We start from the raw sequence: 71568 nt of genomic DNA, 5'->3' as shown, positions 1-71568 counted from the left end.
GTTCTCTGGCTTTCTCTAGAAGTTCTTCGACAGAAGAATTGCTCTCCATATCGTTCTGTCCCTAAATAAATAAATAAATAAATAAATAAACAAACTTACTCGAGAGCCACGTGGGTACATTAAAATATATACTAGACTCTGTATGTTACAGCTTAGCGAACACGTTCTAGCATCCATTATAAATGAACACATTCATACCACATTGACGCATAATTATACGTTAAGTTAAGAGATAAAGACGTTCACTTTTTCTTGTAAATTTGCACATGAACGTTCGCCCAGTAGTCAAGAAATAACAACTAGTCAAGCAGGCAAAATGTTTGCACACAAATTCGCCTGTAATTTGCTATCCCCAATAAAGAGGCAACGAAAAACGGGTAAGGTGCGACAAAGGCTTGCAATGCTATGCTTGGTCATTGCGGTTACGAGAGGAGCTTTCCTCAGTAATACTGCATGTATTTTCGGCTTCCAATGTTAGCTTGTTGTTTGCTTTAGAAACGTGTTCACTCCTCTCAGTATTTTGTAATAAAAATTAGCTTGCAAGGCAAGGAAGGGAAGGGCGAGGGAACAGCCCGAAAGAACGATAATCAGTCTGCATAAACATTGCGAAGGGAATGCTATTAGGTGTGAATGGGTTAATGTAATCGATATGCATATTGTGGTTCAATTCTAATTTTGTTTTAAATATCATTTTCCTTTGTTTTAAACTCATTATCGTACATCACCATACCCCAAAAGATAGGGAAATAAAATCAAAACCAAGGATAAGATTAAACCAAAAAACCAACGGCAGGGTGCATAAGACAGAGTACCTGCAATATCAATGCAATAATAATGCATACTGCAACGCAACTTGCAATACACCTAAAAGAAAAACAAACAAACAAACGAACAAAACAACTGATACAATGTAATTAAAGTTTCTATAGTAAAAAGTGCACTAAGTCCTAATGTAATGGGAAAGTTCTTCTTCTGCACTTCCTCATACTAAAAGGTAAAATAAACAGCTCTTAAATAGACGTCGATGTTATGATGTTTCCCTATAACGTCATTATCAACTCAAAATAAATTATCAATACAACAATGCTTAATTAAACAAACAATCTAAAGAGTCTAAAATGTTGGTCCAAAAAAAAAAACACACACACACACACACACAAACAAAAAATGATTACATGGAAACCTTTCTAACCTTGGGTCAGTATGTGTTGCCTTGCATATCCTAACCGCGTTGGTGGCTACTTCATTTAAGTCATAAAAGTGAGCAACACCAAGAATGGATGTCCTCATAATAGCACCATTAGATGGTGACTCAAACTTGTTTGCTACTGATATGGCGGCTCCGTGCGGATCATTAAGAAACTGAGGTTCACAAACAACCTGTTAAAGATACCAATTTGAGATGGACAACGTTAAAAAAATTAATGTAAAATTAGTTGAAAGTCGAAGGGACATTTTCAAGAGACTGATTTGATGCTATGGCAACTTTTTTCTACAAGAAAATGCCTACAACCTGTTCACAAATAGCCAAGCCCTCGTTTCATGACCAAAGACAGTTAGGCATGAAGAAAAAAGACAAAATTGAGAACAAAACATTCTAAGTCGGAATGTTTGTTGTTTCCTACAGAAAAAGCTCGAACAGCCATTCAATTGAATTTTGCATGGGAGGGGTGAGAGAGGGTAAGCTCCATTTTTCCCTTTTGAAGTAGAGTGTAGACTAGAGTGTAGAACACAGAGGCGGATCTAGGGGGAGGGTGCAGGGGGTGCGCACCCCCCTCCCCCCTCCCTGAGATGACCTGCGGTTTTCTAATACAACTGGTATTCTGCAAAAAAAAAACTATGTGGTTTATTGGTGTTGAAGTAGAGCAAGAGACGAGTGCACCCCCTCCTAAAAAAAATCCTGGATCCGCCCCTGGTTCAACAGCAGTGTAAACCGCAGTACTTTCACTGTTAGTCATTTACAACGTATGAAACTAACGTTCCAATTTTAGGGTCTGTGATTAACAAACCCTGTAGTGTGACCGTGCATACTTAACATTTCCACCATTATTTTAAATGTACTTTTTAATGGTATTATTTTTTGTCCTCATAACTTCTTTTATAGAGTCAGTGAACAAATTACAGCTGTGGCCATATCATTATGACTATTGATACAGATCCTCTTTATTTGACATTTTGAAGCTTTATATAAGAAAAACAGTTACGTAAATGGCTTCTACATTCTGTAGCTTGTTTCTAAGAGCCTTTTCTATTCCAGTTATACATACATGTACTGTAACTCCTCTGCGACCCCCCCCCCCCCCACCCGAAAAAAAAACCTTACAAAGATGCACGAGCCCTGATCAGGGCAATGTAAGCAGCAGTTTATGGTATTGTAACTATATTCACATGAATCCATCCTGCTATAAAACAAACACGAAACAAACTGTGACTAGGCTAAAAATAATAAAAGATTCATATGTGAAAGTGTTGTAATCTAAAACTTTACCTTAGCAAGGACTCCTCTTACTCCTCGTCCTACTGTATCACCTAACTCAGGGAAACCATGTTTACACCAGTTGAGAATACTCTTAGCAAACTCTAGTTCATCCACAACACCAGCCCAATGAATGATGTTTTCAAGGATTAACATCTACAACAAAAACAACATTTAAATGTGTGCTGTGGTTTAATTTTACCCTTGTTATCCTATGCAATACAGTCAAAGCTCCTTTATTAGACATTCAAGTTAGAGGACAGCTTTACTTACAGCCACTTTCAGAAAAAACTATTTGAACTGTCAGCTTACAAAAACTTTTTCCAGTTGCAGATAGTTTTTGCTCCTACAAGGTATAGCCCTATTGGTTAAGTGCCAGTCTGCCAAGCGCGAGGCCACTGGTTCAAACCTCAACCGTACCAACACTGAGATAGACTTTCGCTTTTGCTGTAGAAAACATGAAAAAATCTCCTGCTTGCACTTTGCACTCATGATTAAATTTTGGGCTCAACTTGTGGGCAAGTTTTTCACTCAGAGTGTCTGAGGCCCCCTTAGGGGGGTAACGTATGTCTCTTGTCTGAATTTCGAAACCTATCGTTCCACATGTTGAGGAGCAAGCCACGTCGTAGCCTGTGCCAGGCTCTCAGATAGTATAGTGGGAACGAATTAAGACGAGCAAAGCAAAAATAAGACGCACACCACTTTTTACTGAACGACTTTCCACCACCATCTCGGAGCCTGGAACAGGCCAGCCACGTTGCTGTCAGTATTTTACCATTGTATTTGCGTTTTTTTTTTTTTTTTTTTTTCTGTTGCTGGTGCAGTTTCATCCCATCTTTGTGTCATTTGTCACCATTTTTGCTGTCCTGTTTCGCTCTTTCAATTATGTCGTTTGTCAGAATTTTGCCCTAAAAGGGTCTTATAACTGAGGAGAAAACACTGCCTACGTAATAACATCTGCAGATGGTTGGACTTTCTAGTCTTTTCGGATAAGGATGATAAACCTCACACCCTGTCTCACAAGCCTTATAATAAATTCTGTGGCCGGATGTAAAAGAACCAACACATTGTTCATACAGAGTATAGGGGACGTAGTCACACTCACATATACAGGGCATCATTACTCATTCCTTCATATCATTACTTGTAAACTTTTTGTCCCTAAAAACAACCTGAGGGGAGTGGTTCTGACTGTAACAGTATTTATTCATTTATTTATTTATTATTTTATTATTGTTATTTTTTTGTCTTGTAGAGAATCAAATGGTATTTTTACTTTGGTGAACATTGTAATATTGCCATCATACATGTAGTTGCTTAACCCTTACAATCTGTGTGACTGTACTTTCAGAGTCAGTTGTCCAGGCATTATTACATTTTGACTTCAGTTCTAACTAATTACAGTCTGAAATCACCAAGGCCACATTATTATCACACTAGTTTTATTTGTGCCAGTGCATAATCATTCCAGTCTCAATTGCCATTTTTTCCCTATCTAGGCTGCATGCACAAAGGAATAGGCAAGTTCTCATACCTGGCTCTGAAGTTAAGGAGAAGAAAGTAAAAGAAATGGCATTGAGATTCACGGATACCACGAATAATAGTTTTTCCTTGAATGTCAGTGCCATTGATTTTCTTTACAATAGAATCAGCATCAGTACAATAAAATCTACTTACAGTTTGGTCAAATGAGTCTGTCCAGTCTCCCTTTTCCCACTTACTCCTGTGTCTGTCTTTTATCATATTATGACAAAGCAGCGTGTCCTTGTCGTAATAAAAACGACATTCATCGGGCATCATAAAATCCGTGCACAACCCTATAGCATCGCCAATGGCTGCCCCATACAAACAGCCAACAATCTTGTCCACCAGTTCATCTGGGGGCAGCTGGTGAACATTTGCAGGGGGCCTAAGAGGAGTCTTGATGCGACTAGTAGCATTTGTGTTGGTCTGCGTCTGGACATACTGTGCTCTAGCTGTGTGAGGGTTCGTAGGTGCAAGAACAAGTACATCTCCACGGACTCGTGGAAACTCATTGTTTCTTGTAACATTAAGCAATTGTTGTATTTCCTTTGGATTTTGATTCCGCAAATAGGAGAGAATGGCATCTGAGCCTTGATTACAAATCTGCTGTGGTGGTAGTATGCATTTGTTAAAAATTGCAAGGATTAGCTTAAGAAACTTTGATTTTCCTAATGTGAGAGGCAGAGATTCAAGTTCATTGTAACTGACATTTAAACTTTGAAGTGATTCCATCATTCCTAAACTCTGTGGTAAGAACCGTAACTGATTGTGAGATAAGTCGGCTTTTTCCAGTCTTGCAAGTAAACAAAATGTTTCTGGGAGCTCAACCAATCTGTTGTTGTTTAACAGCAAGGTTTTAAGATGTACCAAAAGACCAAATGATTCTGGTATGGAGGCAAGGCGATTGTGGCTCATATCAATATAAGACAGATGTGGAAGGAACATGGAAAATTCTGAGGGAATGTATGTAAAGCAGTTAAATGATGCATCAAACTTCTCATAGAATGAGACACTGCTGAGCAACTCCACTGGATAATCCACAAGGGCATCTTCGCTGTCGTGTCTTAGATGCTAAAAGCCACAATATTAAAAATGATTAGATTCAATGTACTGTTAAAAGGAAACAGTGTACAGGAGTTATGAGACCCAAACAGCCTGAGCTTATCTGTAGCATGATGAAACACCTGGTGGTAAAGCAGTCCCCCCTGGATGGGATGCAAGTCCATCAGAGGGTTAACATCAGAAAACAAAGTGATTGATTTGCCCACCTAAAAATGTTGTCTTCCTGCAGCCTCTTATCAGAGCTAAAACTGCCAAATGCTGTTACACTGGGCACATTTTTTCACTAAATTTGGCAGCTCATAAATGCAAAGGGAACGCGTCCAAATATCGGCATCGGGTCACACCGATGCCGATCAATTGGGCACCGATTTTTTCCGATTCCGTTGAAGGGCGGACCCGATATTATCGGTACCGAGTGAAACGGAATCGGCAACGGGTCTCAAGTCTTTATCGGGCCAATTAACAAAGGTCATCAAAAATATTTGGCAGCTCAAATAACCCGTCACAAAAGTAAAAGCAAAAGCGTCAATGTTGTTTTTTATAACCTTATCTTTCTTATAAATGTGTCTTGTTTGAACCGAAATTTAATTTCACAGTTTTGAACATTAATTTGTTTGTGTTTCCTATGACAGAGTATGACCAGAAAATATTAAATTTGTGTATCAAAATGGGCACGAGAAGAAACAGCAGGTCATTCAACAATGCTGAAGAGCATCATTTGAGTGAAAGACGGCGCAATGTACATTGCAAGTGTACAAACTCAAAATGATAATTTTAAAATAGCTTGAGCCTGTGCTAACCGGAATCCAAAACGCGTGATTATAGGAATCTTTGGAGGAATAAACAGTTTAGGACTGTAAACGAAAAAAATAGAAAGAAGTCAGAACATCCACGACCAAAATGCAAATGTTACCATGTTGTGTACTTTAACTGCTAAATTGCCACAGGAGAGAAGAGGACATCGATATCGTCTGAGAATCAGGCTGCAAGTTGTTTATTGGTTGCATATGAACTCAAAAAAGTGACTGATGGAGGCGTTCAACTGGTTCTCTCTTTCTCAATTCTCTTTCCGCTATTAAATTGAGTCAAACTTACCGGATGTATGCACAGTTTGCTTTAGTTGAACACTCCGGTAAAAAAGGTTCTGATTTTTGTCAAAAAGTCAGCCACCTAGAGTCAAGCGCAAATTTTCCTAAGTGCTGAGAGTGGAAAGCAATTTCACGTGGCACCATGCTCAAGCTCACAGAAAATACAGCAAAGTCAAAGTCGCTAATCCATTCTCTCTTTGCTAGCTCCTGTATGAAACTTCGTTCCATATACTTCAGTTCTTGTTGCTAATTCCCTGGAGACAATCTGAGGCCGCAATCTAATTGGTCGATATTTTTTGCCGCAGATCGCATTACACCTTTCGTTTAGGATCATTGAATGAAAGACGCAAATTTTCGTAAAAGTTTATCCCATGGTTTTTATAAATTATCCATGGTTTTGCTCTCGCTCCGCTCGCTAGGAAACCCGTTGAGGTCTACTTGTAACAAGTCTATGAATCCAGTTGTGTTTCGAGAAAGTGACTTCCGGTTGTATTTTTGGATTGCATTGTTAGAGAACACACTACTCAGTAAGGTGTTTTGTTTGCTATATATCAACGAAGAACAGTGGTGTTTTGCGTCGTAATATTTAACTCCTTTTAATTTTCATAGAATAAATGTTATGGAGCAGCGTGGTGTTTGCGATCGACTGAAGAAAATACCTCTGCAAAACGCCGAAAAATCACGTGTATAGGCACGCATCAAATCAACAAACTCGAAACACAACATGCAGGAACATGCAATTATTTGTACAATTATTTGTTATGGAGTAGGAAAAAGGTACAGTCGATTGAGATTACTTTGGAGTGAAACAACTCTTTCATTATTTGGTTTCATGACACGCTTCATTAATTTTTACAAATCAGACAAAATAATATGACGATGACACATATGAACATCGGAACGTCAACCGGCTCCGATTGAACCGGCAAAGTTTTTATCGTAATCGCAAACGGCAACTGGTGCCTATAGACCCGTACCGATTCTGATCAATCGGAAAATTAATCGGGTCCGTTTCCCATGATCGCGTTCCCTACTGATATTTGGACGCGTTCCCTAATTCATCTTTAACTTTAACATTTTCAAGGTTTGGAGAAAGCAGTACATGTAAATTATCATAACATCTCTGTGGTTCCCATCTACAATTTTTCCAAAATTTTGAATTCACCCACCACTTTCCGTCAGAGTTAAAACAATGCTGTGAATTTTCTCTCACCAGGGATAGAGACCCCCTTGTATCGATCCCACCATATTCACCTTGCCCTGGGTGTTCAAAAGGTGGATAGCGCTGAGTGCAATCCACTCAATAAAATTACTCTCTATCCAGTTGATGATGTTATGGTTTTCCCACAACACTAATTTGCTGGAAAGTGATTGCTTAGGTGGATAGTGTTAGCCAGCGTTCGACCAGCCAGGGCCTGATTGGCCCGGGCACCTACACGTACCATTAAGCAGCATGTAGTCTGAGATGAGTCGTTACCAAGGATCGGAAACTATTTGAAAAGCTAAAATATACAGTCAAACCTCTTTACTACAGTCACCAAAGGGACAGAACCAAGTGTCCGCTTTACAGAGGATTCCGTATTAAAGAGGTAGGGAATGTATGATATTTGGCATTTCTAGGACCAAACGAACTGCCCGTAATTAAGAGAGGTGTCCGTATTATAGAGGTAGCCGTAAGGAGAGGTTAGACTGTATTAAAGATGGCAAAAATTCAGAACTAAAGGTCTCTCTCAATTATGAGAAAGACATTTATTTTCCTGATAATAAACTACACTATGTAGCCTATAAATAGTGCTGACCTCTTTGTAATCTTCGTACCCCAAAGAACGACTGATGTTAAGCTCACGTGAGCGAAGCCCTTGTAACTGAGTCACATCGATTTTAGCACTAGATTCTATGTTTCCCATTTCATTACGATTCCAGTATGTCCATCACTGTTGTTATCTTTGAGTCTCTTTGCATAATGCAGAAAATTGCTGAAGCATTCCTGTTTCGTGCGTCGCGTTGATTCTTTCGTCTCTCGCCTGTTTTATTAGAATATTATATGACACAGAAATTGTTTCTGAAATTGACCGCTGAAACCTTTTGAGCCTTTATTGTTATAAGAAAGATTTTCATTGGATATAAATTGGTTTTACAGACAAGTACCTTTGTAAACCAATCACAGATCGCTTATTATTGACTTCTTTGATCGCTGATTCATCAACAAAAATGGCGGACATTGGTGACGAGAAGAAAGCAGCAAGTGACTTGAACGGTAAGGGAAAGATGTCTTTTATTTAAGATCATGGGAGGTGAGGGAGTTTGTATACCCAAGATAACAAACAATTTGACGTCCCCCTATTTTTTATCATCATGTATTTATGTTTAATGCTGAATTTTTGTTTGTCCTTGAAGTTTTAATATCAATTGACAATTGCCCACCATAGATCAGCTGATCGATTTATGTCTGGACGTTTGTTTTGTCTTCTGGACTTATGTATCGTCTTGTTATTTAGATTGCTAATACTGCTGAGTCTCTGTTTAACTTTGAGTTAGCCTTCAATTCTATCCTTAGGACATCTCATCGCCACGAAGCAAACTACAAAATGTTTTGCATAATTATTGACTTTATATCGAATCTCGTTATTATATTGCTTCATGATGTTTAAACAACAACAACAACAAATCAAAACAAAAAGAGGAAGGAAAACACGATTGGATGGGTTGCTCATTGCACCACAGATAACATAAGTAATGCATGCCGCTTAATTCTGAAATATTCAAGATATATTAGATTAAAAAACAGGTTTCAATTTCTTTTATAGAAAAGCCAGACATTTCGTTATTCTAAAGGACTTACTATTTTGATTCCATGTTTATGTTACAGGTCAAAATTAAATTGATTATCATTATGATTATTATGATTATGATTATGATTATTTTCTTTAACCTAGGTTGATTTTCAGTTTCCTTTGTTTCATCCCTAGCCCTAATTCATGAATTATTAGGGCTAGGAGTGAAAGGAAATAGGCCACTTACAGTTATATATGGAAGTGAGGCTGACGGTGACCTTGTTTTGATACAAACCTTCCTGCCTTATTATGTGAATCAAGTTATTCTTATGCTAAATTAACCAGTATTTTTCAAGGACAATTTCCATAAAAAAGAAAAGGAGGTTTATATCAAAACAATGTCACCGTCAGCCTCACATTCACTTGAAGGCTAGGCTACTAAGTCAACAACTGTCAAATGGTCTATTGATTGACAATCAACCAAAGTTAAGAAATTTTAACGTCATTTTGATTTTGACTGTTGACATGTGTAATGCTCAATGTGACAAAGTGGTTTGGTTGTCTCATTTTTGACTAGACACCAAGCAAGGTAATTTTGATTTTTATCAGTCTAGATATTGCAAAATTGTACCCTGATAAAAAAAGAATGTATTATTGTACAGTCTATGCTAGTAACTAAAAGGATGAATTGATGTTTCTTGTCTCTTTATTAATTATAGTTAATTAACATGTTTTAGAGGAAAAGTGCAAGGTGACTGCATTAGAGGGCAAAAGTGATGGAAGCAATGACGTAAATTTTGAGGAAGCAAAGGACAGAGCTGCTGATGATAGAGGTGACAAGGATGACAGTGTTGGCAATGTCGATAACAATGATGATGATGATGATGATGGTGATGATGATGATGAGGAGGAAGATGACCAACACCTTATGGTGATCGAAACACCTGAAGGACTAACCCTTGTTGAACCAGCAGAGAATTCCTCTTTTTATATTGTACAAGAAAATGAAGGGCAAGAAACTCCACCAAGTATGACTAAAATGTTATGGTTTCTAAGGGGTCCTTTTTTCTATATTATTTTATTACGGTAAAAGCTTGTTGCAATGCTGTACTTGTAATTTGTAAGTATAAATTCTAGCTTTATAGTAAATGCTGGCTTTTTGCATTAATGTATCCAGCCAAACACAGAATACAAAAACTTAGATTGAGCAATCTCCAAAATACTTCCTTACCAAAAAAAATATGTCCTGCCTGTTGAAGCTTTATTACTGTAGTTTCCTACCAACATATCATGTACTAATGATCAAAGCTCTGTCGCTCTGTAGATATGCCAGCCGCTGCTGCAGAGCCTGAATTCCCTCAAGATGTCAGCATATCCGATGAACTTCTAATGAACATCCAACGGCTAAGAAGAAGCTCAAGTCCTGATCTCCCATCTACAGTTATCAAGCTGGAGACTGCAGAAGGCTGTAAGGTGTACCTCATAGGTACTGCTCACTTCAGCAAAGAGAGTCAGGAAGATGTGGAGAAGGTCTGTTGTCAGTGTTCCACGCACGACTTTATTAAGCTGCTGCCTCGCTGCCTCGCAGCCTTGCGAGGCTGCCTATTGGCAAAATATTTTTTTGGTGTTATTGGTTTTCTTAGTTTCACGGTAAAATAATTCTAAAAGTCGTTACTAAAAACAGTTTATATTTTTTATTTATTTAATTATTCATTAATTCTAGTATTGTCTTTGATAAATGATTTATGTTTTTGTTTGTTACAGACTATTCAAGCTGTGCAACCAGACATAGTCTTAGTTGAACTGTGTAAAAGTCGAGTGGACATTCTTAAATATGATGAAGAATTTTTACTTAGAGAAGCAAAGAATATTGACATGCAAAAGCTTAGACTCGCAGTCAAACAAGTTAGTAAAGTGATAATAGACTATAGTCAAATTTTGTTAATGTGAAGGCCTTTGAGCATGGAGAGCCTAATACTGAATTTTAGACCATGTTTTATTTACCCCTTGTTTGCCTGAAATTCTTCTTTTTAACTTCATGCTATTATTCAATCGTGAGCTTTTGTGTGTGTGTGTTTGTCAGTCTGTTTGTTTGTTTGGTTGTTTTGTAAACCCCACTGCCTCCCCCCCCCCCCCCCCCACCCCCTTCCCCTTGCAAAAAAAAATGCCACTCCTGTCTAATTCAGTTGTAAAACATGCTCAAAAGGTTGTAAAATCACACATTTTGATTCCAACAAGACTGAAATAGATAAAGTAAATAAGGCGTTTTCTTTGGGCACACGAATGTTTTTGCTTGCGAAAGCTCCATGTTGAAATTCTAACAGAGAGGAGGAAATGGGGCAAGTCAATTTTTCCTCCCCTCTTCCTCCCTCCTTTCTTTCTTTCAGCCTAGCACCTACCCTAAGGGCTGCTATTCCCACTCTCTCCAATCTTCATATAATCAAAGATGGGGGCTACAGCAAAACAAACATAAAAAAGCTTTCATCTGCCCAAAATACACCTGCACTGTAGGATAAGCATTCATTTTTCGGATATTTTTAGGGTTAAAGGTTAATTTACATGTATCTAATTATTCTGTATTTATTCATTTATTTATTTATTTGTCTATTTATTTATTTATTTATTTTGCTTGTAGAGTGGACTTGTAGCTGGTGTTATGCAAGTTCTTTTACTGAGTGTATCAGCACACATAACCAAACAACTAGGCATGGCTCCTGGTGGGGAATTCAGGGCAGCATATAGAGAGGTGCGAATGACAACTAAAAGTCTGCAAACAATGACACTGCTTACTTATGAATGTGTTTCCTTTAGACTCTCTAAAGTTTGAAGTGTACCTTATTTCTTTTGCAATACTTGTTTGTGAAGACATGAAAATAATAAGATAGCATGCATGTATGAGGCTTTATACTTAAGACCTCAGTCAGACTTACTGATTTTTTCATAGAGTCAAATACTGGTACTATGTAAGTAAATTGTGAAATTTTTGAAAATGTATCTGGCTTTTTCTTATGTTATATGACTTTATTTGCCTTCAGGTTGGCCAAAATATGCAGTTTTTTCTTATTGTGTCGTTTAGGATTGACATTAGACTATTCGAATACTCACAATTATTCATAGTGAGGACATTGTGTTTCCAGTCATAAAAATGCGTAATTAGGTAAATTTAAAAACGTAAAACATCTAAATAAGTGAAAGGAATATTCCAAATACAGTTTCGTCTTTTGGAAACAGTTCTGCAATTATTTTAATAAGTCTTTTACAATTTCCCTTTCTAATAGGCTAGAAAAATACCAGGATGTCAAATACATTTAGGGGATCGACCAATTCAGGTAACTTGCTATTTAATTTTTTTTTTTTTTTTTTTTTTTCATTTCGTCTTTCTGATGCTGTTCTAACCATGTACATTACTGCATACAGTATTTTTCATTCTTTTCAGATTACACTTTCCCGAGCAATGGGAGCCTTAAGCATATGGCAAAAAATGAAGCTAGCTTGGCATCTTATTACAACAAAAGATCCAATAAGGTATCTGCACACACTTTCAGCATTAGTGCGGTTGTATTGGGACGTTTGTTATACATGTGTACCTTCGTGTTTGAAATGAAACTCAAAAGAGTATAAAGAATGTTGTCTTGTGCAGTTATTAGTAAAAGTAACAGCTATTTCCAGGGAATCATCTCTAAAACCCATTAATTTGTTGCAGTCCAGAAGACGTGGAAAAGTGTAAACAGAAGGATCTCTTAGCTGAAATGTTGGCTGAAATGACAGGCGATTTTCCCACACTCTACAGAGTTTTTGTTTCTGAGAGGGACCAGTACTTGGCACGGTCGCTCAGACTATCGGCCACGCCCATCGAAATTCACAACCCTGATGGAGGTAATTTCTAACATTTTTACTTGTCGCATTTGAGATATTAATAGAGAGCTTTTTTAATAGATTCGAGGACGAGAACGATGACGGGAGATTTGTCTAAACGTTTTTTCGCGAATTCTAATAAAAAGAGAAATAGACACCCTGGAAAGCTTCATTTTACTACTTTTTGTTGTTTTTTTTTTTCACCAGAAAAGTTAAGGAGGTTATTTTCATTGACGGAGGTTAACCCCTCTCCAGATAGCAAAATGATAAAGTTTCTGGCATTTAATAACTTGTTTCCGGGACTACGACGTTTTCGCTAGAACTTGTAGTAGAATGACGACGATTATCACGTTTTCTGACAAAATGACTTTGGTTCACGCGAGAATGTGACAGGTGAATGACAAGGCGATCAATTTTACTGTATTTATTCTATCTAAAACGCGGTACCCTTTTCCTTCGCCCATTTTGATTCCCCAGCTTTTAAATGGCTGAGTGAGTTGAGATAACACCGAAAACGTTTCAAAGAAAGCGAGGACAGTTTTTATTAGCGTCATCGTTGTCGGTTCATGGGGTCGTTATTAGGACATCAAAAAGTTGGAAGCCTTACATGATAGTTTCCAGGATGTTTATCTCAGGAGTAGGGTTAGATACATTATGCCGGCATAATTTGGGGCATAATGCTCTTGTCGGAGCGTCGAGGGCCTCTGAAAGCAATGTTTGACACGTTTTTTAAATGATTGACATCTATCTGTTTTTCTTTTTCAGAACCCCAAGGAGTTGTACCAAGTGTGGTTGTAGGTGTTGTTGGAATTGGACATGTCGAGGGAATCAGAGAAAATTGGGATAGGGAAATTAACGTTAAAGAACTTTTAAGGTTCGTTCATGATATCTTATCCAATCTTAGCGTTCGAATGCATTTGGGTCTTCATTTAGTGGACGCCCTCGATAGTAGAGAGGGACTAGCGACAGCTCAATAAACTGGAGCCAATTTAAGAAAACTTTTACAAGTGTGATTTGTAAGTGTAGTTACTGTTTTCAGGCTCTTAAACAATAGGTACACTTGTAAATTACCCTTGTAAAAGTTTTGTTAAATTGACCCCTGATTGGCCGTTTAATTGGAGTCCACAAGTAAGCTTATTTGTTTCCATAACTAGTGTTCGACTTGGCATCATAAATATTTTGTAGCTTATAAAGGACTTTCCGTTTTGGATCCGAAATCACACTTTTTCACTGTGCCCACTCGTTCCATTTCTGATACGTCAACAACTTGTGCCGGTAAATACCGCACACGCGCACTTAGCCTGAGCGACAGCCCAGCACTTTGCAGACTGCCATGAAAAAAAAAAAAAAAAATAGCCTATATATAAGCTTCGCGTGCGTTCCCTCGTCATTTGTTTACTTATATATCTGACTGGAGTTGCTAAAACATTGCTATAGACATTTCTCTCGTATACCTGTACCGAATCTTGCATGGTGGAGTACGGTTTTTGTTTTCTTGGTTTGTTTTTGGTTTTGTTTGTTTGTTGTTGTTGTTGTTGTTGTTTTTTTGTCATCATTTTTTATTCTTTGTCTTTTATGGAATATTTACTGAAACGCTGCAGTAGATTTACTGCCATGAAGGCTTTTGATAATTAACTTCCCATAACTCTCTCTGTGTGACAGTTTGAAATCAGCGCGCATTAGACTGAACTGACTTGGAGTTTTTTCTTGGCTGCCTAGCTTGAGGCATCATTAAGCATTATGAAGGAACAAGCCGCACGATTTGCAAAGTCTGCTGCGTTCAATATCTTCTCGTTTTTCTTCTTATTTGGCTACACGGGAGAAAGACTGATCACGGGCTTGAGGCGGAAAAATTTGATATTGCGAGTTTTGTTTTTTGACAAAAACAAGTCTTTGGCCTCACAAAGTATGCATGTTGTAGGGGTGAAAAATAGATTCGGGCGGCGAGATGAAAATTGATGCTGTTTTCTGACCGGGCTAAAGACTCGTTTTAGCAAATCCAGGCAGATATTTATCTTTCTTTTTACAAGTAGACTGATGGAACAGGATTAAATCTTGAACACTTATTGCTACTCAAGAGTTTCATGCCTCTTGCGAAGCAATCATCAGGCAATGCTTCGCAATAGGTATGCAACTCTGAGTAGAAATAAATGTGCAAGATTTAATCCAGTTCCATTAGTCTACTTGTATTCTGCTCTAGTTCAACTATGAAGCACTCTCATAGTTGATGAGGACATAACTCTGGTACTTCGTTATATCTATCTATTTATATATTTATTTATTTATCTAATTGGTATTTTCGTAATACATTTCTCTTCAGAATTCCAGACCCAAGCAGAGCCAGTAAGCTTTTACGATTTTCACTCAAGGCTTTAGTAGGAGTCGTTCTAGCTTGGGGATGTTACAAGATTGGGAAGTACACAGGAATCGGCTCATATATTCCGTTCTTACAATAATTGTCGTGGTATACATTGATCATAAACGCTAGTTGAAAGGATTTTATTTATTTATTGTTCACTCATGTAAAAACGAGACAGTTAGAGTTAAAGGGAGAGAATTTTAACCAGTTGTTCATACGTCGACAGTCTATAATACGAATAATATTAACAATTTTTAATTAATCTTTTAATAAAGAGGGAAAGTCGTTTATGTCACGTTGCCGTGGTAATAAAATTTTTGGATGACAACCAACCGAAAAACTCACATAAAAAGTGAATTCGCACTGCTTCAAATTTCATCCATCTTATTCAGTATCATTTAGTTTGTCAAATGTTGACAAATTTGCTCGGGTTGAATCCGAAAGGATCGTATCAAAGTTTAGAAAAATAAAAAGATAACTTCTGTGTTGTGTTCACCTACTCCATAAAGCGAGCGTGTGAAATTAGGAAGTTTCGTGTCGCAGTGTGCAACCTCGGAAAAAAAATGTACAAAATAGCTTGATGCACGTGCAAAGTTGTTGTTTTGTTAATAAAAACCTTTTACTTTCTTGCTGTTCTCCTTACTGTCGCCGTCCTCGTTGGTTTTATTGTCATCTAGAAATAGTGCTACCATGGTAACGTGACGTCACAGTTCTCCTCTCTATTCACTCTTTGAACTAGAACCGAAAATTTTTTCGCAATTAATTGTTTCTGGGACCGTTACCTAGAACACGCAGGTCATCTATTGGCCTTTTGTTTGTCGCCGTCCTCGTTGGTTTTGTTGTCATCCGGAAATAGTGCTGCCATGGTAACGTAACGTCACACTCCTCCTCTGCAATTGTTTCTGGGACCGTTACTGAGGACGCGCAGGTCAGCTATTGGCCTTTTGTTTTTATTTTGTTTGTTTGTTTGTTTGTTTTTCCTTTTCCCTAACAACAGTCCCAGAAGCCTTTGAGAAAGTCAGTTAAACTGCCTCAGTTTCTTTCGCGTTTCTTCAGTGGCGAATACGAAGCTGCGAGTGTTGTAGCAATGACGTCATCGATTCACAAATTCCACCATGTGGGGTTTCGACATTTTCTTATGAATAGCTTTAGACGGCTGTGAACAACTGGTTGTTTTGTACAAGACGTTTTAAGAATTTTAGCGTTGGCAAAAAGGAAACAAACAGCAATATTAAAAGGGAATACAGGGAATTGTGGTTTAAGGCAATGTTAAGGATTATCGTGTCGTAATTGGTTGTCACGTCTTTCCTGTAATGCCAATTTTAAGAGAAGAGAAAGAGAGTTAAAAATGTCATTTCATTTCGAGCGAACACGTCTTTATGTGTAAGTGTGTAAGGAAAAAGGCGTGATAACTGTCTGTTTTATTCTAAGCCATGTATTTTGTCAATCCAAGCCTGAAGTCCGTGCCCTTCCTCACTAAAATCCGGGTACGGTCCATTGTGATTTAAAAAGGAGCTGTGTAAGGAAATTTAACAAAATTCAAACAGTGAGAACCGCTACCAAAAACTGAGTCAAACATAAACGTCACTGTTCAAAACATGAAAAAAATGTTGTAGCTCCTACAAAAGGGGGCTCGGATAGAAAAACGTGAAGAAGATTGAAACGGATTACCATTGTGATTTTTGAAAACTTGTTAGCCTAACAGTTTCGCAAAGCTGAACGGCTGTAATTTGTTCTCTTCACGAGTAATTTCTCAATTTCGATAGCGAGCAAGGACGCGTAATTAGCGTTATCAATAAAAAGAACTAGAGAGCCATGAAACAGCCCCTTTAAACTGTAAACTCGCGGTAGCTAAAACCGCAGTCTTGCACCGGACAATAAAGAGGTTATAAAACCTAGGATATTTCGTTTACGGGAAACGGTAGCGATGCTCCTGCGATTGGTGATATATCCGACAACGAAAAATTCAAAGTATTAAAAGTTCTCTCTTTCACCATCTTAAATGAACCTGAGGACACTAATATTTAGCTTCTCGTTGTCAACGGTTAGCGAAAACGACAATCTCAAACTACAGCATCAAAAAATGCGATGCTTAAACTCTCATGTTAGTTCATTGTTACTGACGAAAATGAACGGAAGTTTTGGAAATAGAATAAATAGAATTGTTATATATCTCATTGGTTACTTCGAGGTCACGTGACATCTAAAAATGAAACTATTTCCCGCAAAAAAGCTCTGAGCGGGCAACATTGCCGCAATCTCTATGACGTCAGAGGGTAATAACAGTGCACTGTTACCCGCGGATGTTGACCGACCACCGCCGTTACAGCGAGGTTTAATGAATTTCCAGCTTCAAAATTTCCAGCTATATTACACATCACTTAAAGACTGGTCCCTCTGGAAACAGCTAATTTTGTTTCGCTTAAACCTCAAAGTTTCAGTTATTAAGTGTTTATTATGCTACAATCTTGCCAAGTTAATATCACTTTACAGAAGCTCTGAAGAACTAGTATACTTAAGAGCGAGGTTGCGACTCGACTTTCGCTTTTCCTATCGTGTAAAAGCATATGCGTGTATATAACCTCGGTGGGAACACTAACTGATAAACAATTTTAAACAATTTTATTTTCTATGCGCGGGTTCATGCGCACTGAGGATGGAGTTAAAGTCGTCATCAGATAGCGAGAGTAAACGTGTTTCTCAATCAGAGATTCTGGGCTCTTTTAATTAGAGAATATTTTATAATGTCTCAGTGATGGAGGACACCATGAAGTTGAACTGAGCCGAACGAATTTGTAACATACATTTTAAGCTAGTAGATTTTGCTCTTTTGGGTGGAAGGCCATCACCTTTGCTAAGTTATCTTCTCGTTATTCACCAAAGGAACAAAGTTAACTGAAGTCTTGATAGTATCTTATTATAATGTTATAATAAACGCAGAATCAGCGTTTTTGTTTTACCATTGCCATACTGTTATTATTGTTATTGCCTTGACACTGACGCCAAACTGAGGAAAATGAGAGACTACTCGTAGTGTAATCAATAGGGAGCTTAAACAACGACGACGGCGATGTCAACGAGAACGGCAAAAAAGCAGTAGGTTTATGTTAGCAAAACAACCACTTTGCACGGGCATCACGCTTTTTTGTACATTTTTTTGCCGTCACTGCGCGCCTACGACGTGAAAATGCCTGATTTCACATTAGGGAGCTTAAGCAACTACGACGACCATAACAACGATAACTTCAAAACACAATAGTTTTAATGATCAAAACAACAGCTCTGCACGTGCATCACGTTTTTTAGTACATTTCTTTGACGTCCACTGTACGACTACGACGTGAAACCTCCTAATTGGACGTTTTATGGAGAACGTGGACGTACGACGACGACGAATTTCCCTTCCTCTTTTTGAACCTGAATAAAATCCTTAAGAATTCAACTCCAGGAAAAGTCGCCTGCATTTGACAAATTGAGCGGGTCCAAATAGACGCTATTAAGTTTGAACAAGAGACTATAAAGGGGATAGAGAGGGCATCCCCCATATACACCCTATTCCATAGGTAATTCGTCTCGAGTTATTTTTAGAATCGGGATAAAGTTACCTCGCGCGAGGCGTGGATGTTTCGTGGAGGTTTCGCATGACCAAACGCCGTGCAAAACATGTCGGGCGAGAGGCAATGAAAGCGTAAAAAGATCGAGAACATTCCTAAATATTGAAGCGAAATGAGTCGGCGCTCACCTGGGAAAAAGGAATCGCTGGACTCTTTGACAACCCGTGAAATCAGTTTAACTCGAAGTTGTCGTAACCTCAGTGCTTTAATAAAATGAGAAATTTCGCCGGTCTATTGAAACCGGTCGTTTGTACGATTTAGGGAGTTTAAGATCCAACGACGCGGACGACAACTAGAACGTCAAAGAAACAATAGGTTTAATTAGCAAAACAACAACTTCGCACGTGCAACACACTTTTTTGTTCATTTCTTTCCCGTTTTTGTACGACTACGACGTGAAAATGCCTAATTTCGCGTTTTATGGAGGACGTAAATAAGCAAAGGCGAAATTTTATTTCTCTTTCTGAGCTTGAATATGGTCCCTTGAAATTTAGCTTTAGGAGGGTTCGCCTACAATTGACAAAGTAAGTGGGTAGGAATAATCGCTATAAAGACTGAAAAAAATAAACATCAAACCAGAAATTGCTCTCTTCAAACTGTAAATTATAAATGATCCTGAGAGAATATTCAGTGTGTCAAGGATTTCCCTGCTCTACTGTTAGCTCTATACAAGAGAGGAAGGGCGATTCTTTTTTGATTTCGGTTTCGCTGACACAGCTTTCGCAGAAATCTCGCTGTAGTCGTTTTCGTCGACAAAAGGAAAAGCAAAATCGCTCTCCACGTCTTCCCCCATTTTGTTCTGCGTCATTTCGTGAAGGACGCGTGGCTCTCAGCGTGGGTCATCCACGCGGAACACATTCGCGCTATGTGATTGGCTGTTGTCTAATCCCCCTTGAGATCTGTGGTGTTAAAAATAACTCGAGACGAATTACCTATGGAATAGGGTGTATATGGGGGATGCCCTCTCTGTCCCCTTTATAGTCTCTTGGTTTGAAAGAACGCAAATTCATTTTTATAGCGACGTTTTCACTGCCGTCGTCGTCGTCCCTGCTTAAGGTGACTCGACCAAGTTTTTTTGGGGGGTACCATCCTACTTTGAAGCTCTCTGGTTTCCCCACCTTTACTTTTATCGTAAGTCTAACACATAGAATGGTTAACAAAAAGATCAATCTACAATATAACATAAAATTTTTGGCGATCGGAGTAAATGTCACGTTGTTATAATGCCACGCCCCTTTGAAGTCTGAGTCGAAAATCTGCTGTTGCTGGCATTTTTTCGTGAAAATCTCTCGGCTACACATAGTGTGCATTAGTGCCTTGCGCTGAACAGAGTTTCACCAAAATCGCAAAGACCCAATTCGAGAAATTCAGCGGTTTCCAAATTAAGGTCATAATTTATGCGAAAATGATAGGCAAACTTTACAAGATTATATCTAATGAACTATGAGACTTATCCCTTTATTTTGGGCATCGTTATAACAGATGGGTCCTTGCAAGTCAGCAAAAGCCGAGAGATTTTCACGAAAAAATGCCGGCAACAGCAGATGTTCGACTCAGACCTCAAAGGGGCGTGGCATTATAACCACGTTACATTTACTCCGATCGCCAAAAATTTTGTTATATTGTAGATTGATCTTTTTGTTATCCATTCTATGTGTTAGACTTACGATAAAAGTAAAGGTGGGGATACTTTTAATTAAAGTGGCCTTTTTTTTGCCGTCGCCGTCGTTGTTGCCTAATAGGGACCTTACGAAACTACAGTCGACTCCCGATAACTCTAACCCTCGCTAACTCGAACCTCGCGCTAACTCGAACCAAAATCGATTTCCCCTGGATTTCCGTCATACCCTGTCTGTAATTGTACCCTCGGTAACGCGAACCCTCGATAACTCGAACTCCCGCTAACTCGAACCAATTTTCGTTTCCCCTCAGTTCATTTTCTATATAATTTTACCCTTGATAACTCGAACCATGTTTTGAGCCCTTAAAAAGTCGGGGAAAAAGCCGTCTACGGGCGTCCGAAACATTCAATTTTGGATTTCCTATTGACGTTTTGTAGGAGTATAGTTTACTAGTGGAGGCTGATGTTGATTGTCACCGGCTAACGTGAAGCAGCTTTTCTTCTCAAAACAGTAAAACGCATGCTCTATTTAGGCTATGTTTTGTTATAATTACGTTCTTATTTATAATCTAGAAGTATATTTTAATTCTACAATTAAATGTGATTAAAATATTCACTGTGCAGTAAAAACTGTTTTTTACCTTACTCTCGGCTATTTTCTTCGAACTCCCGATAACTCGAACCTTTTTCGATTTCCCTTGAAGGTTCGAGTTATCGGGAGTCGACTGTACGACGACGACGGCAACAGGAACGTCCAAAAAGCAATAGGTTTAATGAGCAAAACAACAACTCTGCACGTGCATCACGCTTTTTTGTACATTTCTTTGCCGTTCCTGCACAACTACAACGTGAAATGACCAAATGTTAAGTTTACTTGAGAACCGGAATGGCAAGGCTATAAATTCTAGCATCTCTGTGTGAACTCGGGCGAGGGCCCCTCTCTTCAGCTCCAACCAAAATTCCATTCTTTCAAGTAACAGGGCGAATTGGGATAATCGCGAAAAAAACTAAAAGATTGCGAAGTCTATTTTTCAGCGACGTTTTCATGGACGTCACCGTTGTCGGATCGTAAGGTCCCTAATATCTCAGTTTGCGTTGGAGACTCAAGGTCTATTCAGGGTAGACCTGTTTGCGTCTATACACAACTCTGGTAAACCCATTTGCTCCTCGGCATTTTAAGCGCATGAAAAACACTTTTTGCAGCTAATTGAGCCAGTTTCCGCGTACTGTCGGGTTATAAAATGTCAAAACTGTCCAAAACGGCGTTTACGTACAGTGTCCTAAGTTTGGGCATGCGTAGAAAGTAAAATTTCGTTTGTGTGGGTGTGTGTGGGTGTTAACTTTCGCCAAGAGTTCTGAGACTGTTACTAGGGGAAGGGAAAAAATTAACTAATAGCGGCCGGCACAATCTTAGTTGTTAGTTATGGAGAAGATGGAGACTGAAGCTGTCCTGTATTATTACTTGGGCTGTGTACTTGTTTACTTATTTCTTTATTTATTTTTTGAGTTATTAATTTTGATCAGAAAATTTTATCCTGCAATCACCTTGCCATAAATTAAACAAAAGCAAACCCTTTCCCTGAATTGTATTATGAATATTGCCGATATATCATAACAGCTAACAGTTACAAAACCATTTTGACTGTGTTGTCCCCAAGGGTAAAAGGACCCCAGCCGGTCTCCCAGAGTATCCTCCCGTGCCCGTGAATATAATAACCTCTAGTCTTCTATTTATTTATTTATTTATTTATTTATTTATTTATTTATTTATTTATGTATTTATTTATTTATTTATTTATTTATTTATTTAATATCCCGTAAATGAGTCGGGGGCTAGTGTTAAGGTAATAAAACATTAATCACGCTTTGATCACTCCAAGCTCTATTTACCGATATATTCTTCAGAATTCAGACGATCATTTACAGTCCTTTCACAAGAGGATAACCATTTTCTCTTCGGCGAGTGATTTATAAATAAGCTTTCCCAAGAGATCATAACAGGATCTGCTTTTCTCATGTTCTCCCAACATCCTGTGTGGAATAGCAAGTGCGGTTAGTCACACCTAAAGAAAATTGTCGTCTATTTGCCGTTTATAGTAACGTTGGCAGCTTCATTGTAACGTCTGAGGGACGGACCATTAGAAAACTTATAAGGGGGCAGGCGAAGTACCAAAAAAAAGTATTCGCGCGAGGGAAAATTAAATGAAAAAAAAATCATGCACGTCAATTAATCCTAAAAAATATTCATGCTATGGCCTAAAAAAGATTTGTCTGTATTATTTCCCGGGACTTTCTTACAGACAAATGTATAGAAAATTGTAAAAAGTTGTTCTAGGTCTTCTAGTGCATGTAACGCCCTCAAATTTTTTCAGGAGAATCCTTAGGAGTGAACTTTAGTTTACAATAGATATTTTCTTCAGAACAGCCGTTTTATGGAAATTATTCGACATTAGATTCTCATACAAAAACTGTAATTTCCAACTCGTTTGCCTACTCGTCAAGATGGCGTCGAAAACCGTGACAAGGTCTATTCTTGTGAACAAAACTCATCGTTTTGGGCAGTATAGCTCCAAAACAGTTACAACGCATATCTGGCGAATGAGTTCCCCGGCTTTGATTCATAAAGTTTATATATAATGTTTGCGTAATCGCGATGACACTCAAATTTGGTGACAAAGGAGTTTTATATGAGTTAGTTTTCTTTGTTTCTTTTGATTTGTTTTGTTTTTTTTTTTGACCACGCATGTACGCAGGTAGAAAATTCAGGTACATGCCACTCGACAGAACAATGTTTTCCTTACGACTGTGATCGGTATTTCCTCCGGAGGTGTGTTCTTAAAATAAAAATCGGCTCAATGCCAAAACGGTCAACCATTTAGTTCAGACCAAACCGTTTCATCTTTGATTGTCACGGTTGTTCTTCTGTTTGTACTTTAAGTTTTATTACAAATTGGCACACGCGATGAGGTCAGACATTTATTGTCAACCCAGTCGTCATTAACATTAAACCCCTTACGAGTGATGTGTGTTGTCTGGCATTAAAAATCGTAGGTTAATTACAATCGCATGATGACGTTAAACGCCTCGTTGTTAAACGCGCCCACCATAAGACAGAATCCTTTTAATTTTACGCTTCTAGAACAGTTCAAAGCCACACTCTAATTCCCTCCTCTCTTTTCTTTTTTTTAAATTATCGAGAAACGGGTTTAATCAATTACCAATGATTCTTTTTCCCCATAACTGATTGAAGAAGAACACCCGAATGTTATGTAACATGGCTACTCTCGTGTAAGGAAACTACCATTGAAAGGGTCAGATCCTGTTATTTAGGGGTATTTTTCCTCTTTCAGTCTTCATGTAATTGATAATCCCCTCCCTTCAAAACCAAAATTTTTAAAATACAATTCATGAATGGGGAATGATAGACGAATGGCCCGGCGCTTCTCGCTTGTTTAGTGCTCGGCCTTCGCTGTACTGAAAAACGCCAAAAAATAACGCCCAGGTGTTATGCGGGGTAGTAGACGAACAACTACTACGTTTGAAAGCTATGTGGTTGTGCTTCCTTTAAATCACGATTAATTTATTTTATTTATTTCTTCAGTTCTCTAGGCCATTCGAAAAGAAAAACCTTTGACCTTCTATTGAAATAATCCTTATGAGATTACCCTCTTTAAGCTGGATATTAACTCCCTTCTTCGAAAAGCTGTATCAAAATAAATCTTAATTCCGTAATAAAAATATCGTGGTCAGATAATTGGTTTTGATAACCGCTGAGGGGTGATTTTAAACTAGAAGCTTTATTGTTAGTTACATTAATCTTTTACACAAGCAAATTTTAAGCAATAAATGACACCGGCTGGATGCAAGGTGGATATGAAATGATATTTATTCGTTTTGTTCTGAATGGGCGGCCTACGTGACTTTGGTCGTCTAGATGCAATTCCAGTTTGTTTGTAAAGCTTCCCAAAAGTTGTTATGTTAGTCGCCTTGAATCGAAAGGATCTTTCGTTACTGATATCGGATAGCGTAAGTATATCGCCTGGTATTTTTATGCGTGAAACCTATAATAACCTATTAGCAGCTACCCTGCATACTTTGTTGAGTAAGAGGTGATAATACTTCCTACAGGTGACATCACAAAAGGGGGAGTCATAATACGGCTGACCTTTTTCCTGTCATTCAGTAAATGTTTCACATTTCTCCACTGAAACATTTTCAGACACACAATGACATGAACTGAGTTAATTGCTACAACGCAATTAAGAATATAAAACTGCTACACATAGAACAATACAAGGAAATACCGTCCTTCACTAGCAATCGAGTGCCAAAGCCAATTTCAAGATATATAAATCTAATATTGCGCCATTTTCTGGCGATCATACGATCCTGTTATAATGGGGAAAACATATTTTGTGGCACTCGGGGCAGTTCTCCTGATCAGTCTCAACGCTGTAAAAGCAGAGCAAGGTAAGGACCTACATTCTCTAGTATTTTGTAATGGATATAAGTTCTCTTGAACGAAAAGCCCTTTGCGACATTAACGCTAGGCGACTGAGAATAGAATCGAAAATGGCTATATTTCCGTAAAGAAACTACTAACCCAAATTATCTCGCAATGTGCAGATTGAAGCTTCCACTAACCTTCAGTGTTCCTATGTTTTACTGCCTGTTCTGAAAACATTTGAACTAGTTCAATAGCTGAGTCCAGTAGGAATCGTAATCATGATTTAATGATTGTGATATAACGTGACTTCAAGTTAAGTCATGGCTTATGCCCTGTGAGATAGCTGTTGAAGGTCGATCATTGACAACGAAGGGAGTTTGACAAAGTTTATACCAGTGGTTTCCATAAATGGGCCTGAACAGCTGCAACAGTTTTATAGGTGCGCTTGGAATAATAACTGTCTTCAAAAATCTGTCAAACAAAAAAAGCGCTGCGAAATGTAAATGTCACAATCACATATTCCTTCGTCGCATGACCTTTATGTCTAAGCAGCCATTAAGTGATCGAGGAGTTTGAAATGCTGATACCTGGTATATTGTGTAAGGGAGACGGGGGGTCAGAACCGCCTGCTTCCTGCACCCGGTGCTCTCTTGGCTCTCACGCATTTTTATCCCGGTTTCCCCCTTTTTTGGCTTCAAACTCCTTGTTACTCATAAAGCGGTACCCAAACACGCTAAATACATTTTAATTCAGGATAGACACCTTTTCTTCAAATTACCGTTGATCATTAAACAAAATTCAGCAAGCCATAGACCGTCTTCGTTCGCGTGGTCAGCAGTTATGGAGTTTCTTGGAACACAGGACTTTTTCTGTTCACCAACATGGCCGCCGTCTCATCCTTTTGTACACCAATATCGACGCGGTGACGTAATGTGAAAACGATCTATCTGTCGTTGTGATCTATCCCCTTGTCCGGGGGCTTTTTTTGACATAAAATGAAGGAGGGCGGAAGTTTTGGAGGGGGACAAGAGTCGGTGGAATTTAGGAAACCCTTTGTACGTCCTGGGGTTGAAATGAATTCACTTACTAGTAATAATTTCGTTTCTCCTCTTTTAGTTCCAGAACCAGTGGCCTTCTATCCACTTAACAAACAATTTGGAACAGATGATGTGAAGAGAAGATTGCAGATTACTGGTATTTCATACAACGTGTCTTTGACAACAGGACCTTTCAATACCACAGATGGTGCTTATAAGTTTTGGGGGAATGAAAATAGTTACATCCAGTTTCCAAATGGTAACGAAATGCTGGACGTCCAGAACTCCATCTCACTCATGTGTTGGGTTCGACCTGGGGGCCAGGATGGACCATTATTCCAGTACGATAAGAGATATAGAAGTTGGGGGGTTCATATCTGGATCGATAATGGTGGAAAATTCTTCAGTCGAATCGTGGGGGCTAGTCCTGTCAAAATGAACAAACCAGTTGAATCGAGTCGGCGTCTTGAAGTTGACAAATGGGTCCATGTAGCCGCAACTTACAATCATACGACAGGGTTCAACTCGATATATGTAAACGGGATCTTAAACAAAACTCGCAACATTAGTACAGGCTTCAGGATAGCAGCAGAAGGCAAAGAAGTTCGAATGGGTGCTATAAAAAAGCCCCGCAAAAATGGATTTCTAAGAGCCGCAGTGTCTCATATGGAGGTTTACAATGTCTCACTAAATGCAAACCAGATTCGAGCGGTCATGAACAAAGGTAATTCTACGATAAACTTAATCGCATTTAGATTAGAACGCTGAAATTCCATAACAAAACAGTTGTCAGTATCCACATTTTAACTAAACTAACTACTTATTACTACACTCTGTCCTAGACTAGAATTGGAGGATACTTTTGTTGACACACCTACTTTATTTAACAAGATGACATGGAATGTAATATAAGTTTGTAATTTTGTAATGTTGTATTGTAATATCTTCAGTCCATCTTCTTGTGTCATTTATATGGATCTAGCCTCCTTTTTCCCTTCCTTTTCTAAATTCTTTCCTGGTAAATTGCATTATGTTTTCTTCTGCCCGCCTCGATTAGCATAGCTATTTGCGAGCAGAGGATGTTTGTGTGTACATGTATGTTTTTATTCAATTTAATCTAATTTGTAACTGTTATGCAGATCAATAAGCTTCAGACGTAAAGATACTTCCAACGGTGCAAATTATTCCCTGAACTTGGATACAGTCCCTAATTAAGAATTAACTTGGAATTCATACACGTACACCTGTGCATTTGTACTGTACGATCGCGCTTCATTTTGAAACTGTTCTAGTGGGCATCTTAAACGTTCTAGTGCCCTTTCCTGCTTTAGGTCAGCGGAACACTATATATAGTTTAACTATGAGAGAACCGACTCCTTCACCTCTTAGCGAGAATTCAAAAGATAATTCCCCCCCCCCCCCCCCCCCCACCTATAATGGTCCAAAACCACACCCATTCTCTCAACAAACATTAAGTAGCACTGTTATTGGAGAGTCCCAAAACTACAATCTTCTCTTATTTTTCTGATTAAAGATCAGCAATATTATATTGCCCCTCATTTTTTAGCTGAAAAAAAAAAAAAGTTCCGCAGTTGGGTGCTCCTTAATTCTTCGTCGGTTGCAAGTGTATATCTTAGGATTAGAGAGAAACAGAAATGTCTTATCGCTATATAGCTAATTATAAACGCTAACATGTAGTTGCCGTCGAATCTAGTCGTAAACTAATGGGACGATATCTTACTACCCTCGGAAGTCGAAGCAAATCCATCCCCTCACGGTGGTACTAGGAGGAAGTAGACAACCCCTTAGGTTGTAATTAAGTTAATAATTTGCAAAGGTTAAATGTTTAATAGCGCCTTATGGCTCTTGTATGAGTATGGCCGTAATGAGTCCCGGCCCACGAGTTGCTGCAAATATCATTGGAACTCTATCTGGTGGAAGCCCGTGACGTCATTCAGAAAACCACCCAACAGACCGTCATCTTTAAAGCTAATAGACCTTTTGTTTCCCATGCGCTTATGGTATAAAATCGTAAATTAAACAATGCTATAATTTGGGACCACTTTATACTCTTTTTGAACAGAAAAGCAAAGAACCTTCTTTTTTATCTTTAAAATTAAGGCTTGGACTCTTGCACGTATGCCTATGACGTCATATCATGTGGCAACCATGTCTCCAAAGTTTGCCAAATTATGCCCTTGAAATAAATGAGCTAATGCAGTTCAGAAAAAAATTCTGTTCAAGCCTTCGTTGGGGCGGTATCCACTTCACACTCGCGCTGTTTCCGTTTTTCGTTTGTGACTGGGCTAACGACTAGACTACCTTCGCATAGAAAAACGTAGCATTTAACTTGAGTATTAGGTTTTAATTGTCTCTTTTTTTCTTCTCCTTCTTCTTCCTGTTCTCCTTTAAGTGCTCAACGGAACTCCCTGCCACTTTCATCCTTGCCAAAATGGTGGTAAGTGCAAACTCCTACAAGGAAACACTTACCAGTGTCAATGCAATGGGAAATACTCTGGACAAAATTGCACACAAGCTATAAAGGGTAGGAAAATTTTTCTTTTATTATTAATCTGATTGTTATTTGGTTCGACCCGTCAGACGCACAACAGTAGTCACATAGATAACACTCGTTTGAGGGGCAACACTGTAAAGAGTTTATATCGGACTTCTTTACAATTCTTCTCACTTCCAAGAATATTGTTGAAGATATGATATATTTAAATACTTAACAGGCTTATAGGCTGACCAGTATGTCATATAGGTTTGAAACTGTTGGGCACTCCACTTTTCAAATTCCTTTCTTGCGCTCATCACGTGTCAGGAAACTGCAAATTTTGCACCACCTTGGAGCCGCCCCATCTTGGATTGCTTTCGTGCGGTCATGAATTGGGGAAGAAAGGGAATATTACGCCTCTCCCTAAAGTCGATTTTTCGGTCAACTGACAGTGAGGACTTTAGAGGCATTAGTGTGACCCCGGTAATAGCACGAGCTTTTGAAAGGACAATCTACAACATCTTCAATAAGAGAGATATAGAATCTAGTCTAGATGCTAACCAATTTGCCTACAGAACTAGTGGAAGCTGTACTAAGACCCTAATTAAGATGCAACACGAAATTTCAAGCGCACTAGATAATCCGCGCAACAAAGCAGTACGTGAAGTACGCCTATTTACCATGGACTTCTCCAAGGCTTTCGATAATGAAAAATAAGCCCAATGAAACCCCAGTGGTTAAATCGTATAGTAGTTTCCTGTCTGACAGAAAGCAAAGGCTGGTATAGAACGGTAAGGGAAACAATAAGAAACGACAAGAGTCCCTAACTCTAATGTTTGATTCATCACATTAACTTATGATCTAAGAATAGCATATTATAGCATATACGATGGAGGACTACGAGATGATTTAAATTACCCACATTCGTTGTCTAACAGAATATTGGAAAGAGGGTCAATGCAAAGAAACATTTTTATTGACACTGACAATGACATTTTCATCAAGAAAGGGCAGAGAAAACTGACACAGATTAAAAGCATTCACTCGAAAGTTTCTATTCATTTAGGGAGGGAGACTAGATCAGAGATGATTTTGATGAAAATGCATTCACATTATACTAAGGCTGGGGTTTTCTGGCGAGTTGGAAAGGAAACAAGATGTCTTGAAGAACTTTAGGTAAACTTCCCATTGTCTTGTTTTCCTGGCAGGCAAATAAAGAAAGTGGAATAATTACCACATGCCGCCTCGAAAGCTTAATCCATACTGATAAAAAATTATCATCTTGCAGAATGTTTTGATTACAAATTTCTCAACGAGTCCGACAGGGCTATAACATACAGCAACAGCAGTCTTGTCTTATGCGATGAAAAACTATCAGGATGGCATAGATATGGAGGAGAAGCTGGAAATCAAATGCCCAAGTCCTGTGTCGAAAGGCATCGATGTGGCACAGATAGCCCAGGATGGCTCAACACCGCACATCCCGCAGTGACAGATGGGACAATACAGGCCAAGGTGTGCTTTCATGGTTCCTCTGGCTGCTGCGAATGGTCAACTAACGTCACTGTTCGTAACTGTGGAGAATTCTATGTTTATAACTTTCATCCAACACCAAACTGTTCTTTGCGTTACTGTGGCAACGTCACTGAACCTACACAAGGTACAGTTACATTTGCAACTTTTCCTAAACTCGAGAACAATTGTTTTTTTGAAAACAACTGCAAAGACTGAAAGTGTATGAAAAAAAAAAATAAACTCGAATTCTTTCTCCTTTTTTATTACATCACGAATTTTATAACTCCATGTCTCTACTTAATAAGAGAAACGCACTGACATTGTGTTGTAGACATTTCAAAACAATTCTGTTGAAGACTTCCAACAGATGACATCGAGATTGATCCAGGTTAATACTTAATAGTATTAGCTTGTTTTGTTTGCCTGAAGATTGCTTCGCAAGAAGCAAGAATCTCATTGTAGCTACTAAACGTCGTTGAACAATGTGGCCTAATATCTGTCTTTCACTTTGTATTTGTTTTCCTTTTTTAATTGTTACAAATCGTGCTATCTTATTTTTTATCTTATTTTTAGCACCACCACAACCAACAACAACATCCAGCAGTATTGGAGGTAAGGTACTAACTGAGATAATAAACGCGAAGTATTCGTTAAACGCGGACTTAACTTGTTAGTTAGTCTTTTGCACTTAGCAACGACTCGCTGGATGGTAAACTATCTAAGCGTTCTCTGATTCAGATCACAATTTGAGCGAGGTCGTGCGGAGCCCTTCTATCGCTTCATGTAAGGGTATCCAAAACAGTCTTGGATTCTGGATTCCACGCTCTGGATTCCGAATTCCAGGTAGTGGATTCCAGTGTTTGTCAGTGGTGGGATTCCGGATTCCATGAGCTGTATTCTCATGGATTCCAAAGGCTAGGATGCCGGATCCCACAAGCAAAATTTTCCCAAATTCCAGTTTCCTCAAGAAAAATTTCCCAGATTCCGGAATCCGGATTACCTTACTTGAGGCGACTTCCTAGGTTAATTCCAACGTCTTTTAATCTTCTAGTCCAGTCATTTCGGTTTATTTTCAGCAGAATAATTACACTAAGAATGCTTTGCTCGATTGCACTCAAAGCAAAGTAATAGAGCCTATTGGATGGATTCAAACCCTCTGCTGACGAATGGATGGAAATTGAAGGGAAAACGTTTATTTCACGTTCCGTTGACATTAATGAGAAGGAAATTAAAGACTGGAACGTTTAAAATTAGTAAATGTACAGGTCAAACTGCTGAAACTGAGTAATTGACTATCTAATCACTGTGATCTCTGCATAGGATTTACGGCGAGACCTCAGCTCGTCGGAAACACCACAAGAACAATGATAATAACAAAAGAAGGACGTTATTTATTTGTTCTCTAGGAATGAAAGGCTTGAACTTAAATGCACCCAAGTCGATGCTGAAAGTGGGAAGCGTTATTGTAATAAGCTGTACCGTGATTGGTGGACCTATTAGCTTAAACATCACGTGGTTTAAAGAGGATGAGAAGATAGTTCTAAGCCATCGCAGAAAGATTAGTACCGTTGAACACCAATCTCGTTTGACGATAAGGAATGTAATGGCGCAGGATGAAGGAGAATACCATTGTCAAGCAAGGTAAACCTTTTTCTCTCTGCTGAAACTATTGTTTTTTAGGTATGGTGCTGTGGTGTGTGTATTGTTCAGTGCCCTTTAATCTTTTGGCTTACGTTGTTTGGTGATCAAACACTTCCACAACATCAAGGAACTAACACCTCTTTGCTAAACAACCACTTTGGGATTCACCATTCAACTATTCACGGAGCACCAATTCAAATCGCGTGTTCCTGTATTCTCCACTCTTTTTCATGTCATGTGGGACCTTAAGGCCTAGGTGCTGTTTAAAAGGCGAATAATACTATTCACTGGACAAATCTCTATCCAAGGGATAACGCGGCTGTCTTCCCTAGCTTACACACATCTGCTGGATAGTGATTTATCCCATGGACAGCATTATCCGACGGTTGAACAACCGGGTCCAGATCGTTAGCTTTAGTTCATATTTTTCAGTGGGCAACCTAATGTAGATTTTTACGATTAGTTTATTATTATTATTATTATTATTATTATTATTATTATCATCATCATCATTACTACTATTATTATTTAATTAAATGTATTTTTTCTAATCAAACCTTAGTGTTTTTAATTGTAAATAGTGTTTTGACGGAATAGTTTTCTTAAGCGAATTAATTGTAAATAGGATTTTACTAGTTAGCATTGTTATCAATAATATTATAATGATATTTATTAATTAATTATTATTTTTTGCGGGTGGGGGGGGGGGGACTGGGAGCTAAGACTGGAAGATATTTTGTGTAGCCTACAGCCACACCCTCTTTGGTCTGTTATTCCCTAATCAACCGGGGGATAATATTAGTCTTTCGTATATCAATCTGTACCTTTTCGTCGCAAACAAATCTGGAAAGAGTCCAATAATTTTGTTCGACTTCGAAAACAGTACGAGAACAAAGCAATGTCTGTTTCCCAATTAAAGAAATGCATTTAGCCCACTAACGTTATAGGTCAAAACTCAAATTGTTGATTTTTAAAAGATTATTATTTATATCATTTAGACTAGACTAGAGTTCGGAGTGGGTTGCTTTTACATCGATGACAAAAACGATGGTTTTATAACTTTTCTTTTAGCACAGAGAAGGAAAACATCCGGAAATCTCTTACTATTTGGGTTGAGCCAGTACTTGCAATTAATCCACTAGTCACGACCAAACGAGTTGGTAAGTTCTCATCCTTGTGGCAAACAAATCTTAAATAAAAATGAGAATGATTTTTTTTTGTTACCTGATAAATGATTTGGAATAGCGCATATAAATGTCAGCCATTTTTTAATCCTTACCCGTCCTTTAATCAAAAGGGACCTTAACATCCGATGACGGCGACGGCAACGAGAACGTCAAAAAAACAATAGTTTAATTTTTGTACATTTTTTGTACATTTTTCCTGGAGTTAAAATAGACCATTTGCATGATGAAGTGCCGGTATGTACGTCTAAGACTGGAATCCATTGCTTTTTTTTTTTTGAAGCACATTCGTGAATCCAGTGAAATTTAAATATAAGAAAAGCCTCACAAGGAAAAAAGACCCTGAAGGGTTTGGGTAGTACGTAGCAATAAAATGACGTCGTCGGCAAACGGTCTATCCAGTATGTAATGCAAGTAAAAAATGGGAAAAAAACCCTATCACAAATTCTTTCTTTCTTTCTTTCTTTTTCCTGGCGGGAGGGGGGGGGGGGGGGGGGGGGGGTTAAGCATAAACTTATGCTAGTAAAAAAAAAAAAGAAACCAATTTGGTCATTGACATTTTGAAAATGCGGTGCAATAGCAGCTGCAAATTTAGTCACTTACTACATAAGTTATTAATCTGACGAAAAAGTACAGTCACAAAGGACCATTTGCTTGGTGGAGAGACAGGTTTTATGTAGGTGTTAGATCAAGGTCAGATTGTATGCTTGCAATTTAATCCAGAATGTTATCTTAGGCTCTCCAGCCTGTTTTAATGAGCCTTACTGAGATGCTTTTTCTATTAATCTTTGTTTTTTTTTTAGGCGAACAGGTTACATTCATTTGTAATGTGAGCAGTGGACCCAGCAATGTAACTAACCTATCTTTAGTAGAAGTAACAAAGGTTAACAGCAAGCCATCCTACCAGAAAGTGAGCGTCCCGATAACTCACCTACAAATTCCCGAAGGAAGCGAAAGACACGTGAGGCAATTCATCTGTGAGACGGAATATCAACAGCAGAAAGTCAGAAGCGAATTAGCAGAGCTAATCATTGTTAAACTAGGTAAGTTCAGCGGTCATCATACTCAAGTAAAGGACTCGGTGAGGTCGCATTCTAATCACAAACTATTTCCTTTCCCCCTCCTTTTGTTTCTTTGTTTGTTTTGTTTTTGTCAAATAGAACATTACAAGACTGGATCTTATCTCTTTCGTTGTTTTTTATTTGTTCTTTACACAGTCATATTCTGGAAACATTTAATGGGTGCTTGATATTTAGCAGAAAAGTTCTAGCCTTAGAAAACAGACCATATTTTGCCTAATAGCTCGTACCCAGACGTCTCACTTTGAATGACAATTTGCACGCAAAGGAAGGCGGGAAGGGGAAAACGGGCGAGACGTTTGGCGCTTGGCCTCTCATTTTTCTCCTTCCTATAGTCCCTTTCGATTCGTCACCAGTCTCTCGCGTGTCACTTACGTTTTGCGCTCGCCTCTGTACGTGCAAAAAATGAAGGGCCTGAGGAGACTGGATAGACATTTTGCGACGTCACCACTGGTTTCCCCGCGACGTCTGAGGAACGAGCGCCGAAATTCCATGCATATGACGAGTCACTACTCAGATCTGCCGTACTTCTGATTGGTTCGGAGCAAATATTAAACTAACCAGAAGTACAAAACCGACTAGGATTGCCGGTATTTTGAATTATTGTAGCATCGTTGTTCTGAGATGGTATCAATTGTAACATGTATTATTTTGCTTTTTTTGTCAACACCCTATGAGGCGTTTTTGCTTTCAAGTAGCCTGAGAAAAACGCCGACATTTGGCGACGCTACCACTGGCTTCCCCGCAAAATGACGTCTGAGAAACGAGCGCAGAAATTCCATACTGATGACGCGTCACTACCCAGGTCTGGGTAGTGCTTCTGATTGGTTGAATCAAATTTCCCACGCAGCACGAGCAATCAGAAGCACCAACTAGATCTGGGTAGTGACGCGTCATCAGTGTGGAATTTCTACGCTCGTTTCTCAGACGTCATTTGGCGGGGAAAGCTGTGATGGTGCTGCGAATTGTAGGCTGTTTTCTTAGGTTACCTTTCAAGCAGTCTTTGAGAAACTGATGCGCAGATCTTTATTTCTTTTAGATTTTCCTGAATGCCCAAAAGATACTATAGGTGGGGTGGAGTGGTCTCCTACTGCTGGAGGGAGCAAGGATATCAAACCTTGTCCAAATGGGGCTCTAGGTATGTTAAGGAGATAACTAATCACAGTGGTTACCAGCGACTCAGCTTTTTAATGATATGAAAGAGTGGCAGTGGCCCTGCCGGAGTTTTTTCACGCTTACCTGTGATTTCATTCTTAAGTTCACAACATGTGTAGAAGTGCATCGATTTTGGGGATTCGATATTTCTTTCTTTCTTTTTATCTTTCTTTTCTTTTTTTTTTTTTTTTGGGGGGGGGGGGGGGGGTGGGCGACGGATCTATTTCTATCTCTGTTATTTTGTTATTATTTATTTATTTACTTTTTTTTCGAACTCCAACAAAAAGGGCGTCTGTTCATCGTTGTTTAAGTTTTGTTATTCTTAGCTGGCTTTGCTGCCAAACGTTAACGAGCATAAATAGAATTAAAAAATCAGAAATTAGGGTGTCCTTTAATAAGACAATGTTAGACGGGGGAAACACATCTGCTATGAATGTAATCTTCGTCTAAGCGCTGTTCCGACTGGCACGTTGAGACACGTCTGTCTTATACTCTTCCGTAGGGACCGCAACAAGAACATGTGCTGGGAAAGGGATTTGGGCGAGCGCAAACTTTACAGGCTGCAGCTCTGTTGAGTTCAACAAGTTAGCTGATGTAGTAAGTGAGATGATTTTCTGTCAATCTGTCCTGAACCCAATCAATAACACATATTTCGCCTCATTTGCTTACACTGGACATTGTTGTTCATCAACTGTTTTCATAGTCTTGTGAAATTTTCACCCAGGAGTCATCATAATTAGGTGGAATATGAACGTCGGTGCTTTGACAGATGTAAAAGAATACGGAAATTTTTTGCTTGTGGAATCCGGAATGCTTGTTTTTGGAATTCAGAATAATGCTCAAGGAATCTTGAATCGCACTAACGATTGTAATCAGGAATTCAAGTTTCATTGACAGAGAGTCCGGACTCTGGTACCAAGAATCCGTAATCCACCGCATGTCTTGGATTCCCAAGATTCATGTAAGGGGATCTTGGACTCCCTTATATGGGGTGACGTGTGGGTGTAGCCCGTGTACCTGACCACAGTGCAAGTTGTCAAAACGAAAGTCGTTGTCGTCCTACTCTCAACCATAAAATCATTTTCCACACGTTTGAGCCTCACTTTATGGTGTTTCATTCACAAGCAGATCATGATCAAGTGGTCAACTCATAGATAACATATATTCTGTTGTAAGCTAAAATGCGTCCATTCTACATCCAAATCCTCTCACGCCCTTGTGCTTGCCACTCATTAACCAACTGTCAATGTTTCATTTAAGATGGACACCATTTCAGGAGGTTTTCAGTCTGACCTGACTGCGCAAGAAGTTCTTTCAAAGCTGTCAAATGCGACTCAGCCCACACAAGTTCCACTGGGGTCTCCTCGGGTCTACGGAGGGGACCTGGTTATAGCGGTTAACATACTCGTTAAAATATCGGAATATGATAGAGAAAAAGTGAGTTCACGTGATGATTTTGACAACTTTGCACATGTGGCCAGCAATCTGTTGGAGACAACGAACAGCAAGACTTGGAAGGAACTGGAGGAAGTAAGTATATCACATAGGCTAGATTTTAGCCACTCTCTAGTTTCCAGTCTTTTTCCTCAAGCGAAGACTCATTTCCAGAGTAGCAGCCATTAATTTGAACCTAGTTTAACGAAGATTTGCCATTGCATTGGCTGGCTTGGTGGATAAGTCTTCTCAACAAAATCAGAGATTAGTTGAGAATATAATTGAAACGCTTGCCAGCATTTGCAGGTCCCAAGGGTTTTTGCCATTGTTACGCACCAATGGGATGAGAAAGTCTGGAATTAACTATATCCAACTTTAGCCATGTCTCAAAAAAATAATAGTAATAAAAATTAAATATACTCTTGCTGCTGTATAGAGCATAGGGGGATTTCAGTCGACGTTATGCATTTATCAATCTTTATCTCAACCTTTCGAAGAACCTTTCGGTTAAATAAATACTTGTTCTGTTCCCCAAACGGAATCAACGAATTACTGGTGCGTTTTGAAGTCCCATTTAACCTGGTTTACCAGACAAACGCATGAATTTTTAAACAGGCCAATGATGATGCGTACTCAAATCCTGGTACACGGGTCTACTGGACTGCAGACGACCTTAACCAGAGGTAAAGTTTCGCCTGTGGCGCAGGCTACAAACTGCATTATTGTGTTTGCTCGCTAGAGTAGAATATGGCAAGGCTCTTGGATGGAATATAGCAGCACGTCAGGGTAGAAACTATTGAGTTTCAACTCATTTTAACCTTTTTGGCTAATATGTGTTGCATTTACAGGCTGGCAAAGACAGGAGCAAAATTTTGGTAAAAGCAATGGATGATTATGGGCTAGCTGTTGCCGCCACGTTAAACGGGTCGACAAAGCCAGTTGTTGCGCAAACCCAAAACCTGCTGATGAGAATTGACCGCGTTAAAATGGACAGCCCGGTAAAAAATAATAATAATAAACGCTAAAAAGTAAATAATCCTCAAGTGACACAGCCGCAAGAACGTTTTCGAGGGAGGCTATTTATAGGCTTAGGTCTAATGGGTTACATGTACCTTGGGAAAAAAAAAAAACTAAATAAAAAGATTCTTTATAGGTTGTGATGTCAGAAAATGAGAGGATGGGACGGAATACGAATTTGGTACACTTCACGTTTGGAATGACGGTGCATTACAATTCAGCAGCACAAATATCACCACAGCCAAAATTTAGCATCAAATTATTCAATTCAAAACCTCGGGTATTTTATTCCAAAAGTAGGAAGTAAAATAAGATCATATTTTGTCAGAAACACCAATGTATCTTTATCTAGATAATTTTGCTTTGCATAAAATTTGATTCGATCTTGAATTTATAGTCTAAACCACAACTTTACTTTTATATTTGTATACCTTTCAGGGTTTAAAGATCGCTTACAAACAAAGTTCTATCTATTTGCCTTCGCAAGCATTCAGTTCATCCGAAGATTCATCTGTAGTAACCATTGTGTTTCTGACGTTAAATGAAGTTTTGTCACTTCCAAAAGAAAGCCAGAACGACGAAGGCAACGCCATCTCGCCTGATACTACAGTTATATCTTCCACCGTTAATCCAAAGCTTCCGGGCGTTTTCAACAAGCCAGTTAAAATCGTACTAGGCAATACAAAGGTACGCGTCTGATATCTGAGTATGCATCTTTGTTGTTATCGACTGACTTTTTAGTCCTAAATATGCTTTATTTATTTATAAACGGAAAAATCCTCAGTATTACTGCAAAAGAAAAAAAATGACAGTGGAACGTCCATGTGCGACCACCTCTCGTAAACGACTCTCTCCCATCAGTGACCGCCTATCCAGAACACCAAAGCTTTCCCGGTCAAAGCCTTACAGTTGGATCCCCTAGTAAACGACCACCACCTGTAAGCGACCGCGACCACTTTTTGGGCCTGTAAGCTTAATGATTTTCTTTTGTTTTTAACCTCTTGTAAGCGACCATTTGAAGTTTTCTCTAACCTCTGTGTTAGCTGTGTGCATTGTGCTACTTTAAATATACAAAAAACTTTAGTGACAACATGATGGAACTACATAAGGCGTAAGTTAGAAATTCCGTGCAATAAATTATCTTCCATAAAGTAGATGTGCCCCCCCATGTGGTTCGATTCTTGTAAGCGACCTCCTTCCGTAAGCGACCACTCAGTCTTTGCATTTTAGGTGGTCACTCACGGGAGGTTCGACTGTGTCTGTTTTACAAGACTGCTGTGTGGGAGCCTGATTGATTGTTGTTGTAATGTCGGTCAGTTTCCCTTTTAAAGCATCCAGAGAGTCCAATTTCTTTAAGCCGAGGGGTAGGCTATTCCATAGGACCGCCCCTCTGTAGCCAAAGCCACACTTAACTTGAAATAGTTTGTACGTGGTTTGGGTAAGTCTAGTTTGATCTCGGAATCTCATAGATTTTACGGAGAAATCAACAAATTCTTGGGGAAAAGTATATACTGTTTATACTGTTCAAGTATATACTACCGAACCATTTGCGATAAACTTATGTCTGGTCTAATGAAAATTTATTATTTTCTGTTTTCTCTTCTTTTGTTCTTTGTTTTTGTTTTTCTTTACGGGAAGATTAACACGTCTACTGAGTCAGACGTAATTCCACAAGGGAAGTGTGTCTTCTGGCGTCCAGATGAGTCTGCGATATGGAACACCAGCGGTTGTAGACTTGTACCCAGTGAATCGAACGTCACCATGACAACGTGTGAATGTGATCACCTGACAATTTTTGCTGCACTTATGGATCCATACGACTCAACTGTAAGTTAATCACAACTTAAATAAACACTTTAGCAAGTGGATTTAATTTTTACCTATTCTCTGACTCTAATGTAGAGGGATGTTCTACCATCCCGTATAACAAGTGATTGAATTAACTAGTCACAAGTGTTTTAAGAATCCGAATAACCACGTTGGTCTTGTAACGATTTTTAGCTCATTTTTAATTTAAAGGCCAGTTTATGACGGAAACTTTTGTCGGATGATCGGAGCACGGTTCATTGGTGTGAATAAGAACTGTGACACTTGCAAGCCAGTGATAGATTTCTTCTTTTCAACACTGATGTATTCGATGCCGTTTAGTGTTTATGCCTTGTAAAAAATTCATTTGCACCGTGTAAATCACCTTTGCCTTCGCTAGGAAAGCAGACATTTAATACAACTACTTACAGAAAGACGTACAAAACGTCGTTTGCGCGTTCTAAAAGTCAAGTTCAATCTAATTGGAATCATAGAAACGAGGGAAAAAACACGGGCATATACGCACATATACGCTCATTAGTCAAAAAGTTATTTTTCAAATTTTCTTCGAAAACTGCCTTAACCAGATTTATATGCCAAATTTAGGCCGTTTTACATGGTTTGCTCGTCATTTCTCCTTGGCCTCCAGAAACGGACATTTATCAAGCACCGTGCAAACGGACGCAATATTGTTGGCCAAACATTGTTGGATGTTACATGTTTCGTCTGCTTGCTCACCCTGTGTTGCATGTGCTTGGTTGTTGTTGGGAATAGATGCGCCAAGTTTGAGGCCGGTCACACTTGTAGCTACGTGCAAACGGACGCAACAATTTCAAACATTATTAAGCCAAAAACTCTGGGAGTTGTTTGCATCAGTGTTGGCAGTGGTGTGCAAACGGATGCAACATTTCCCAACGAATTCCCAACGATAATGTTGGGACCTGCACTGCATTTTGGGAAGAACACATAAGACCACGTGTAATGAGCGTGCGTTGCCCTTATCAAGTTGGAAGAGCTGTGCAAACGGATCCATGAGGGACTTTAAGATCCAACGACGCGGACGGCAACGAGAACGCCAAAAAAACCAATACCTTCTATTAGTAAAACAACAACTTTGCACGTGCTTCACGCTTTTTTGTACATTTCTTTGCCCGTTATTGCACGACTACCACGAGAAAATGACTAATTTCGCGTTTTATGGAGGACATACAGTAAACAAGTAACGACGAAATTTTATTTCTCTTTTTGAACGTGGATAAGGTCCCTAGGAATTCAAATCCAGGAGGGTTCGCCTACATTTGACAAAGTAAGTGGGTAAGAATAATGGCGATGAAGACTGAAAGAACGCAAATTCACTTTTTAAGAGGCGTTCTCGTTGCCGTCGCGTCCTTGGATCTTAAAGTCACCATTTTTGCGCTACGCTTCGGTGATCACGGAACAAAAGAAATGTTGGGACTTGTTGGCTCAAAAGTTTGACCGGTTTTAACCTTTGCGCATTAACAACTTTCATGACGCAACAACATGCAAAACAGGGTGTGCAAACGAAATCAACATGAAACATGCAACAATGTCGCGTTCGTTTGCAAGGGGCTTTAAGCAGTACAAGAAACGAAACTATTGCCTGATCGCAGCTTAAAACTGGCTCCCGGCTTGCCCCGGGATATATCGTGGGAGAAACCATAATCAGTGACATAAAATCGCATAAAATCACTTGTCAGGCTTTCACTGCCGATGTCGGCTGAACGAAAATTGTGCGAGGTCTATTTCATTCTCGTCTGTCTTTTATTTTCTACACAGATAGGCGAAGGTGACCGGAAAGCCTTGGAGATCATCTCAGTTATTGGCTGTTCCATTTCACTGCTTGCTGTGCTTATTACAATGGCTGTAACTTTGTTTTTCTGGAGGGTAATGAAAAGTCCAAGATCTAAAGTGCTGCTCAATTTATGCACCGCAATCGCCGCCTCTTGTACTCTTGTCATATTTGAAGGTTTAGCAAGAAACACGGTAGGTTCAACACGGTTTAGTACACTTCAACAAAATAAGATACGTTATAACTATAATCAAAACTGTTAACCGTTTGTTACAAGGATGACGACCAAGCAACTGAATTGTGAGTATGTTAAAAATTGTCTACCGAGTTATCGACGTCCGGGTGGGAATTTGGCTGTTTGAATTTTTGATTGTTTGTTTGTTTTTTAACCTAATTTTTGGCAATAATAGGCTTGTTAGGTGCGTATGACAATATAACAGATTGAAGCTTTCTAGGATTTAAGAGTTCAATAAGGCTGGTTTGATCGCATGCTTGTTTGCAATATTATGTGACTGGTCATATCTGCTAACATGGACTTCAAATTAAGTTATATAAATTTCAGCTCTTTGCCAAAAAAATCAACCAAAGGTAATTATGCAGATCGCCTAAAACATAATTATATTCTCTGATATTTGCTCATCGCTTCTGTATAGTTAAAACGGGAACCATCAAAGCTTACCGCATTACAAGTCTATATTCACACTGGCTAGGCCTTCCCTATATACAGGGGTATTGAAGTCCAGCGCAATTATTTTTTCTTAAGCCCCAAGATGCGATTCAATATGCTTCGGGTTATTGGTGGTAGTTTTCCTATTACGAATAATTGTTTACAGTTTTTCGTTTTGGTCTGTTTAATTATCAGGCTGGGTGTCCTGTTTTAGCGGCCCTTTTGCACTATATCTTGTTGGCACTATTTTCGTGGATGCTGTGTGAGGGCGTACTGCATTACATTTTAATTGTAAAAGTTTTTGGAGGTGGATCTGGAACTAAAGTCAGATACTTCTGCCTGTTTGCGTGGGGTAGGTTTCTTTTACTACTGCTGTGGAATATTTCCTCCAAATATACTGGTATTGATCACCCAATTTAAGTAAACAAGGCGTCTAGGATTCTGGGATTCCACGCTGTGGATTCCGGATTACAGGTACCGGATTCCTGATGGTCTCTCAGTAGAACTTGCATGGATTTCGGATTCCAATCCTTGGCGGGATTCCGGATTCTGTGAGCTGAATTTTATATCACAAAGCTCAGGATTCCGGATTCCAAAGTCAAACATTTCTCAGATTCCGGATTCTGCAAGCAAAATTATACATTGTTATATCGATCCTACATAAACATTTAACAGCCGGCTAAATAGCTCTGTTACTAATAAACCTCAGACGTCCCAGGGAACTTGACCCTTTATCTTTTCATAAATTATGCGTAGATATATATGCACTTGAATAAGACGCAAGTTGAAAGAAACAGTTCTTTAATATCGCATGACCTGTATTGGGAAAGCAAACCTTACATTCAAGCTAAAGAGGTCTATTGTGGCTGCCAGGCACTGAATTCCCTTATTGATTCCTTGCATGAAGTCTCAAGTATTAACGTTAATGCCTGGCATCTTTTTATATTGTTTCTTCAACGGTACTTTATTGTATTTTTCCCTAGGGTGTCCAGCTGTCGTAGTAGCCGTTTCACTTGCTGTTACTCGAGCAAAGGGTTACGGAAGCTCAGGGACTTGCTGGCTGGATGTCGATAGTGGACTAATTTGGGCCTTCATTGGTCCAGCGCTGCTCGTTATTTCGGTTAGTAAAATTATTGCCTTATAAGATATCTGAAATGGGCTGTGATGTTATTCTCAAAGTTCTAGACCTTTGATCAAGAAGGGCTAGGTCTTAAGAGTTCCAAAATTAAACATTTTCATTTGTTTGCCTACAAGGTAAAGCTAATATTCAGCATCAAATTACGCTTCGCTGAATCGACTCGATAGTTTTAAGAGAAACTCTAAGATATTGCTGGGTGTTTGGAAGTTTTGGAACTTATAACTTTTATTTTATTATATTTATTTCTTACGACTGTCATCCTGTCGCTGTTTTTGCAATCCGAACCAGATTGAAGGAATAAAAAAAATTGAAACATTTCCTTATTATTCCACGTGATAATTAAAGTACCACACTACACCATTTTGCTCAACCTACCCTAAATCCAACAAAGGCGAACTTACAGATGGAGGAAATGGAGTTAGTCCAGGGTTCGTAAGCAATGCCATTTTGAACAAGTTAAAGGCTGCCCTATAAAAGGAAATCCAAGACTCTCTAGGATTGTGGATTCCACACTGTGGTTTCTGCAGATTCCTTGTCAGTGGAACTTGTATTCTAGATTCCAATTCTTTGCAGGATTCCGGATTCCTTGAGCGAAACCCCGGATTCCAAAACCTAGGATTCCCGATTACACAAGCAAAAATTTCCCGGATTTGGGAATCCATACTAACTTACTTTGGGTGACCAAGATCAGGACCGTGAGAATGTATTTCAATATTATTCGCCAATTTTTCTGTTCTTTTATACAGATAAATACAGTCGTGTTTATCATAGTGATGTATCGAATGCTAGGAACAAAATTTATTCAAGACAAGAAACAGATTGAAAAGGTGAAAGCTGGGATCAAAGCCTCGATGGTAATACTTCCTTTACTTGGACTCACGTGGCTGTTTGGACTCCTGGGTTTCAGTTCAGATACCATAGTCTTCAAGTACATGTTTGCCATCTTAAATTCACTTCAGGGACTGATGATCTTCATATTCCACTGCGCTCTGAACAAAGAGGTGAGGAAAGTATGGGTCTTGTTTGTGTCTTTTTGCAAATTAGGGCGAGTGCCTTTGCATGTTAATTAAAACTCGCTGGAATTACCTAATTAGAGTGTGAAAAGAAACACGATTTCTGGCATAATATCGTAGGTGACGAATTACTCCTTAATTTTGGCGCGAAATTTCAGCGTTAATTTGTAATTTCACATGTGAAATTACAAAATTGCCATGGCAACCTTCCTTACGTCTCAGTGTCAAGATGGCGACGAAGTTTTAAAATACCGTGAATGAAGATGCCAGGACACAAAAAGACGCTTTAGAAAACCTGAACACACAAGAGAACATCAAGAAGGATTCTAACAGGTATTTTGGCGAAAAAGTCTGAAAAATTCTGAACTTTATAAGCCAAATTTAAGGTCTAAACATTTGAGAGAGTAGAGTTCTCGATCGATTCGATCCAGGATGTCAAAAATCCAAGATTGCTAACGTAATTCGTCACCCATGATATTAATAGGTAATCAAATGGTACACTCGTGAAATGAGGGAATAATTTCACTTGCGTTTTGTCCAAATCCTAATAATCCTAATTAATCCTAAAACGCGCGTGAAATTATTCCCTCATTTCACTCGTCACCATTAAATGATTACACATACGTATTAATAATAATTACAACACCATAATCGTGCAAATGGCCTATTAGCGTGAGTTTACATTAAAACAGTTGAAATCTGAATCAACTCAGGAGTATGTCTCTCATGCTATAACATATAAGAAGATATTTACATCACTGCAATATTCTTTAAATTATTCTGATACACGGTTTTAGTCCACTGAAAATTAAAACTACTCAATTTCTTAATGGATTCCGTCTTAAATCCATTAAATCTATGACTGGTGTGTTAAAGTAAAGATCTGGAGGTACCTATATCCGCTTAAGAGATCTTTGACCGAATAACAAACGCGCCATATATTTAACAATTAAATATAATGAATAATGAGGCTTAGTATCTTCGAGTATAACACCCTCCGAGATCTCCGTAATTCTTTTATCTCCATAATTGTTTTATTATTCATTCAAAATAATTCTTAGTATAAAAACATAGCTAAAACATGCTTACCTCCATCGATGTTAGTTCGTCTTCGATAGTGCACGTTTAGGGTTGTTTAGCTCGCAAACATTCTCCAAATAGCAGATGTCGCCCTTCGAGTTGTCTTCTTACCATGTTTTTAGCTTTTATTTCGCCTAGTTCTTACTCTTGGAACGAGTGAAATGTCCGCCATTTTTGTTTTCACAACCATACAACTCAACCTCGTCCCCAGGTCTTCTCGATTAACGGTGCATTAACATGCAAGAAAGTTACACTTTTGACGTCATCGGTTCATTAACCGCAAAATTATTCCAAATTTGGTCATCAGTAGCTGGTTATGGTGAATTATGCGTGTGCTTTTAACCAATCAGAATCGGGGAAATATTTTGAATGAATAGGTTTTTATGCGACCTGTTGTCAATTTAATAAAACTTTAACAGGTGTAACTTGCAAGTTTAGCTGTTGTTTTTAGACCCTAAAACAACTGCTGCACTTGTGAATTACACTAAATGTTGTATGAAATTGACCCCTGTTCGATCCCGCCGCAACATTTCTGAAAGACTTTTGAAGGACGCAATAAAGTTTTATATATACAGCTATTTCGAGAAAGGTTGTCGGAAGAAATGTGCACGCGACAATCCCGAAAGGTAATATGGGATATGATCAATACACTGTTCCTGACAGTTGAGCTGTCGAACTTACTTTTGTTGCTTTCCTTTAGCAATCACAAATGTAAGTCTGTGGTCTCTCGTGCCATTCTTGCAAATTTCTTTGAAGACCAGTGAACCCAAAACCACCCACAATACCTATCGGGACTGTCGCGTGCACTTTTTCCGACAACCTTTCTCGAAATAGCTGTATATATATTTCCAGATGTAGACAAGATCAGGGGCACCCAACGAGGATTTAGTTCAAAACCGCTAAAACATAGCATTGTTAAACGTATTTTGGTATTTAAACGGTAGATATAGGCATATTTTTATCCCCTAAAAAAATTTTCATCTGTTCGGATTTCCTAGCTGAAAGTCTAGTGATCCGAAAGTTCTAGGGATCAAAACTTACTTTTTCGAAAATTTCAGCCAGAAAAAAGGCTCCGGAAATTCTAGGTGACCTTTTTAGGGTAAAAATCCGTTAAAAATAGGCGATTATACCATATTTTAGATGTTTGAAAATCCTAGGAGAAGCAGGCAAGCAAGAAATTTTACAACAAATGTTCCGAAAATTCTAGATCTCAAATCGTCTTCCGAACAGATATTTTTCCGAAAATTGTCGTTGGGTGCCCCTGACAAGATGGTTTTGATCACTAGTGCATGTTAACTAAATCCTAATGTTAAAGCAAAATAACCTAACGACTATTACAAATGCTTTTCTTATAACCAGATACGGGACGCTATAAAAAGGAAACGAGCTAGAAGCAATACAGGATTTACGTCCGCGACTTTGAAAACCCGAGCCTCTCCTTCCATGATGCGAAGCGAACTTGCTCTTAATCAGCTAGGTTAGTTAATTTTAACAATGTTCCCTACATTTTAAAATGTTGAGTTATAGGTCAGGAGCCGATTACTATAGGTTCAGTCACAGGTAGACACTTTTTTATACAAAATGACGACAACCAAACCCTGCGGTTTTATCCAAGACAAAAATATAAACGTCAATAGCGAAACGGCAAAGACAAAAGCGACTTAAAGTTTCCCGATATTTCGGACGGAGAAGCCGTCCTTCTTCAGGGGATTTAATGAAGAATCGGAAAGTTGTTACAATTCGCGATATTCGTATGGACGAGTTGCCCTTGGAAATTTGATGCAAAGGCAATGTTCAAAACTAAACGGGCCAATAATGATAAACGAGTCATACGTACAATTGAGATAATTTGGTAACTAGAAAATAATGCATTTGTGCCATTTCAATGTAAAAATATTCGCAGGCTCTCCGAAAGGATTTTTTTTTGTAGCAACTTTCTTAGTCTTCATTAAGTCTGCTAAAGAAGAACGGCTTGTCCGTCCGAAATATAGGGAAACCTCAAGTCGCTTTAATTGTTTGTTGTTTTGTTATTTAATGTTTATATTTCAGTCACAGGTAGCCCAGGCTCGAAATCTGGGCGATTGAATAGACAATCAAAATATGGTGATGATATAATGTGTACGGAAAGACGAATAGGGTTACTGAACCGTCATGGGTAAGTACTTTGCATTAGTTAGTTTTACGTCTCTTTGCTTCTCGCATGTCTGTCTTTTTCTGCAGGTTGATGTGTGTCATTTAAAATTATTTGAAACACTTTCAGTTAATTATTACTACCGCCAACTCTCTCTTATCGGAAATCTTCATAAAACGGACACCTAGAGTTGGTTCTTGCGCGTCTTTTCTCGTTTTAGTCGACAATTTTAAGGCGGGGACGGACACATAGTGCTGGTCCCATACTGAGGTGTCCCCTTCTTAAGGACCTGTTTTCCTGGCGGTGGGGGACCCCAGATAGGTGAGGTAACATGTGGCGAGTCAGCCCACGTATCACGTAAACGTCAGTCGAAATTAAATTGAGAGATTATGTGGGCAGGCCGGTTACTCCCAGCTAAGCGGGTTACTTCATCTTCCCAGGGTTCCCTAGCACCTCTATGGAACAGGCCCTTAATGGGGTGCTAGTTGACTGTATGTAGTAGAGCATCTTACGGTTGTGGACTTGAATGAGTGTGAGGCTGGGGTTGACCGTGTTTCGATACAGTCCCATTTTCAAAGTTTTCTTTTGGAAATTATGCTTTAAAAATACAGCATAAGAACAACAAGATTTATATAAGAAAGCAAGGAGAGAGGCATCAAAATTAGAGGTCAACTCCAAACTCATTTCCACCTATAACTGTAAAATGACAATTATTGTACTCGAGAACAATAGTTGTTCAATGAGTTGTAATTTTCTTCCTTTGTTACTACCAGCACTGAAGAATCGACCAAACAGAGCTCAGAGCATCGACAGTTTGTCATGGGCGAACTCAACACCTGAGCAGTCACCAAAAACATCAAGACTTATGCTGTCAGCGAAAGCTAAGAAGATCACTCCTTCGTCATCAGCTAACGTAACACCTGACCAGTCCCCTAAGACATCAGTTCATCGGCTAACAGCGCATTGTAAGAACACTATGCTAATTACTTGGATATATAGTATTCATTATGTCGTTATCGGGGTCGGACGTGTTCATTAGCGCTAGTCCAAATTGCAACGCTAAATGCCAACATGGCCGCTCAGGATCAAATTTAGAAGCTTTTAAGGGGAGAAACAGACAAAATTTATTTAAAGTTTGATAAAAAAGATTGACATGTATGATGTTGTTGGCTAAATATAATGAACGTGAGCAATCACTTCTTGAACAAATCTCCATCCCCAATGCCACCTTACAGGATTCACATTGTTGACCTGCATTACTATCACGTGACGTTCACAGCGTTTGCACTGTGACCAACATGGGCATGAAAAGAGTACAACGTTGAAAATAACTGAAATGGTATGTTTATTGTTATTATTTTCCTTTTTATAAAGATGATGACGTAACATCTGTTGATGTTAACTTGGTCATGATCGTAACCCAACCGAAGAGCTCTGAAAGAAAACAGACACAACGAAAACGTTCCATGAGAAGTTTCGGGAAAAAGAGGCAGACGAGTACAAAAACAAAAACCAGCCATGAACCCTTAAAAACGCTGGAGGGAAGTGATAAGGGAGTAGAAGATAACGAGAATGGCATACCAAGCATCATTGAACGACTATCTGCCCAGGGAAATAGAGGAAGTTTAGAAACATCTGCCCCTGACGATGGAATGTTAAACCAACTCTACGGCAAAGTCGGCGAAGAATACGATTGCCATTCTGACGAACATTTTGCTAAAGAAAACAACGCTTGCAGATCTTTTAAGCCGTTTGGGACGGAGAAAGAGACAAAGGAAAGTGAAGGAGAGATCTTACAGCAGCAAAGAGAGGATATAGAATTAACAGTGAAAGAAGGGGTGAGAAAGACATCCCATGAATCTTCTTTTAGTAAAGAACCAAACAAAGGAACAGAATGTGGTCTTGTTAACCCAGCTTGCGAAGAAAACTCATCCGATTCTTCGCCAAACTCTGAGACTGGAGAGGAAACAACGTCAAAAGACGTCCAGCCATTAAGCAGCCCAGGGAAACCGAAAAAGGGAAAGAAAGCTAAGGTACATTTGTGTTTTAACATCCTGTTGATCGATCGATTCTTTGAAGAGTCTGGCAAAATAACAAGAAAGAAAAATTGAGATCTTAAACAAATGTTTTACAGCTGTTTTTACAGAAAAAATGTCAGTAGCAAGGAAATCTTTTCAAATTTTTCTCATTGAACGGAGGAGAAATTAAAATTTTGGTCGCTTAAAAGGGGTTCATTTTACAGCGATTTCCTAGCAATTGTCCGTCGGAGATCTGTTAACTGGCCACTAAATAACGGGGTTTATTCAGGCCTTATAATTAGTAATCAGTCACTTCTGTCGTAGTTATACCTAAGGAGCAGTGCAGCTCCCTCGCTCAATTTCACGGGGCATTCCAACGCAACAAAAGGCTATGACGTCATCAGCATTAATATTTCCACTTAAAATTGGAGATTCCACCTTAACAAGAGGCATAAAACATCCCTACGATACTACTCACGGCCTAAACTTGTCCAAAAGGCAAAAACAAACGTTTGATAGTTTTACACTTAAAATAAATTGTGTGAGAAGAAGATTGTAATTGTTGAATATTTTAATCCTCAGAAACCGGAACAAGGACAGGTTAACCAAGGCGTAGAAGGCGACGAGGATTTCGAGGTAAGACAAATTAATTTTTTACTCGTTCGTTATTGTTAATGATATATGAAATAAATCTGTGACGATCATTTCTTCATTTTCATTCGTCCGTTATTGTTATATATGTAATTACTTTTAAACTTCTCTTTCCCGTTACAGCCTACAGCAAAGACATGGGACAAAATTCGTCGAAAAATAAGTGGTAACAGCTCTAAGGGGACTCGGCATGAAGTGTTATCAGATGAAACTTCTGAAAATGAAGACGAGCATATGCAAAACAATACGTCTTTGTAAATTGACGCCGGTGAGCTTTCTTGAAAACGGCGGCTCCAGGCGATAGATGGCTCTCGTGGATGTTTCTTCTCGATCAATTTCCACGTTAGAAAAACGATTTGTGCAAGAACTGTGCGAGAACTGTAATCGAAACGTCCCAGTTGTAGAATAGAATGGAATAGAATAATTCTTTATTTAAACACGGTAAAATTCATCAGGAGTATAACAAATTTTAAATAAACCTAACTACCCTAAACAAGATGCAAAATTGTCCTAGTACATCTAACCTAACTAAGAACTGTTTTTCATGAATGCCGTGTACACAGTACTTTAAAAATCAGAAATTTAGATGAGCCAATCGATTGAATTAAAGATTTAGCCTCTCTCATATCCCAGGGCAGACTGTTCCAGAGAACTGCTGGAGCAGGACCGAAACGTCCCATCTGTAAAGCCAACTCGCCATTTATTGTTCATTGATACTGGGTCAGTGGTGTTAAGTTACACTGGTCCAAAACTTTGGAATTCTTTATCTATTGATGTTAAGAAAATCAAGCCGTTTTCCAGTTTTCGTCAATATATCAAGAATTCTGTGATTAATAGTTATAATACTATTATTGATTCCTAATGTTTTACCATTATATTATCTTAACTACTATTTAATTAATGAAGTAATACTTTTTATCTAAAACAACTATTTTGTACCTATATTCCTTTTACTCATATTCTTGTTGGGTCACCTACGCGGTTAGTTCCACGAACTATTTAGGTGTCCCAAACTCTGCACAATAATCCTACAATTGAAATTCTCTTTCCCTTCACAATCTCTCAATTTTATATTTTAAAGCACTAATTTGTATTAATTATAATTATTCTGTGTGAGTTTAAATAAAAATTGACTTGACTTGACTTAACATTCGCGGGTGGTACCTTGCGGCTGCCAAGTTCGTTTTTATGCATCCCCTACATCTATTTTAGCTGAGAAATTGTCTTCAAAATTACGTTTTTTTGAAATAGAATTCGATGGTTAATAAGCAAACGTGGGATTGTGATGTTTTAGGGTCCAAAAAATCCTTGCCGTAAATCACTTACCTCTGGAGTGTGGTCTAGCCGTACAAACTTGGACCTCAAACCGAAAAGCTGACGGCAAGGCCCAGGTCACATGACTTCTTAACACTCGCGGTTCGCGGGAAATGTAGTCTGCTACACAGCCGTTATTAGTGTCGTCACCCAACGGCTGTGTAGCAGACTACGGGAAATGCCGAAAACCTCAATCTGAAGCTCTCTATTGTACTACAAGACTGTTTTGAAAGATAAATTTTGCCCAGTTTTTTTAGCAACTTGTAACAGACAGCGCGAGGTTATCGAGACGCCGACTTCACAGCCCTGCTTTCAATTTGATTCTGTGTAGTCAATTTATTGTCAATTATGAAACAAGAAATTAAAAACCGTTAAATCTGACTTGCCCCAAGACTCTGTTTCAATGGGAAGCTAAGCGTGAACCTATCGATATGTAAGTGATTTTTTTTTATATCAGCAAGCAAATAAACTCATTTTCACCAGCAAGTTTTAGCACTTTGCCTCGTTTGAAAAATAAGAGTTTTTGGGACTCAGAAATGGCGGTAATTGAGGTAAAACAAACACTTGGAACCACAGATCGAAACGTCAGCTTTTGAATCTTTATGCCATGGGCAATATACCTCACCAACTATGTTGATAAAATCAAAATATATTAAACAGACCAACAGATTTTACTAAAGCGTAGTGTATTTTGCTTAACCACCTTCACTTATCATATTTAATGAACGCAGCAATGTTTACAAAATGCTATGATTTCCCCATCTGAATAATGTTCATAAATTAAATTTTTTATCAATAATGTACGGAATATACCTTTTTAGCTTGCATGTTTTGAATCCCCTCTTCAGACCACGTGAAGGTACCCAAGGGAACTATTTGTTTCACATTCGTTTGATACACGTGCAACCACGAGCATCTGTATGAAACTTTATGAAGACAAAAGGTAAACTCCCTGGAGAACATCACGCGGTCTGAATTGAAAATACGAAACATACAAGCTTAAAAGGTCTTATTAAGCAGCAAATAAATGTTGTACAAGGTCAACATTGTCCCATTCTAATTATTCACCTTGGGTGTTCTAAGTACAATCTCCACATTACTACATCTAAAATTTATACTCATGTATTATGGAACAATTAATCTCACAAAGTTAAGTTATGTTAGTCTTTGGGTAATGGTGCTGTGTTTGTCTGTCTTCTAATTGTTGTTGTTTTAAGTATGGTGTTCAACAGTTGTGAAAACTGAGCACGAATGTTTGTGAGATTAGCGTTCATGCTTTTGCGAGTGTCCTGGGCCGAATTCTTTAGGCCTTCCAAACCTTCACATTGTTTCGAACTAAAGTTAGGGGCTCAGGTATCACCCCATCTACAAAAACTTTGTAACGAAAACATACTTAAGGCACCTCGAATATTGCGAAAGATTTAAATTACAACCCCTGTCATTCTTGAGTATCTAAAGTACATAACAAATCGCATTTTTTTTTTTTGGCAAAATGCTGAAAATTAAATTGTGCCACTATAGGAGTCTGTATTGAATGGTCCACCATTTCGTGCACTCAAACTAAAACGTGAAGACTGAAGTACGTGTAGTCACGACCGACTGTGGGAGCGAAACTCAAGATGACAAAATACGACCGCTCGTACAGATTCTGAATGGCATACGTGCACATTCAAAACCGGACCAAACGTTTTTCATGGCTAAAAGCCCCATTCACACCAAAGCTTAAACGAGTTTAAAAGCAGTTTAGTTAAACATGGTTTGAAAAAATTCCCTTCATAAAAGCTGCTTACTGACTAAGTCGATTGCCAATTTAGGGCAAATTACAAAACATGTTGAATTTCATTTAAATCCAGTGTAAAAACCTGAGTCCTAGTTATTTATGTCTGTTTTTCATATTTTTAAACCTGGTTTTATCAAACATGTTTAGGTGGTGTGAATGGGGCATAAAACTGGTTTGTTTTTAGAGAGGAATGACCGTTCTGCTACATCTTGCACATTCTGTGTGCAAGCACACTCTCTGTGCAAAAAATCTGAAAGATCTAGAAACGACTGTGCGCACCTTCTGATATAATGTTGAATTTAAGAACAAACAATTAACAACTCGATTGCGAGCTCAAAGTTATTGAACGGGCTAGGCCTGTGGTTATTTGTTTAGGAACCTCGAGTCCCTCTCAGGGACGATAGAGCAAACGACCAAAACATGCAAGAGGGCGGGAAATCGCCTCCAAGGAGGTGAGATTATTTACGAGGTGGAATTTCGTTCACTTGACTACCTCCGAGAAAAACAAAAATAATAACAAATCACTAGTAATTTGTCACTGATTTTTTTCAAGGGCAAAGAACGCTGGCAAAACATGCGAGCACGCACACAATCACCTCCCGAGAGGAGAAGCTATTTGCAAGAAGAAATTTCCCGGGCGCTGGCGCCTTTCACTTGTTGTACTATTTTCGAAAAACAGGCTACAATTAGTCTTCCGCACCAATTAAACAAAAAGAATGTTCTACTCTTCATTGGCAATAGAATGTGTTTGTCTGCCACTAGGTGGTGAGTTATACTCCACTGTGAATTTCGCCATCTCACTGCTGCATTCACTAATGGGAATGACAAAAACAGAAATATCATCGTAGGATGCCAACTCGCCATTAACTCGTCTCCAGCCCTTCTCTGATAGTGTCCCGCGCGCTTCCCCGACAAGGACTTGGGCTGCCATGACGTACCTATAGAGATAGGAGGAAAATGATTCAAATCTTGTCTAGGCGCAAAGCGACGGCAGTGACGGATCCAAGGGAGGGGTCCCTCCCCCTCCCTCCCTTATTTTCAGACCAAACTTTGGAGACCGCAGTAGCATGGGGCACCAAGAAGTATTAGTCATACAACACGGTAAGAAGAAATGAAGAAATGACGGTTTTCAATATTTACACAAACTTTCCTAATGTTCGAAAGCAACGGAACGTCTGGAAAGGTACTCCTGTCCTCAGTCCTGGTCGAAATGTTTCAGAGAGAAGCCCCTGTTCATCTTTCATTCCAGTTTCAAGCTTTCGCTTTTTTTTTACCATATTTAATACTGTAAACCGGTTGGTAAACAACTAAAAATTTGAAGCAAAGTTTCTTGTCAACACGTATAGAGCTCGAATACGGGTCTAGAGATCTCAAATCCGGCGAGATGTCCAGTTAATATTAACGTGTTCGGTCTAAGAACTGCGCCCAGTAACAAACATGTCCACGGCTTTCTCAGAGGGAAAAAGAACGCTATTATCCACTTTCGTTTTAACTCACCTTCTTTTATCGTCTTTAGGGACCTTTGAAAATGTCTCCATAACTAATTCAGCAGCCTGAAAAGAATCAGGAAAAAAAAAATAAAAAGTACATTGTAGCAACGTCCTTTTATTTTCACAAAGTAAATTGAAACATTTCAATGGTCCTCAGAAAATCGACAGACGAACCTTTTCACTAGATAACCTCTCCCATAATCCATCAGAGGCCATTATGATGACGTCATCTTCGGTGAGCTTACTACTCGACAAGTCAAATTTTCGAACCTAAAGCAGATGAGGAAGACCACAAACACATTACGGGAAACATTAACACGTAAGCTTATAAAAAATAGTAATTTGAGAAAAAAGAAAATAGAGACCTTTAGATTCGAGGACGAAGATGACTACAAGTACGAGATTTGATTTGAAGTTTTTTCGCGTCTTCTCAAAATATAGACTTTCCAGAAAGCTTCACTTTACCATTTTTCACTAGAAACGTTAGCATTGTTATCTTTAGTGAAGGAGGTTTACGCGCTCTCCCAATCGCAAAATGATAAAACTTCTAGCATTTGATATCTAATCTTTTTTTCGCCACCACAACATTCGAGCGAAAACTCGTAGTAGAATGACGACGGGTACCACGTTTTCCCGCCAAAATGACGCTGCTTCACGCGCGAGCACTTCTTAGTACTGAGAAAATCTCGTACTCGTAGTTGTACTAGTCTAGCCTAGTCCTTAGGCGAACTCTCTCACTCGACTGGATCTGCTCGACGGTGAGGAAACCGCGCGAAAGTAGTTTATAGTTTTAACCGAATTGGAAGTAATAACTAAATGATGACTCACCTCCGGTTGTGGAGTAAGGAATGGTTTGATTGGAAGACTGCAAAAAGCAACTTTCAGATCATGGTCTCCAAATCCACGGGTCGTTCCAATAGTGTCCAACAAACGCGCCTAGCAGCCAAAACAAATCACATCAATTTCAACGAGCTTTTAAAGTTCGCAGTAATTTTCAAACGATTTTCAGGCAAATTTTAAAAGCCCTAACTTGGGAATTATCAAACAAAGCCCCCAAGGCTCCCCCTAGCTAACCAAACTTTAAGCAATGAACAGTTCCGCACTGATTGTAACTTACACTTTGCTTACAGTCCCCTCGATTCCCGATAAAACTAGTCTAAGTCCCCAGCCGCTCGGGCCGGAGTCACGCAATGCTCCCCGCCCCCAGCGTCGGGGAGCATTGCGTGACTCCAGCACGAACGGCTGCGAGGGAAACTACGAGCGAACTCAACCAATCATTAGCTTTAATTACCAATTTTCATACCGTGGACAAACCAATTTTCTTATGAAAAAAGTCAACAGCCAATATGTATGATGCATACTATCACAGATAATTACAAAAACACGCTACCACAAAAAGTTCTCAAAAGCTGTAATGCTTTATTAGTGTTGAACCACTGGCAACGTTTACAAACAAAACTGAATAGGCACAACGACAAATCAATACTTTTTTGGAAAGTTTTTTGTTAAACTGCTAGCAACGTTTACAAGCAAATCTAGAAAGCACAACTTTCGGGAGGCCTGTCTGTCTTTTACCACTTGTAGCTTTCCATTCTCAAAACAGGTTGTTCCCAAGCCTTTTTCCACAGGCAACCTCGAATCTAAAACAAAAAGCGCGAACTGGGACAGAGAACGAAAAAAAGCGGTCAGATGAAGGAATCCAAGGCGAACTCGATCGCGCAGATTTTGTTACCAGTCGACCTAGTCTGCCTCTCTGCTCCTTATATTACCAAAGAGAACTGGCTGAGAGCAAAGCTACTAAACATTCCTTCTACAAAATGATTTTTCAAACACGTACGAGAAACGTCATTGTTACTACCTTCTTTCCTTCGCCATGAATCATAGGAAACTTTCGAGCATCTTCTTCCATGACTGTCTTTAAAGCCCTGCCAACAATACAATTACTTGTTACTCGAGTTAGAAGTTTATATCCAGCCTACTAGAGCAATGATGTCCAGTCTACAGAGAAATGGCAATGCAAAGCGCGCAATGTCTGCAAATTGAGTAGCAGTATTATCAGTAATCATCGTGAAGAATTAATCCCAGAATTAAACACAGGCTGCTTCTATTTGATCTTCGAGCTGAAGACATGTATGGCAACGAAAAACTCTTCTTAGCCCAAATTCACGTTAAAAACAAAAAACAAAACAAAACGAAACAATAACAACAACAACAACGACGACGACGACAACATGGATGTTCTTTAGTTACATTTATTACAACTGACTTTTCAATGCTCTTGGACACTTTCCGTTGCATGCCTCAAAATGAGCAAAAAGAAACGACCAAATTGCGTGATGCTCGTCATGCCGCGCAAAAGTAATGAGGCAGCTTACCTCAGAGGCCACTTATTTCGTCGCGCTCTTTATAAAAGCAAATCGTTTTCTAAGCGACAATTTTCATGGTGTTGTTGTCATAGTTACCGAGTCTACGGAAAATCCGACAGCTACACATGTACACCGCAAAACATACATTGTAAATGCTTATCACTGCAAGGGATCACCAAGTCAACTACTACGATTGCTATGGTAAGGGGGGTTTCCTGTGGACGCCCTACCATTCAGTTGTCGCTGAACGCCGGATAAACACTAGGCCAGTTGTCGAAGGTTGATTAGCGCTAACCCGGGGTCAAATTTTAATCTGACTTTCTTTTTCTTTTGTTCAAACGCATTTCCTCGGATAATTTTTGCTATTCTCTTTAGCATATCCAATCATCAAATTGTAGACGAAGAGGATAGGATTGATTTTGCTTTTTAAGCTTTTATATTTAAGTTCAAAGTTCGTACTAACCCTGGATTACTTTAACACAGCTTTGAACAACCAGGCTCTCACTGGTTTTTGTTGTTAACATACTTAAACTGAAGTTAACTCTCTTAAAAGAGCGTAAATGAAAGCAACGTACCATCCTGTCATATGTCGGTCCCTGTAAAGAAGCGGCTGTCCAACGTGTTTTTTCCTTACTCTCTGTTGAAACTCAAGTCTACCAAACTCGTTACCTAGAAGCTGTGGCCGCTGATAAGCCTACAAAAGAACATAAAAAAGAACACCAAGTTGACTAATGAGAGATTCGAACATCCGTGTTATCTAAACTTCATCCCACCAAAATGCACGTTTTACTCAAATTCACAAACATTGAGTTGAAGGAACAAGCTCTGTTGAGCGATCCTCCAACTAAAACGGGTAACGACGTCATTTCGTTGCTATGACAACTGCGATGTCAACATAACACAGCTCATGACAAATTTTCATCTTTGTCTGATAAAGCAGGGGTAATCGTGTTTCCCCATAGATCTTTGTTAATGGCAACGAGCTTTGTGCTCAGACTCGGGACATATTGGCCCTGAAAAAGCCAATCGAGCTATCTTGTTATCACAGAACAAGCTGTTAGTGTTTTGTACATCAAACTATTACAGAATGATAGATTCAGACCCCCTTTGGTCTATCCTTTTGCAGCCAGCAGGCCACCACTTTCTGAGTCCGGTTACATTGCATTTATGGTAACTAGCTCGCGGAGGAGGCGTATGTGGTGGGCGCGAAAAGCAAGTGCACGTGGCATGCACGTTTGGAAGGGGAGAGCGGCAGGTGCACGTGGTAGGTACACGTGACAGGTAGCTGAAATAAATAAAAGATGGGGGTTAGCAAAGGAATGAATCGAACGTTGTCTAGTGTGAGAAGCGTGAAAAAAAAATCAATCACATTTCTGCATTATGTACTTTTTGAAAGACACCAATAAACGTGATTCTTACAATAAGCTGAACTCTTTGTCTTTCTGTTTCAGGAGTGAAGTCTCTGGACAAAGGAATTACTTTTCCCTTATGAGCTACAACTGCCCTACAAGAGAAAAAAGTAAAAATTGAAAGCATAATCAGTGCTCTCGAGACACTAATGTTTTTGGACACTAGGCATAAATTACTAGCCCACAAGGACAAGCCCGCGGCACTGATCCAAGAAAAATGGAGGTTGTTCAAAACTTAAAAGTGTTTGCAGCCTGTACTAGGGGTTCAGAACTTTTATGACTCTTAATAGAGTCCAGACAGAAATTTTCTGTGTCTGGGACAAAAGGAGAATTCGGATTTGCTGACCTATCAGCGCTACTGTTCGAGTCCACACAAGTTCCTCGATATGAGTCGCATGAAAGGATTTTTCTTCCAACTTCGTTAAAAACTTATTAACCGCTTATTGCACTCTTTTTTCTCTTCATGTTGTGTGTGATCCTTTGGTTTCAGTTTCAGTTTCAGTTTATTGTTTTGCCATAAGTTGTACTAAAGCAAGAAAAACTAATTATTTAAACTCTCATGGCTAGGAAGCCCAAGAGAAGCCACCGGGATTATAAGGAATGGGCTCCCTAATGTAAAATAGTGAAAACAAAATGTTATCATAATTACACATGGAAAAATCAATGGCAGACCTACAGTAAATCTTAAAATATAAAAAAATGACAAACAAAAAATATGAAAAGGAAAAGGAAAGGTAAAGGAAAAAAAAAAAGAATATTTATGATAAGAGGAATGCTTTGAGAACACAATGAAAATCTGCGTCAGCATCATTGGCCATTGAAGGGCGCTTTCTCGAAGGTAGTGTTTTTAAGAAAAAGCTCTTTCATTCTTGTGGTGAATGTGCACAAAAAAAATTCCAAGATGATGGACCCTCAATGGCTTTCACCCACCCAGGCCCAGGCCCCTATTTTATTGAGTGACGTGGAAACAAGGATGTAATTCCATTTCGAATATGGTATCCATGCTGCGACTGGAGTCAAATGTACGATATGGATAGAAAATACTTTGACTTACATTTAACTAACTATGGATGAAGCGTTTTTGACTAACCATGCATGAAGCGTTTTAGAAAAAAAAAGCTCTTCAAGTTTTATGGCTGTAGAAGATATATTTATTTATTCGTTAAACTAACCTGTCTAGGGGCTAGTTGGAGCACATTTTTACCAGCCCAGCATGACGTTTTACTAGTCCTGGGCTAGTGGACTAGAGTTAGTGTCGAGCACTGATAATTATGGAAAGTAAATGAGCCTCTTGTAACAGTTATGTCAAAAAGTTATACAATGTAGTCAAATTTAAGAGTTTCAGAAGGTGCAATGTTAATACAGAACTAGAACATCAAGCTCATTGAGTTGTTTACACATGACTTTTATTGATTTTGCGAATAAGTGGATGGGTGGATAATCAGTGAGTGGGTGGATTGTGCAGCATAATTTATAATTGAAGTTTTGTCTGTGATCCCAGATTATAGTGAAATTTACTCACTGACCTTTGATTATTACCAGTAGATATTAGGTCATAACTTTGTTAGTATCAACTAGTCAATAAAAATTAATGCCCTTCATTCTTATCTCACCTGCAGTCCCCTGCATTAGCCACATATAATCTCTTTCCTAAAAACAATGCCACCAGAGCTGCACAGCCTCCATCAATCCTGTAGGTAACTTTCTCTCTTCTTATCTGTTCATCCTACATTGTACCAGAAAAAAATAATAATGCCCATTGATTATTAGTCTTAATTATATAAACACCAATGAAATACCAGCTGAGCTTTTGCAGACAGAAAAACATGATATCTTCACATGAGAAAATAACATGTTATCTTCACACGTAAAATATCACTGTTGCTATGGCTACATAATAAATCACGCCTTTCACAGCAAACAACTATTTCAGTGAAATGGTTTGGTATTTTGTGTTGAAAAAAATTAATATTTCACTTGTTTGCTGCACTCGCTTGTGAAATATCTTGACTTTCAACACTTAAGGTGACTCGACTCAGTTTTTTTGGGGGGGTACCATCCTACTTTGAAGCTCTCTGGTATCCCCACTTTTACTTTTATCGTAAGTCTAACACATAGAATGGATAACATATAGATCAATCTACAATATAACATAAAATTTTTGGCGATCGGAGTAAATTTCACGTGGTTATAATGCCACGCCCCTTTGAGGTCTGAGTCGAAAATCTGCTGTTGCCGGCATTTTTTCGTGAAAATCTCTCGGCTACACATAGTACGCATTAGTGCCTTGCGCTGAACAGAGTTTCGCCAAAATCGCAAACACCCAATTCGAGAAATTCAGTGGTTTCCAAATTTAGGTCATAATTTATACGAAAATGATAAGCAAACTTTATACGATTATATCTAATAAACTATGAGATTCATCCTTTATTTTGGATAACATATAGATCAATCTACAATATAACATAAAATTTTTGGCGATCGGAGTAAATTTCACGTGGTTATAATGCCACGCCCCTTTGAGGTCTGAGTCGAAAATCTGCTGTTGCCGGCATTTTTTCGTGAAAATCTCTCGGCTACACATACACATGAATGCTCACCGAGATATGATATTTTCGGTACAGTGGGACAGGCCATCGCGTGATATATAGAGGTTTAACTCAAAATTTTTTAAAATCAATTCTCATGCTTCTTGTGCCTTTGCAAAAAAATCAAGAAGTGCTACACACTAAATCTACTAATACTATTAAAAAAATATCATTTTTTCATAAGTTTATTGCAAGCCAATAATTAAACCAACTCGTGACGGGAATCCCTTCCATTTTCTCATACTAAATTATCATATTAGTCGGTGAGCATTCGGAAGTCAGCCAAGCGTGGTCATTGCACGCGTGCTGAACAAGAATGCTGTATAATGACAGACTAGAAACAATAGACAACTCCCAAAGCACAAACTCAGCCAAAACGCTCAAAATCTTCAATGTTTACTAAAGTTTGGGCCTATAGAAGATAATGTCACAGTTTTTCAATGACCATAAAATTCAGAGTCTGGGTAGTTAGTTACTCAATTGTGGCCCTGAAAACATTTGAAGGAAAAAAAACTACGAATTTTTAATAAAAAGGTTTTTTCGTGAGAAGGACTCTTAAACGCTGACAAACGTCAACAAATAGCGAAAACTATCATTTCTATATGTTTGCTTTGCTCGAAATTGCGCGCATTTACAAGGCCCTAAAGCGTTTTGCTGACTTGCAAGGACCCATCTGTTATAACGATGCCCAAAATAAAGGGATGAATCTCATAGTTTATTAGATATATTCGTGTAAAGTCTGCTTATCATTTTCGCATAAATTATGACCTAAATTTGGAAACCACTGAATTTCTCGAATTGGGTCTTTGCGATTTTGGTGAAACTCTGTTCAGCGCAAGGCACTAATGTGCACTATGTGTAACCGAGAGATTTTCACGAAAAAATGCCGGCAACAGCAGATTTTCGACTCAGACCTCAAAGGGGCGTGGCATTATAACCACGTAACATTTATTCCGATCGCTAAAAATTTTATGTTGCATTGTAGATTGATCTATATGTTATCTATTCTATGTGTTATACTTACGATAAAAGTAAAGGTGGGGATACCAGAGAACTTCAAAGTAGGATGGTACCCCCCCCAAAAACTGGGTCGAGTCACCTTAAAGTGAAATTTTGTATTATGATCTCTGCGCAGCCAAAGTATGATCTCGCAGAAATATCAATTATCTATTTTGAAACAAGCAGGTGAAGGCAGCAACATTACTGATTTATAAACAGTTGTCATCCTCTGTTTCCAACTCTATTCTTCTTTATCAAATTTTTAAAATTAGGCCAAATGAAGGGACATCACGATGGCCAGAATGTGGCTACGGCCACTTGATGGGGGTGACCACTTAATAGAGGTTAAATTTACAATGTCCTTTTCTACATTTTTTATTTATTTTAAGACTTTGATTACTCGTTCAAAAGAGGGAGGCCGCTTAATGGAAGTTCAATAGTGATTTTAATGCAACTCTTACAGTTGTAGAGGAATAATATCTGAACACTCATTGCTACACTGTACAGGTGACAGAGATTAAGTCAAACAAAATGAGAGACTGTTTACAGCACTCACTGGAACATGTACATTTTCTACTAATAAGACAACACACGTATAGTTACCCAAGAGTCACAGACAACCCACATGGCACAGACCTACCATTTCAAAGAAAGCTTCTTCCAAAACTCCAATAACAAGACTATCAATAGTAACTGATGACACAACAGCATCTGCTAGCTCTTCAGCCATGGCAAGTTTGTCATCACTCTCATAGGCTAATAGTTCTTTGATTCCTTGTAGCTTTTCCATGATGTGAAAGTGCAGTTGGTTAACAGCCATCAGAGATGCCCCACATCCTGCATGGCCATCAAATACACCAAAATAGGCATAGGGTATCTTCGTCTGAAAACAATCAAGCAAAAGCAATAAATCAATCAACTGACTATAACAACTTTATTTAAATCAAGAATTTGCTTCAAAAGGACTTGAATGTATAGTAAATGAGAATGTCAGTGTGTTTAGCAGCACAGTACTAACTGGGGACACTATTTTTACGTCTCCTACTGGAGACGGGAATGCCATTATGTGGTCATCTGAGCCACGCGAAGGTCTAGTCATAGGCAAGGCAATGCAAGTACCTTCATTTCTCAGTTATTTTTAGACCCTGAGTATTGTTCCGGCAACAAAAATCGAACCCGTGACCTCCCACTCTGCAGTAAAGCACTCTATCAACAAAGTCAGAGCTAATCCTGCCATGGAAATAATGGAAATACAAAAAAGAGGCTCTCACTGGGGGTGAGAGGCTTTTTCACAGATGTGTTAACTTTAGTACTTTTCCATCCTTAAGTACTTTTCCATATATTCATTCATTTCCTTGTCGCATGTTAGAAACCTTAAGGCCATTGCAGGAGGTCAGAAGTGTTGCTTCAGAATCAGGTGGTAAATTTTACCGGTTACCACCTGATAAGGAAAACACTGCGTGAGGTGAGGAACTTTTAATCCTAGTCTTTTAATTCCTGTATTAATTGTACCTGACTAACACGAGTAGGACTTCCTTCATCATCAGCTTCACCAGATGATTTGCTGACATTTAAACAGAACATTCCAGCCACAGATTGGTCTTCATTCTTGTTTGGTGTTTTTCCCGCATTTATGGTTCTATAAAACAAAACGTTCAAAATCAAAACTGATAAAAATTAGAAATAATCATTCTAATAGATATATTAAACAGTGGTGGTAGATCTAGGAATGGCATTCAGGAACTTCTTAATGAAAAAAAAAAAAACAGTAACAACAAGTATTTACTTTTTTAGTGGTTATAGCATGTCAAATCACAGCTCCCCTTCTACCATTCTGGTTAGAATTTCTTATAACTACTGTAGTTCCAATGACATGTTTTTACTTAATAGCCGAGAGGTACACTTGTGTAACCCTAGCGATAAAAATCCCTTTTATTTGCTGCTGGACTACTACAGGGCAAATAAAAAGAAATTTTCACAAGTTTGTTTTCAAGGCCCCACATTCTTAATTTTAATTCCTTTAGTATAGAAGCTCAGAATACCTCTAGTCAAGGTTACTGATATTTTAGCGCCATCCCGCAACCGTGAAATTCAGGTAAGTCCACAAAATCCCACGAAATTCACAAAAACATGCAAAATCCCATGAAATTCGCAAGAAATCTTATCAAATACCTGTTGATACAACATATTTGAAACTTATCTTGGCTATTGGGGATGTTTAAATGCCATTAGTTATTATAAATAATTTAATATAATCATTGTTCCTGAAAAAAGCCTTTTTAGGGAGGTAACAATAAAGTATGTTTGTATGTATGTATGTATGTATGTAATAACTTCACAGAAGTTCAGGTTTCACGAGTAATCAATGATTACTAGTCATGATGTTACAAGCTTTGCCATCACTTCACGAGTGCTTTGTTGTTAAAATAACATATGATTACCTTTCTAAAAAAACATTACACACACTCACACACTCATCAAATCAATGCAAAATCCCGCAAAATCGGCCATTTTTGGGGGGGGCCGTAACCTATTAGAATAGTCACAGCTCTTTTTGAGAGGTCACAGGTATTAAGTTATGCTCACAGTTTGTCACCAATTATATAAAAATGTGACCACTAAAAAGCGACAAAATACCATCCTCAAACAGTAAAAGAAATGGTGACCTATCATTTATTGAAGGCAATGGTCCCAAAATTTACAAAACTGACTAAATACAAAGAACTTCGCTGAATTTGAACACTTTTGCGTTTTACCGTGAAACCCTGAAAACATAAGTCAGTCTAGCTGTATATTTAAGCAATAAACTCATAGCTGCATATGAATAACGTCATGTTCAAAGCCTTTTTGAACGTACTTCCGGTCAGCTATATACATGAATTAGTTCATTGTACTGATGTTCCAAGTCATGTTAAACGTTGCTATCTAAGGGTCGCAAAAAAACAATATTAAGGCATTCATTATTCAGAGAGCCAGGATCAGCTAGGATCCGCGATCGACAAAAATTTTCCCCTTCACGACGTGTTTATAGGTTGGGTGGGAAACAAATTTAATATCCATGAATTACGCTGAGATATTGAAAGACTGAAACTGGAAGTCTGCCTAACAGGAAACGAGCTGACGTCTGAAACAAATTCCTTTTTAATTTTCAAGGATCAATAGAAAACCTTTCAAAACTGATCATTACGTGTGATGATCAGATAAGCCAAGTTACGTACGGTTGATTACAACAAACTAGCGAGATAGCAAGAGACAGAGATAGAGCTTTCCACAAAAGATATATTCTACTTACTCGGCGTATCCAGCGTTAAAAGGTAGTTCCCTGTGTGGAATAATAATCGGTCTTGACTCGTGATCCGATGCAGCTTGTTCAGATTCCTCGTTCAATTGAAGAAACTCGGGCCGTCGGTACGTGTATTTTTCTTCTAACATATCATCGTAAACTCGGAAACCCAGCCGCCTGTCTGAATTGACAGAGGCAAAGTAAGCAAATGCATTCGCCGGATTGATGTTTAGCATTCGTTTGAGGCCATTAAAGCTCATATTTTTCTAAAAGATCCCTAACTTCTTCCGCAAGGAAAAATAATTAAACAAGTTGCCATTAATTTAAACAGGTAACCGCTGGACAAATCGCCTCGTTCTCGCGAAAGCGACCGTGGACGTGACAAAGGGGTGGGGGTTGGGCGGGGTTGGGGCAGGGGAGAGGTAAATGGGAATAACTAAGTCAACTAATTTATAAAATAACTGAGATAGTACGCGTGATCTGATTGGTCAAAAACCTATGGTTTATTATACCGGTAAACCCATAGAAAAAGGCATCCGGACCACGAGCCATAAAAAAAACCGGCTATTGATCTGCAAACGATTTTAGAAAGGCTAAAAAACAGAACAAGTTACTTACCCATCCCTTCTTAATATTAAAAGCGTTGGTTTTCACATTTTATTACTGAGCGTCACAATTCGCTACTGCCATAGCTTTAGAAGTTATAAAGTACAAAGCTGGAAAACAGTTTACATTTCACGACGATGCCAAACCGCAGAGAAAGACAACAACTGTGTGAATTTCTGGTGTACAAAGTCTCTAGGAAAACTTAACAATGTGCCAACCAGCAACAAAACGGATAGTTTTAGCATTCTTGATTTATTTTATTTCAAAATTAAATTCCTTAATCAAAGAAATTGTTTCAAAAAGAGATCTCTGATCAAGATATGGTACAAAATCGGCCGCTGGAGGTTGTAAACAAGCTGCCAACGATGATGAAAGATGTCAGAGTTTCCGGCTAGTTTTTCCAACATTTGCACAAATTATTCGATGATATCGATGCCATGACCTACCTCACACCACCTGACTTCACAAATCGACAAATATTAACGCCAATATGTGGCTACGGCAAAGAAACCTTTCTCCACCACTGACATATTTCCATCGGTCGCTGTACGTGCATATAAAGTTACATGCGACAACTTCGCAAATGCAGCCACGTCGTTACCGCAGCATTTCTTGATCATAATAAAGTCCAGGAAAAAGATCTTAAACCACTGCGGCTTGTAAAAAGTGAATGAAGTCCTCCATTACAATAGCTGCCAGTTTCCTCTGTAAGCACGAAATTCTTACGGATCGACTCAACAAAATACAGCTGCGTACAGTCTGATGTTCAATCAATTTCTACTTCTGTAGTAAAAAAACAATGAACGTATTCTTTCATTGTACGTTCGCATGAATATGTGTTGACTTTTCCTGTAAAACAGCTTTCATAAGTTATCATGTAATGAGTGCAAAAACTCGTGTTTTGAAGTGCTGCTGTTTGTTGTTTGACTGAACTGAGTTTTGAGAAAGTTTAGCGCTATTAAATCGTGAGTCGTGATTGGCTTATGATGACTTTAGAGAGAAGACATGACTTGATCACGGTACTAAAATCATATTTTTTACCTAAAAGACTCCATTTTATTAAGAGTTATTTTATAAAAGCAATAGACCACACTTTCTATGGGTTTACCGGCGTGATAACCCACTTGGGATGTTGGGAGAACACTCGAAAAGCTTGTAAATCACTCGCCTTCGGCTCGTGATTTACAAGCTTTTCTCGTGTTCTCCCAACATCCCGCGTGGGTTATCACGCCGGTAAACCCATAGAAAGTGTGGTCTATTGCTTAAGTAAACGCTGGCTAAATTACGTCAGCGACGCAGGCTACAAAGAGAATGGAAAATAAGGTTTCAAAAACTGACTCGACCAGTTCATGGCCAGGCAACAACCAGCCTATCTATAGCATCTAACGGGAAGATTCGGGCCAAGTTCGCTGTTTCAATTTTTTTTCTTTCCTTTGAAAGAATTGGAGAGTGATTTTCGCTGGCTCCATTAATTATGTGTTCATTTGAACGCTGTATGACATTTTGCATGGCAGGGAGACCGGACTTGGAGAAGACAAGGTAGAAACAGAAAACGGACGATCGAGACTCTTACTGGGTGGCTGGGCTGACTGGATGTACAAATTAATAAATGACGTCATGATGACATCGCTCTTAATGTTTGAGAATACGTTGGCCAGCTTCTTGATTTTTTCAAACACCTTACTATTTTTAAAAGTATTTTGCGCTTTGAGAGGAAGTCTAATAGAAATCTTCCATTGATTCAACAGTATGACGTCAAAATGACGTCAAATTACGTCATTGTCTCAATCAAGTTTATTTACCTAGATGTTGGACATGATATTGTTGTATGTAATTTTAATAATGGACATATCATGAGCCAGCCTACCGCCCTTCCAGACCATTTCTCTCTTACAGGTCATTTACAACTCATTCCTTTAGAACTTATTTACTCACACGTGCAGGGGCAGGGGGCAATTCTTGGGGGGGTTGTGCCGCTCGGTTCACCGAATCTTGACCCTATTTCAGACGAAAAAATGTTCCACACCCATTTTTGGACGCTGGCCTCTAAATTCCATACACGTTTTCAGACCTGGCGGTGGTCACAAACTCAACATACGTACTTGACAGAAATTATATCATCATTGCTGCGACTAGAACGTCAACAAAAAGATGTCTTTCTTTCTTAATCATTTATAATCGAAGCTACGAACACATTCATACACTACCGTAGTTCAGTTGTAAACCATACCCGATTCCAGACGGAAATGGGAAAAATCTATACCTGTCTTCAGACCAAAACGGCGCCAAAACCACACCCTTTGGTATGTACTTAAATTTTTCCGAAATTTGGCGGGTCGGTGTGGTAGTGTAGTGGTGAGATCCGAGAGATTGGGATACGAAAGTCCGCGTTCGAACCGTGGGTTGGGATTTACTTTCTTTTTAATAGAAACACTCAAAATCAGGTCAAAAATTTTCCAAGTGACTTAGAAATGGCAGCGACCTTTTACGAAAGGGACAACTGCGGTGGCGTATACCTATCTGGCTTATATAAGGGAGTATCCCCCCCCCCCCCCCCGGGTCCAAGTGGTTGTTGCAAGATTTGTTCGCTAATGTATCATGCGGGGTTTTCAAGTTATAGAGGTGGTACCCCCAAAGCCCCCCACCCCTGCCGCAGGAAGTAAAAATTAAACCCGGTCTTAATAATGATAAGGTCTTGAAACTCCGGTCGTAAAGAATAAATGGTATTCATTTCTCTACAAGTTGGATGGGGGCTTAAAAGCGGCTTTTAATAGGCCATTAGCCCCTTGGAGGAGGGGGCTTATAAGCCAACGTTTACGGTATCCAACTCCTCCCCTTAAATAGATTTTTGGTGGACGATAGTCTTTTGGTGGACGATAGTCCGATGATTCAAAGCTATACCTTTCGTTCCCAGTTGCTGAGGCTAGTAATATGATTCAACAGATCAATAAGGACTTAGAAAAAATCGCAAGCTGGTGCTGCTACAACAGCCTTCTCATAAACCCAGAGAAACTAACTGCTGGTGTTGGGCACAAGTCAGATGCTTCAGAGGCTGCCCGCTGATTTTCATGTCACTCTCCTTGGAAAGAAGGTCACTCCATCTCCTTCTGCTCGGGACCTTGGCCTGCAGGTGGACAGCACTCCTATGCTATGATGAACATGTCACCCAAACAGTGTCCTCGTGCATAGGTAGCTTATGTCAGATTAATAGGGTAAAGCATCTGTTTGATGCTAGGACATTAGAACGGGTTATAAATGCCTTAGTGTTTAGCAAGTTATACTACTGTTCTCCGGTGTGGTCTAATACTTCAAAGAAAAATATCTCGAAGCTGCAGAAAGTTCAGAATTTTGCTTGTAGAATTATCACTGGAAAGCGGAAATTTGATCATATAACACCGGCATTAAGAGAGCTAAGGTGGCTTCCCGTGACCAGTTTTCTTAAATATACACTTGGAGTTTTAGCATTTAAATGCGTTAAGGGGTTAGCCCCTAGCTACCTTTGTCATAGATTTAAGACACGTGATTGCGTTCACGACCGTAATACTAGATGTAAGAATAACTTGAATATCCCAGCTTATAAGTCAGCTTCTGGGCAACGCACATTTTTATACCGTGCAACGAGTTTCTGGAATTCTCTTCCATGTGAAATAAGAGGATGTGATAATTTGCCAATCTTCAAGAGACATTTAAAGGAATTTCTCAGTAGTTTTTAATTAGTAATGTGATATATTTTAACATCTATTAGAATTTTAGATTTTTAATTTTAATGTATTTAGTATTGATTGTAATTAGTTTTTAAAACCCATTTAGTGGAAAACTAATAAACACATTCATTGACATTCATTCCCCTGAAGCACCGTTTACTTTCAGGTTATTTTTAACTTAGCACCTTTAGGGACCAGTCATAATTTAAGTTGGAGGGGGGAGTGGAGGAGAAACTGTTTTTTATCCCAAATTATTTCCAGACCCCTACTCAATAGTACCCATGTTTTTAGGTACCCCCCCTGCACTTCAATCATGTTAACAGATTTAAGGGCCCCCCTTTCTTACATAATACCCAAATGGTGATAACAAATAACATTTTCTTTACTTTACCGTTCTTACTCAATGTCACTTCCGAATGTGCCAACTACATAATCGTCATCTGAGAGTGATTCGTCATCTTGCTGGTCAGCATAGGACATGGAGTCTGCCATTTCCAACTGTTTCTCTTTTATAGAATTAGGCTCATTATTTCGCAGTACATGGCAGCTGATGGTTTTTATTTTGTCACTTTTTTTTTTTACCATACTTGCCAAGTCCATGGGCAGTTAGATATTTCTACAGAGAAGCACTTCACACTAAACTGAGAAAGACATTTCACCTAGAGCCTCTCAAACAGCTTATAGAGCAAGGATATATCAGTGATTGTGTTATAATTGAGGTAAGACAAGCCATCGAGAGGTTAGAGGCCGACAGGACCACTTCAAGGAAGAAAAAAGATAATCAGCCAAAGCTTACTGCTTTTTATATGAGCAGTACATGCTCTAATAGCAAAAAACTTGACAGTGACACAGACAGCGAGTCCACATCAACCTCATCTACAAATAATTCGGATAGTGAGATTGCATAACATGACTTTATGCATGTAATCATTTGTTAAAATGCCGAAGAAATTGTTTCAGTGTTACACAATAATGGATGTTGCGTTGATGCACCTACTATTTGAGCATTAAATCTTTTTGTCAAAATGCTGATGAAATTGTTTTAGCCTACACAATATAGAGGGGCGCGTTGGGATTTTCGGTTTTACGGTTTTGGCAATTTTCTAGGTCGGTTTTTCGGTTTTTGCAAGGAAAAACTTCGGTTTTTCGGTTTTGTTGTCCGTTGTGGTTTCCGGTTTTCCCCTTTTTTAGCATCTGGTTTTCGGTTTTTTGGCAAAAACAACGCGGTTTTTCGGATTTTGGTGACCGATGTGGATTTCGGTTTTTCCAATTTGGAAGGACGTCAAAGACAAACCTGCACGGGCTCCCAATTTGGTTTTTGTGGTTGTGTCGCATTATCAACTGCCTTCAAGTTACAATTTTGCAATTACAAGCATGTCTTTTCTGATACGATCGGAGGTCCCAAAAATTGTTTTCAGCAGAGGCTGATTTTCTATTTTAGACTCCAGTTTGCCATTAATTTCTTTTAAGATCTTGTACCGCTGGGTGATACCGGAAAGGCAATATTAATAGTCTCTCTTTAATTTTTGCTTTTGTTTTATTAAGTCAAAGTTGACCTCTGACAATAGCCTGTGTACACATGCTTCCTTTTTCTATTTTTTTGTTTGTTCTAAGCAATCTTATTGTTTCGCCTTTAATGCCACACCCGAGGGTGGCACGAGGTACATTGTATATCAGTCGAAAGGTTTCAGTTGGCTTGTAATTGGTTTTGATGTCCACAAAAACCACATTGAGAGTCCGTACAGTAGGTCTGTCTTGAACTTCCTTCCCGGGTTAGATTCCTCTGTTGGTCTCTGTGCAGTCACATGTTTGGCTACTTTATATATTTCTATTTTACAGTCAATCCAGGTCAAACTGGAATGTGGGATTTTGCATTTTTAATGGGGTGTACACCTGGAGAGCTTTTCGCGGACGCAAAACTTCCCCCAATGTCCTCTATTGCCATTCAGTCGAGGATCTTTGTAAATTCTCCTAGAGGGCCCTAGGCCAGATATGCCGGTTTTAGGACCATAGCATCCATAGATAGTGTTGATACTTTGATGATATTAACATCTAGAATGATGATGTGCTATTGTGTAGCCCGCATGTTCCACATATCACCAACGTTTTTGAGATCTAGACTAGGGTTTGGTGAAAATTGAGCTGTATAAATCTTCGGTTTTGATGTTTTTGTGTGCGGTTTACGGTTTTGATCGAAATCTATCGCGGTTTTTCGGTTTTGGGTAATTTTTAGAGCGGTTTTTCGGTTTTTTTTATAGACCCCAACGCCCCCCTCAATATAGGACTTTGTGCAAAACTGAATCAAAATCAGGTCCTTTAATACTCAAGCATCATGC

The 71568-nt window shown here is 38.8% G+C and overlaps 4 protein-coding genes and 1 long non-coding RNA gene across 5 annotated transcripts in view; 3 read left to right on the top strand and 2 right to left on the bottom strand.

The window, feature by feature from the left end:
* Nucleotides 1-8171, bottom strand: part of LOC140948403 (uncharacterized) — a 10500-nt gene extending 2329 nt beyond the window's left edge. The window contains exons 1-6 of the mRNA XM_073397639.1: nucleotides 7950-8171; nucleotides 4154-5071; nucleotides 2489-2632; nucleotides 1193-1380; nucleotides 813-864; nucleotides 1-61 (exon numbers count right to left, since the gene is read on the bottom strand). The exon at nucleotides 1-61 is cut by the window's left edge and continues 76 nt beyond it. Of these exons, the coding sequence (XP_073253740.1) occupies nucleotides 1-61; nucleotides 813-864; nucleotides 1193-1380; nucleotides 2489-2632; nucleotides 4154-5071; nucleotides 7950-8057 (1471 nt within the window). The 5' untranslated portion in view covers nucleotides 8058-8171. The remainder of the gene's footprint in view (nucleotides 62-812; nucleotides 865-1192; nucleotides 1381-2488; nucleotides 2633-4153; nucleotides 5072-7949) is intronic.
* A 158-nt stretch (nucleotides 8172-8329) lies between these two features.
* On the top strand, nucleotides 8330-18097 carry LOC140947664 (traB domain-containing protein-like). The gene is made up of 10 exons (XM_073396830.1): nucleotides 8330-8407; nucleotides 9662-9952; nucleotides 10249-10454; nucleotides 10689-10829; nucleotides 11560-11670; nucleotides 12203-12253; nucleotides 12361-12449; nucleotides 12628-12800; nucleotides 13545-13653; nucleotides 15100-18097. Exons 1-10 carry the CDS (start codon nucleotides 8362-8364, stop codon nucleotides 15233-15235), a joined length of 1353 nt encoding a protein of 450 aa, XP_073252931.1. The 5' UTR covers nucleotides 8330-8361; the 3' UTR covers nucleotides 15236-18097.
* Nucleotides 18098-28267: 10170 nt separating this feature from the next.
* On the top strand, nucleotides 28268-29997 carry LOC140948638 (uncharacterized). The gene is made up of 2 exons (XR_012167064.1): nucleotides 28268-28402; nucleotides 29643-29997. It is a non-coding gene; the product is annotated as an uncharacterized lncRNA (long non-coding RNA).
* A 4775-nt stretch (nucleotides 29998-34772) lies between these two features.
* LOC140948529 (adhesion G protein-coupled receptor B1-like) lies at nucleotides 34773-50882 on the top strand. Its single transcript, XM_073397779.1, has 15 exons — nucleotides 34773-34911; nucleotides 35431-35525; nucleotides 36189-36458; nucleotides 37211-37360; nucleotides 37818-38066; nucleotides 39018-39206; nucleotides 40983-41189; nucleotides 41858-42014; nucleotides 42646-42782; nucleotides 43547-43801; nucleotides 46253-46370; nucleotides 47798-47989; nucleotides 48399-49057; nucleotides 49625-49678; nucleotides 49817-50882. The coding sequence occupies exons 1-15, from the start codon at nucleotides 34788-34790 to the stop codon at nucleotides 49949-49951; spliced, it is 2991 nt and encodes a 996-aa protein (XP_073253880.1). The 5' UTR covers nucleotides 34773-34787; the 3' UTR covers nucleotides 49952-50882.
* A 794-nt stretch (nucleotides 50883-51676) lies between these two features.
* On the bottom strand, nucleotides 51677-65253 carry LOC140948530 (protein phosphatase 1H-like). Its single transcript, XM_073397780.1, has 11 exons — nucleotides 64932-65253; nucleotides 63152-63278; nucleotides 62280-62522; nucleotides 59666-59778; nucleotides 58063-58147; nucleotides 57219-57337; nucleotides 56136-56202; nucleotides 55106-55213; nucleotides 54452-54547; nucleotides 54285-54340; nucleotides 51677-53725 (listed from the first exon to the last, which is right to left on the bottom strand). The coding sequence occupies exons 1-11, from the start codon at nucleotides 65180-65182 to the stop codon at nucleotides 53509-53511; spliced, it is 1482 nt and encodes a 493-aa protein (XP_073253881.1). The 5' UTR covers nucleotides 65183-65253; the 3' UTR covers nucleotides 51677-53508.
* Nucleotides 65254-71568: the final 6315 nt, after the last annotated feature.

This window comes from Porites lutea, chromosome 9, assembly GCF_958299795.1.
Source record: "Porites lutea chromosome 9, jaPorLute2.1, whole genome shotgun sequence".
Classification (NCBI taxonomy): Eukaryota; Metazoa; Cnidaria; class Anthozoa; order Scleractinia; family Poritidae; genus Porites; species Porites lutea.
The sequence above is the reverse complement of the archived record's forward strand: the minus strand, read 5'-3'. Positions and strand labels throughout refer to the sequence as shown.

What these genes read in the sequence shown, in the direction of transcription:
- LOC140947664 (XM_073396830.1), top strand. Translation starts at nt 8,362, where the DNA reads ATGGCGGACATTGGTGACGAGAAGAAAGCAGCAAGTGACTTGAACG. An exon ending in TCAGGGCAGCATATAGAGAG is followed by an intron (nt 11,671 to 12,202) that starts GTGCGAATGACA and finishes CCTTTCTAATAG; the next exon opens with GCTAGAAAAATACCAGGATG. An exon ending in TAGGGGATCGACCAATTCAG is followed by an intron (nt 12,254 to 12,360) that starts GTAACTTGCTAT and finishes CATTCTTTTCAG; the next exon opens with ATTACACTTTCCCGAGCAAT.
- LOC140948529 (XM_073397779.1), top strand. Translation starts at nt 34,788, where the DNA reads ATGCGCAGATCTTTATTTCTTTTAGATTTTCCTGAATGCCCAAAAGAT. An exon ending in TCGTACTAGGCAATACAAAG is followed by an intron (nt 38,067 to 39,017) that starts GTACGCGTCTGA and finishes CTTTACGGGAAG; the next exon opens with ATTAACACGTCTACTGAGTC. An exon ending in TCATCGGCTAACAGCGCATT is followed by an intron (nt 47,990 to 48,398) that starts GTAAGAACACTA and finishes CTTTTTATAAAG; the next exon opens with ATGATGACGTAACATCTGTT.
- LOC140948530 (XM_073397780.1), bottom strand. Translation starts at nt 65,182, where the DNA reads ATGAGCTTTAATGGCCTCAAACGAATGCTAAACATCAATCCGGCGAAT. An exon ending in TTCATGGCGAAGGAAAGAAG is followed by an intron (nt 55,214 to 56,135) that starts GTAGTAACAATG and finishes TTTGGCTGCTAG; the next exon opens with GCGCGTTTGTTGGACACTAT. An exon ending in TCCTTACTCCACAACCGGAG is followed by an intron (nt 54,548 to 55,105) that starts GTGAGTCATCAT and finishes CATCTGCTTTAG; the next exon opens with GTTCGAAAATTTGACTTGTC.